The sequence below is a fragment of the Nelumbo nucifera genome, chromosome 1 (genome assembly GCF_055504915.1).
Source record: "Nelumbo nucifera cultivar China Antique chromosome 1, China Antique-T2T, whole genome shotgun sequence".
In the NCBI taxonomy this organism is placed as follows: Eukaryota; Viridiplantae; Streptophyta; class Magnoliopsida; order Proteales; family Nelumbonaceae; genus Nelumbo; species Nelumbo nucifera.
In genome coordinates this window covers 74949376-75008595 of record NC_142649.1, presented here as the reverse complement: position 1 = coordinate 75008595, position 59220 = coordinate 74949376, and the positions used below count along the sequence as shown (strand labels likewise).

General features: G+C 41.1%; 1 pseudogene; it reads right to left on the bottom strand.

The window, feature by feature from the left end:
• Positions 1 to 18279: 18279 nt before the first annotated feature.
• LOC148803444 (protein HEAT-STRESS-ASSOCIATED 32-like) lies at positions 18280 to 42826 on the bottom strand (annotated as a pseudogene).
• Between the last annotated feature and the right edge of the window lie 16394 nt (positions 42827 to 59220).

The following is a 59220-nucleotide window of genomic DNA, read 5'->3' as shown; positions in this document are numbered from 1 at the left end:
TACAACTCTTTCCAGTTTGAAAGCATAGATACTAGTTCAGCCGTGCAGCTTGGCACTGCCAAATTAAGACCTTATTCGAACCCAATCTAAGAATACAAGGGAGCGAGCAAATTACACATCATCAACTTTCATTCATTAGAAAACCAGCTTAGCATTAGACCAATGGTGCAGCAGCCTAGTTGTTCACCATTGGATCTTAGCCTACACCATGCATTGACCTCACAGTGTCCTCAGAACCAACTTAGCATTGTTTCCCAAAATCCAAATGTTATTATTTATTAGTGTTACTAGTACAGCCTTGGCCCTTGGTGAGTTTTGTAAATAAAATCACACGAACAACAACAAAAGCCATGAAAGGAGGGACAGAGACTGACATAGAGATAAAGAAATCTCAATTCTCAAGTGTTCATTTAAAAGAGTGGTGGATATACCACGACCCATTTAATGCAGCACATGAACACTTGTACTAATCACAATCTGCCCTTTGCTTCCGCATTTAAACTGAATTATACTAAAGCTAACTCTCAACGGGTCTTCGACTGATCATCTGATGAAGATTGAATGGAGGCATGAGGAGCAGTTTTGTTGCCTTGTTGGCCTAAATAAACAAACAACAGAAAGAGGAAGTAACCAAAATCCATGGTTATTGTCCTTTTCTTTTGTTTTCTTTTTCATTTTTTGTAGAGAATGTTTATTTTGTGCAAGGTTTGGACAGACATCTCTGTGGAATGAAATGAGCCCAATGGACCTGCAAATAACCGTAGCCAACATTTCTTATCACATATCTATTTCTCCAATGGTGTCTAAATTATTCAGGAAAGTGAAATGAATACTCATAATCCCATGCCCACCTTTTGTTAGGCAGAGGTTTCTAAGTCATTTCTCACTTCCTAAATTTATCATCATTTTGTCCATGTTTTAAATCCTTGTTTTTTTTCACATTGACTAAAAAGTAGGGAGGACTGTCAATGGGTTGGATCTGGGTCCGACCCGACGGATCCAAACCATTTGAGTTGGTTTTGATTCAGGATTCAGGAACCAGAACCGATGGATCGATTCCGGGTCCTGATTATTTTCAGCTCGGAACATGTTCTACCCAATTCCAAACCGATTCAGACCTGACCCGAGTTATATCAGACCTGATTGTCCTAAGAATCAATCGATTCAATTCTAGGTATAAAAAGTATAAACCCTATTATGTCCGATTCTGTTCCGATTTCCAACTGGGACCGACCCAGATCCAACAAAGAACAAACCCATTAAGTAATAAGCTATACCCACGGAAGGATATGTATGGACCGGATCATGAATTAGATCCGGGTCCAACCCAATATGTTAGGCTTTTTTTACTTCTTTTACTAGAGCCTAGAGGGTTTCAGGTTCATGTGTCATGAAAATCATTGTTAATTAGTTGTTTTTATTAAGGTCCTCACGGATATATAGTACTCATATGCTCGACACCCAAACCCGATTGGATTCTGATATATGCCATTCACATAGAACCCATTTATAGAACACCGACAATGGTCAATGGGGCCTCATCATCGATCTCTTACTAAGTCACTCACTGGAGAGGAGAGGTGAGCACTGAGCAGGGAGTTAAAAGTTAAAAACATGGATGTTTGTTTCTCTTCATAAAATGAATTAATATAAATAGAAAATTCTTCAGACTGAATATTTCAGTTATCGTTTTCACTTTTCATCTCTTTACGGTGAAAATTTTGTTTTATGGCCCTACTACTTTAATACTTTTGGTGTAAATAATAAGAAAAATATGGAAGATTATGCCTATATCCGATATCTAAAATCATACTCATTTTTATAAATGTAACGTATCAGCATTTTAATATTTAAAAAATATCCACTTAAAAATTTTACATACATTTTATTTCAAATTGAATGCAATCCAAATAACCTTTGATTTCATAGAGGTGTTGACATCCTCTCATAAGTATGATCATACCAGTATTAATGCACGAAATCACATTGGAAAATCAGAAAAGTGAAACCGATCTTGACCGATGGGATGATGAAGAGAAGGAAACTTGGCCAGCCTCTCTATTATGCAAGATTTTTTTTTCCATTATTTTACAATCTCCTAATGACTCCTATTCAATACAATTTTAAAAATATATCAAGAAGACTTACAAATTAACATTAGTATTAGTATGTCCTATCTGTCCCTAAATAATTTCATACTTGCTGGTTGTGCTTCATTTTTTGAATGTATATAGTTGTTTGGTAGGTATTTTCCTCTCTCTCTCGTTTTTTTATAAGGTTGCATGTGTTGGTTAGTAGTGTTTTTCAAACATGAAGGCAGAAGAAACATTAAAGAGTCTCTCTGTCTCTCTCTCTCTCTGTTTGCGGGGCCTCCCATAGTCCCATGCAAGTCATCCTAGACCAGGTTTTTAGGAAGTCAATCAAGGGGTAGATTGACTGTACAAGATGGGCTTAGAAGAAAAGATCAAAATGATGCTTTTCCTTCAGGCCTGAGGGCCCAGACTGACTATCAATTTGTATTGCTCATGGGCCCCAACGATGTACATGTACTAGGAAGCTGTCTTACAACAGTCAATAAATGGATCTATCTTCTATAATCATTACTAAAGAAGTGTGTAACAATTATACTTATTTAATAGTAAATAATAATAATAATAATCTTATCATGTGGTAACTGTTTTCTTTTTTTTTTTGTTCTTATTTTGTTTAGATTAGATGGAGATCCATGGAGTTCTCACTTGTACATATAAAGGCCAATTGAATTGCTGTTTGTCAATTAAATACGGGGGGATAAGGAAATTGATCCTCCTTAGTCCTTACTTAATGCGCGCAATGTTGTGGCCAACAGTTTTTCTCTAATTAATTAACTATTATGCTACTGGATCTCAAGGTTTCTTACAACCAGTACAGTGATCACGTTGTATTATAGAATAAAGAAGTGGCACATGGTGAGATTCAACGTCTCCTTCGCTACTAGAAAGAGAAACTTAAAGCTGTGTTTGCTTTGAAAGAAAAAGTGGGGAAAGAAAGGGAAAGGTAAGGAACCCTTTACAAATCTTGTATGGGTTTCCATACTTTTTCCCTACTTTTCCTTCATACTAAACATAGCCTTATCGTTGGACCATCGAAGGATACCGAAATGTCTATTTTAAGGTTTTTGAAAATAATGATATTTTTCCCTACTCACGTAAAACACTCAATAGGCATGTTGGTGTGTATCGGCTGTATGGATACTTTGAACCATGGGCCTATGGCCCCTTTCTTCTCATGTCTATTAGTCTAAAGTTTGTAGAGGTCAATTCAACAAACAACTGCACAGCTAGAACAGTTCAAGCCAATAAAAACAGTAAACAAGTTGAACAATAAGAGCTTTTGACTTAGACTTTCCAGGCGGTATATATATATATATATATATATATATATATATATATATATATTAATACGATTGGTGTATTCGTGGCAATTTATATTTTGAGTAAATGGATTCTTGTAGCGCAGGTGAAATGATATTCGCACGTATTGCCTATTTTGATTTCATTTAATTTTTGTTTTATTTCATTTATTATTTGTCTTAATTTTTTTGATAGCAGACAACTGAAAGTCTGAAATGTTGACTTGATGGCTGGTGGGAGCGACTCAGTGATAATTTGTCAGCAACAAATATATTAATACTCTGTTAACTAGAGTTTCTCTTCACATCACAACATCAGAGTAAGTTTGAAACAATCTCTGAACTGGTTTAACCTGTTAGTACCTTTGGGCTTAGGTAGACTTTATAGTATCATTATTTAGATACTATAGGCTATGCTGCAGGATTTTTTCTTTTTTTTTTTAACATTTTCTGCAATCAGAAATAGTATTTGAATTGTAGTGTTGTAGGGAAGGGGGGAGTCTTATTAGGATTGGATCAGAGTAGTGGTGGATGCTAAATTATCACCTGGGCCCAGAACTGGATTGGATCAAATTGGTACTGTAGATGTACTTAAGTATCGATTATGAGTTATTTTTCCTTTTCTTAGCTTTTTGTAACGGGTTATGTTTTCTTTTTTTATTTGCAAAGATTGAGCAAATAGACAGTAGGTTAACTCTAATATGAATTCTTATTCAAGCATTGATCCTATTTTGTTGTTCAAATATAGTGTGGTTTTTACTATTAATTTAATTAGCCATCTGAAGGGATATAAATTCGTAGCATAGAAATTATAGAGTGAAAAGTGAATCAAAAATAAAAAAAAAAATTAAACACATTAAATACTAAGATGAAATGATTAGTATATACGATAGCTAGATTGATAAAAATTAAAGATGTTGCAGATGGATGGTTCATTGAAAAGTTCCAACCATATACCTATGTTTCCCAATTCAAAACTTTTCACAGTTTGGGCAAATCTGCAATTATTGTAGTTAAGCCTCAAAACTTTTCCAAACCTAACAAATATTTACTTTTAGTCTTAAAATAACCCTAGGCCAGTAATAACCGTCCTGTAGTCCACGATTCATTCAAGCTCTATAGTTTGGAGTCAAAGCAAGTAGCCCTACATAATTTGGTGAATTGAGAAAATAAGTGCTTCCTTTTATGATTCAACAAAATTAGTTTCATGCTGGAACAAAACTTCTGAGTGGTACCTAAGGATCAATTTGAAGAACCTTTAACTCTTCAGCCCCACAAATCAACCTAATGACGAAAAAATAAAACAATGTCCATTTTGGGTATTTGATAATTGTACAAATTGGTTTTTGTTTTGCATATATCATGCAGGATGGTTTTGCTGGAGAAATAAACACGCATGGATGGGACAGACTGCTGATCTTCTTCTGCAGCCACTATACTTTTGGTATATCATTACACCTTCAATATTCAATAAAGAATGGTAACACTTCAAAAAAAAGAAAAAAGAAAACAAAAGAAAAGGACTCACCACCATCTAGAAACATTGATATAAAATAGTCAAAAAATTATTTATCTTTCATTGATTTTTACTTTTTTTTGGCACTAACTCGAAGCAACAGACTTATTCTCATTCTCCAAGTGTTAAATAAATAAAGTTGAACAAGAAGACAAAAAATTAAATGCTCAATCAAATCCCAAAAATTAAATACGACTGTCATTAATCCCTGTGATTGCATGAATAGCATAGAAGAATCTAATCCAATTAAAAGAAATAAACTTACCATTTGGGCACATTTCCCCTCTACTAAGGATCGTTATTAAGAAAAACAAAACATGTACAACAAATTCTTACAACTTAAAGCACAAATTCTTGTACAAATCCCATCTTCCTGGATTATACTAAACAGAAGACCTGCAAATGGAAACTTGAATTAGATCATGTTTTTGTATTTCATTTAAGGCTGGTGCTTATTCAAAATGTTTTTGTATTTCAATTCCTAAATTTCCCCAAATTAGGAAACTTGAATTAGATCATGGTAACACCACCCTTGACCCTACAATTACAAGTGCTAACAATAGAAGAACCATTTAATTATTGAAAGTGCCAGGCTGAGTAGATCCTCTATTGATTGATGAATCTTCTTACAAAACAAACAGAAGTAAAAGCTATATCAAACCATGTATGTTAGCGACTGTGAAACCCTCTTGGTGAGCCACTGAGAAAATTGGTGAGCCATTATGAAACCCTCTTAGATGATGATTCATTTAAGGCTGTAGTAGATTTGAAGATAATCAATATAGACAATTAGGTGAAAAGAGAGAGGTTAGACATGGTCCATTGGAAAGTTGAACTATTCTTACAAATTATATTCTAGATCAGTTTTCTTCTTTTGCTCAGGCCTATTCAAAAAGTTGAACTATTCTTACAAATTAGGGTACAAATCCCATCTTCTTGAACTTATTTATACTGAACAGAACTAGAAAGATGTACGACAGAAAGTACTAGCTATTACATATCCAAAGTTGCTGAAATATTTGTCCCCTTAAGGAAAACTTTTGCAAATTTTCCCCCAAGCCATCATGTCTGGTTCAGTAGTCTCCAGTACTGATTTTGTTCAGCAACTTGAGTCCAAAAGCATGCCCTTCCATAGGACCAATACCCCTCTTTTAGATATTAATTTTAGTTAAACACCTGTCCAGAGACAGCCCACACCAGAGGGCAAATGATTTGACTGAAAAAACACTATCAGCATTCTAATTCCAGCTCCAACTGTCATTATTATTTATCTCCACAGATTGGACTGAGACCAGCTCAAGCAACTCAGCAAATTTAACAATTTCCCAGTCCTGAAAGTGTGTTCAAAATGAAGGGCACAAGATTACTGATCTACCATTAAACCCATAACAGTTTGTTGCAGCAGCATCCTGGTTCTTAGAAATCTAAAACAGCTTTGGAAACAACTCTGAGAGAGGGCAGTTGTTGAACCAAGGATCTTTCCAAAAGGCCAGCCTTTCACCATTACCCAAAAAACCCTACAATTTGGAAATTTAAAAAAAAAAAAATTCCAAACCTGCAAATGGTTGCAAATGCCAACAATGACTCAATAATTGATCTTAGCCCTAACATAATAAAATGTATGCGAATGGTAGAACAAATTGGGATAAGAACAAAAGAAAGCACCAAATATCCCATAATGGCAGAACCTTATAAATGGGTTGTGTTGTTCTTGGGTTTCTTTTTGATATTTGATTTGTTGGAAAGGGATGACAAGGATTATTCCTTGTGGAATCCGAGTCAGAATCTTTCCTATTTTTTTAGTTATTTATTTTCTTATTTAGGCTGTGATTATTTTCCTTTTTTAGGTTGTGATTTAGTTTCCTTTTTTTCTTTAGGCTAAATTAGTGGGTTAGTTTCCTAGAATAGCTCCTAGATTGATTCTTAGAAGTTGTATATATTTGTACAGATTTTCTCAATGAAATTAGAACAGAAATCTTCAACCATTTGTTTATGTTTTCATGGTATCAGAGCCTACGACGATGTCTGGAATGAGCCATTCTTCATCAACAGTGGACTCAACAGCAGTAGATTCAACCATGAATGCATCGAGATCCCTTGGGACCTCCTTCACCACCTCTGACATAAGCCATTCTCTGTAGATTACCCAATACAAATTAAATGGGTCCAATTTTCGTGAATGGTTTCAATCCGTTTTGTTAGTGATTCGAGGAAAAGGAAAAGTGGGTTACCTTACTGGTGAAATCCCTCTTCCAACGAGCAATGATGCGAGTTACAAGACATGGGAAGCTGAAAATTCCATTGTCATGGCGTGGTTAATCAATTCCATGGAACCGCAAATATGGAAGGATGTTTAGGAGATGTACTCAAATCTTGGAAACATGTCTCAGTGTTTTGAAATCCGTTCTCTCCTGCAGAACATAAGGCAGGGATCAATATTAGTAACAGAGTACTACAATAGGCTGATTGATCTATGGAAAGAAATGATTTATTTTATACAATTCCATGGAAGTGTACTGATGATGGAGTACTATACAATCAAGTCCTTGAGAAAGATCGAGTATTTGATTTTCTTCAAGGACTCAATAAAGACCTAGATGAACTACAAGGTCGTATTCTTGGAATTAAACCCCTTCCTTCACTTCGTGAGGTGTTCTTTGAGGTTCGATGAGAAGAAAGCAGGAGGAAAGTCATGCTGAACCCATCCTCACACGGAATCCTAGATGAACAATCTCAAGGATCTGCACTTGCATCTACTCAGTCTCAACCTCAGAAGAAAAAAAGAAAACCACCAGTGGTGTGAACACTGCAAAAAGTCATATCACGCAACGGAGACTTGCTGGGACATTCATGGAAAACCTCCATATTGGAAACCACGAAATCAGAGGAAAGGCAATCCTTCAGCTCATGTAGCCGAATCTGCTGAGACAAAGAAGCCTAACACAACAACTTTCACATTGGAACAAATGGAGATTTTAAGGTCTCTTCTTCACCAGCAACAAATTTTTGAGGCATCAGGTTCTACACCTACAGCAGCAATTGCACAACGAGGTAATATCTCATCATCTCTATTATCACAAAAAGATGATCTCAATGACTGGATTGTTGACACCGGTGCATCAGATCATATGACAGGACATCATACAGCTTTTTTGAATTATAAAAAATGTAATGGTGAGATAAAAGTCTCAGTGGCAAATGGGAATACAATAATTGTGGCTGGAGTTGGAGATGTTTTTTACCAAGGATTTATTTGAAATCAGTTCTTCATGTTCTGAGTTTAAGATATAATCTCTTTTCTATTAGTAAGTTAACTAAGGATCAAAATTGTTAAGTAACATTTCTTTGTGATCGTTGTATTTTTCAGGATCCATCTTCGGGGAAGATGATTGGCAATGCTGAAGAACGACATGGTCTCTACTATCTCATTGATTCTTCTCCAAGGCCAAAACCACATCTATCTCTTTCTGCATCTAGTTCGTTGAATTCAAATGTAATTCTATGGCACAAACACTTAGGACATCCTAGTTTTCAATATTTGAAACATTTGTATCCAAACTTATTTCTCAATAAAGATCCTTCTTCTTTCCATTGTGAGTCATGTATTCTTGCGAAACAGTCCAGAAAAAATTATCCTATTCACAATTACAAACCTTCCAAATTGTTCCATCTTGTTCACAGTGATATTGGGGAGCATCACGGGTTGTGGATTTAACAGGCAAGAGACGGTTCATCACCTTCATAGATGACCATACTTGTGCTTGCTGGGTCTATCTCTTGAAGAACAAATCTGATGCCGGGTATGTGTTTCAACAGTTCCATAAAATGATAAAGAATGTGTTTCAATGCAACATTCACATACTCCACACAAATAATGAAGGAGAGTACTTTGCAACAGATTCTTGGAGATTACCTCATTCAGAGTGGCATATTTCATTAAAGCTCGTGTACATCTACCCCACAACAAAATGGGGTTGCAAAACGAAAAAATCGTCATTTGTTGGAGGTAGCTCGATCAATCATGTTTGTTAGTGCTGTTCCACATCATTTTTGGGAGAATTTGTATTAACTATTGCCTATTTAATTAATAGACTTCCATCAAAACCCCTCAAATTTCGTACACCAGTCAGTTGTCTCCAAAAAGAATTCCCTCATATTCGTTTAGTCAACTCTCTCCCACCAAAAATATTTGGGTGTTTTCTGTTTGTTCATAATACCAGTCATACTCGTGGAAAACTTGATCCAAAGGCCATCAAATGTATCTTCATAGGATACTCTCCCACTAAAAAATTATATAAATGTTACAATCCTGTCACAAAAAAATTCTATGTATCCTATGATGTTACAATCCTAGAAGATCAATCCTTCTATTCCCATGATTCTCTTCAGGGGGAGAACTTAATTGAAGATAATCATTATCCTTCGATATCTCTTCCTGTGTCTTTGCCCCAGTCTCCATCAGTGTCCACTTTACCATCCTCTAAGTCTCCACCATTACCCCTACTAGATACAACCACAGGTCTCGGTCAAGGGGGAGAATCAGTCCAACAACAAAGTGAACTAATTGTTTACTCAAGGAGGCCCTGTGTTACTCAGTGAAACCAATCATCGGAACCTATGGTGGATTCACCACAAGATTCACAAAGAGGTGTTGTTACAATTGATGATCTGGATGTTCCCATTGCTATAAGAAAGGGGGTAAGATCTTGTACTCAACATCTGATTTCAAATCATTTGTCATATTGCCGTTTATCTAACACTCACAGGTCATTTGTATCTCAACTTGATAATGTAACTATTCCTACAAATATATATGATGCCTTGAGAGATTCAAAATGGAAGGCTGTTGTTTTGGAAGAGATGAAGACACTAAATGACAATAATACATGGGAAGTTGTAAATATGCCTGAAGGGAAGAAGTTAGTGGGTTGTAAGTGGATTTTTATGGTGAAAGTAGGCTTTGAAGGGAAAATAGAGAGATACAAGGTGTGTTTGGTTGCTCAAGGGTATATGCAAATATACGGGCTTGACTACGAAGAAACTTTTGCACCAGTTGCAAAATTGAACTCTATATGGGTTCTCTTGTCTATGGTAGCCAACTTGGATTGGGAATTGCACCAAATGGATATTTCAAATGCTTTCCTGAACGAAACTCTTGATGAAGAAGTCTACATGAAGCTGCCTCCTGGCTTCAAAGACAGAAAAATCAGGATCAGTGTGTAAATTGAAGAAGTCTCTATATGGGTTAAAACAATCTCCTAGGGCATGGTTCACTTGATTCAGCATAGTTATGAAAATATTTGGATACACACAAGGATAGGCATATCACACCCTATTCATAAAACAGTCAAGGGATGGAAAAAAATCAATCTTGATTGTGTATGTTGATGATATGGTAATCACGTGTGATGACAATGATGAGATTACGAATCTCAAGGGCCTACTACAATCTGAGTTCAAAGTTAAGGATCTTGGAAAACTTTAGTATTTCTTTGGGATGGAAATTGCTAGAAGCAAAACTGGTATTTTCATTTCTCAAAGAAAATACATCATAGATCTATTGAAGGAAACCAAGAAGCTTGGTTGTCATCCATCTAGCACTCCACTGGAGAAGAATTGGAAGCATAATATCTCTAAGAATGATCCTCTAGCTAACAAAGAGAGATATCAACGTCTTGTGAGAAAACTAATCTATCTATCACTTACTAGGCCCGATATTGCCTATAGTGTTAACATAGTTAGTCAGTTTATGCATGCTCCAACCGAGAGACATCAGTGTCCTGTTGATCAGATCCTTAGATAATTGAAAGGAACTCCTGATAAGGGTATATTGTTCAAGAAAAGTGATAACCGATTAGTTGAGGGATTTGCAGAAGCTAATTGGGTTGGTTCAGTTGAGGACAGTAAGTCTACTACAGGATATTGTACAAAGGTTTGGGGGAATGTTGTTACATGGCGAAGTAAGAAGCAAACTGTTGTGTCCAGAAGTAGTGCAGAAGTAGAATACAGGGCAATTGCACAAGGGATTTGTGAGTTAATATGGCTTGAACGACTACTGTCAGACTTAAATATTCCACTTGATAGTCCAATGAAACTGTATAGTGACAGTAAGTCAGCAATAGCAATTGTACACAACCCTATTCAACATGATCAAATGAAGCATTTTCGCATTGACAAAAATGTCATCAAATCAGAGATTGAAAATGGAAAAATTTGTCTATCCTATGTGCCATCTGGATCACAGGAAGCAGACGTCCTCACTAAACCATTACTTAGGGTCGGGTTTGAGACAAATGTATCCAAATTGGGAATGATTGATATACATTCACCAGCTTGAGGGGGAGTGTTGGAAAGGGATGACGAGGATTATTCCTTGTGGAATCCTCGTCAGAATCTTTCCTACTTTTTAGTTATTTATTTTCTTATTTAAATTGTGATTATTTTCCTTTTTTAGGCTGTGATTTAGTTTTCTTTTTTTCTTTAGGCTAAATTAGTGGGTTAGTTTCCTAGAATAGCTCCTAGATTGATTCTTAGAAGTTGTATATATTTGTACATATCTTCTCAATGAAATTAGAACAGAAATCTTCAACCATTTGTTTATGTTTTCATGATCAAGCAGTTTCACCTTTTCTTTATCAAAGTTGTTTTTTGATTTATTTTTTGCTTATGGAACACTCTCTTAGCTTTATAACTTTTGTCCTTCTATTCTCAGGTTCACAAATCAATAGTGTCTAAAGTAGCCAAGTTAAGAGGTGAGTGAGTCATATTCTATTTTAGGCCTCACTTTATTTTTGTTGTTGTTCTGGAAAAGCACATGAACTATTGTAAGAATTCCTGGGTTTTTTGCTTTGATATCTGAAACAACACTTATTAATATATATTTTTCCTTTGTTGAACTTTACTCAAGTAAACATAGAAAAAAATTTCCTAGGTTGTTCTAATACTAATAGGAGGGGATGATAAGAGCAAATTGGGTTAAAAAAAGAAAAACTTAAATATCATAACCATTTGTATGCAACAAGCCCACAAATTATTTTTTCACTTAAAAGTTACAAAATTTCTGATCCAACTAAAAATTGTTCTGAAATTGATATTTTACAAATATTTTCAAAAGAGTTTTCTTTAAGCCTTGGCTATGCAGTGGGATAAGCTGATCCCATCACAGTCCAAACCGAAGATTGCTCATTTTGGCAGGCCTTACTTGGCTGCTACCATGGTTGGACAAAAGCATCCAACTACCTCTTGATTTTCACATCTAAATCTTAAACTCCTAAAATTAATATGAAAATGCATGTGGTTAGTTTACAACTGATTATTTTCAAGCCTATCCCAGCCTGCACATATTACATACATATTATTTATACATTTTTATATATATATTATTTTATTTAATATTTTATATATAAATATTATAATATTACACCTAAAATACATATTATGTAACATATACTATCAAACATAAGATATGTGTAATATTTTGTACATAAAATTTATAGAGGTGACCATGGGTCTAGCCCGGTCCATGATTTCTTCATTGAGTTCCTTCTAGAACTCCATAATTGGCCCCCTTCAGGACTCTTCCCTTGAAGGTTATCTGGAATGTCGATTTCCAATCCAAGGTACCATTCTTCTTGTATACCGCAATTTTGGACAGAATGCTAACAATCAATCACCTGACCTTTTTTTGCTAAGTTCAATCACTTGATCTCTAAAGGCATGACGCTGACCAAGATGTGTTGCCTACATCAGTCAGATAGTGAATAAGTTCCTTAGTTTTTGATTCATTGCAAGGTGACTTATGAGGTTTAGTGTCACTTCAGCTGGCTCTTTAGAAGCCCTTGGCTGATCCCAGGAAATCAAATACTGTAGCTTTCATGGATTTCAAAAGGATATTTTAAAATAAGTACAATCCTTTGGAACCTTCTGCTTTTCACAATATGCTCATGAATCTGGAAGAACAGGAACAATATTATCTTTGATCTTAAAAGCAGCACCATATTTCTCTTCATGGAGACATTAATGGGCATTAACTGTTGTCTCTCTTTGTTACAGTTCTAGCTCAGCATCTATGCCAAGTTGTACTTTGAGGGTTGATCCTCTTGTCTACCTTGTTTATTCTTCTTAATAAATTCTCCATTTAGTAGTACTCTGAAAGAGAAACAACAATTTTTCTACATGTATGGCAATTTCATTACCAGAATCAAAATAATGTGGAAAAAAATTATTTTAGCCTCTAAGAAAATTATTCTAGTTCCCACTAAACTGTGAGTCCCAAGCTCAGATAAGGGAAGGTTGTAGGTTATATAAACTATGGGTCTCAAACAGGATTGTGGGTTATAGTTAAAAAAATACAAACATCTTTCTTACCACTCCCAACGTCTACAACCCACATAACTACTCTTGAAACTCTAACTCAAACAGACCAACCTTTCATCAGAAAACCAGATAATTAATCTCTAACTAGATCTCTTGTCACCCTATAATAGTTCTTATAAAGAGATAACAAAAAGGATATAAAGCATTAACATACAGACAAACTAATAAGCCCTCAAGTTATAAACTATATAATAGAGGACAGCTCACTAGGACTCATCAGAACCTACAATTGCATCTACAAATGTATAACACCAAAACAGCAAAAGAGAGTGGGGGTGCGGGAGAGGATCTACAAATGTAACTATATAATAGAGGACAGCTCACTAGGACTCATCAGAACCTACAATTGCATCTACAAATGTATAACACCAAAACAGCAAAAGAGAAGGGGGGTGCGGGAGAGGAACTACAAATGTAGTTTAAGTGGCATTTATGTACATTAAATGTTTATTTATGTCAAATAAGCAATTGAGAAAGAAAATGTTACATATAAATGTCCCTCAAGAACGCATGCAGTGTCAGATTCTGGCATTTATCAAACACAAACACACCATCCATTTGGGAGATATGGTTGTTCTACTGCTAATGTATCAGTCTGATGGGATATGCGTTTCTCTATTTTCTGGGTCTACCGTGTGGTTATTTTTGGTCTGTTAAGTTGTAGTAGGATTAGTAGAGTGTTATTAGAGTTATTTTAAGCGTCTCTAGTACTGATTTTGTTCACTGACTTGAGTCCAAAAGCATGCCCTTCCATAGGACCTCTACCCCTCTTTTAGACATTAATTTTAGTTAAACACCTGTCCAGAGACACAGCCCACACCAGAGGGCAAATGATTTGATTGAAAAAGACTATCAACATTCTAATTGTAGCTCCAACTGCCATCACTATTTATGTCCACAGACTGGATTGAGACTAGCTCAAGCTACTCACCAAATTTAACAATTTCCCAGTCCTGAAAGTGTGTTCAAAATGAAGGGCACAAGATTACTGGTCTAGCAGTCTGCCACAACAGCATCCTGATTCTTAGAAATCTAAAACAGCTATGGAAACAACTCTGAGAGAGGCCACTTGCTGAACCAACGGTCTTTCCAAAAGGCCAGCCTTTCACCACTACCCAAAAAAGCCTGCATTTTGTACATTTTAAAAAAATTCCAAATCTGAATTGTACATTTTGTAACTATAGTAAAAAGTTTTCTAGGTTCTAATAGTAATAGGAGGGAAAGCTAAGAGGAAAGTTAAGAACTCTAATAAACTACAAAGTACAGACTTGAATTTGGCATTTGTTCTCAAAGCTTATAAAAATCAGCTTGAAACAAAATTTGTATTTTATACATTTAAAAAAACTTGCAATTCTGAATTGTTGCAAGATTTAGCCATTTTTCAGGCAAAATTCCAAGCCCTAAACCTGGGGTATCTCATTTTTATTGAACTATATTTAAATGTATTTCTTTTACATTTTGTAGGGTCTCGCACATCAAATCAAGGAGCAAATGGTTGAATACTTACATGATGTCTATCTCTTTTATGTCAAGTTAACTATGATGTCCAATAATCAAAAGCAGCTCGCTGTCAATAAAGTCGAAGATATTGACAAAAAAATTACAAACTAATGTTTCTAAAAATTCTTTTTTGGATTCGTTTTGTATAATCATGTAAATATGAGGTTTCCAATGCATATACATTATAACTGATTTCTGCAACATTTAAGATTTGGTTTGCTATCAAATCCAGAGAGAATATATTTGCTTCAAAAATGTTTTGAATCACTTCCCAAAAATTAAATATGAAATTTCTTTTCTATTTGCTGAAACAAAAAGACAGAGAAAATTAAATACTGAGTCAATTTCCAAAAATTAAATATGGTTGCCATTAACCCCTGCGAAGCAGGGGCTCCCGCTAGTAATTTATTATTATGGTCAAGAAGAACAGATGGATCTGGGTATGGGCCTGTTTTGATCACTTCAAGCCTGTCCAGAAGCAGAAGTAGACCAGGATGAGGTGTCACCCGTTTTAAGTTAACTTGTCTGACCAATAATTCCCTCAATCCCCTGAAAGATGAACAACAATACCCCTATTAATTTGTTAAGACAATTTAATATTTTATTAGAAAATCCTTCACAACGAAATAATAGTTTTACCTCTTGTGATAATAAAGATTTAAAAATTGTTAAACACAGTCTCATTTATAAACACTAAATGCAGTTATACCATTTCAAACTTTAATTAATTTTTTTCTTGAAGCTGAACACTACAAGGAGAATAAATGAAGGTAATTTTTCCCATATAATGTTTAATATATAATAGGGTAAAAGATTTAGACATATCCTGAGATTTCAAATTTTGACTTAAACATATCCTGGGGTTTTACAATGAACAAAAACATATTTCGTGACTTTTTTTTGCTCTTCATTTTCTTTCAAAAAGAAAAAAAATGAAAATTTTTGAAACCTCAAAGTTATGTTTAAGTCTTCTATCAAGAAAAAAAAGGAGAAAGAAGTACTCAACAGCCATTGTCCCTCCATGAAACTTGTAAAGGTTTCCCTACCTTTCCCTACATATCCTTCAAACCAAACACAGCCTTAAGTAAAGCAGAAACATATATTCAGCATTTAAATTTTCTATGTTTTCCATTTATCATTACATGTTAGTTTTATTAATTCTATTTTCTAATTTATTGGCCATGAAGTTTTGCAGGATCTGTTGAAGGCATTAATCTTCTTGGTTATGCTTGTTTGGCTCTTACCACATATCTAAAGCTTTGTTTAAGATGGATTGCTGATCTCTATGAGAGATTCATGGATGCTATTAACCAACTGGGTGACCACAGATCTCAAGACAATTTTTGAAGCTTCATGAAAGATTCAAAGTATCCAAGGCAATGTAAGCCATAATCCATCCTAACAAAATAAATAAAGCTCTCATCTATCACTGTTAAAGGACATAAAAGGGCAGAATAGTATTTTAAAAAAATTTAAATTAGTTTACAAGATATATTTAAGTCCAGAGAGGTCAGCCCAAAGGTATACTTAAGTCCATGTTAAAAACCTCAAGGTTTAAGTCAATTTTTAAAATCTCAAGGTATCTTTATGTTTAAGTCTTTTACCCTATATAATATTGTATACAAAAAGTGCCAAACATGAATGAACTTTCAAAAGGAAATTAATGGCATGCAAGCAATTTTCACTGCTACTAATGGCATGTTATGAGAGGTCTAAGTAATTTACCCTATTAAAAAGTCGAAAATTGGTTCCCATCTCTTAGCCACATGGCAAGAGCCTCCGTTTCTTCCATAGAAAAACTTCTTTTTAAAGCCTTAAAAGGCAAATTTCATTAGGCGGTGTTTGGCATTGATGCCGCTTTTTGAGAAAATGGCACCACATTGGTACTATGTCAGAAAAAGTTGTGCTTCAGAAAATGGCCTCTTATTTAGCATCATTATTCCAGAAAAAAAAAAAAGTTGCTCCAGACCAAACCTTAGAAATCAGGAAAATGTGGTATGAAGAAATGCCAAATTTAATGTTTTCTCAGAAAAACAACATGTTGTTGACAGCGGTGCAATGATGTGGCATCATCTTGGGCATTGGATAATGTAAACCAATGCTGAATACAGTTATACAGCATCAATACTAAGCGAAACTAGTGTTGCTTTTTCGTAAAACAACCTATATAGCAGCATATCAATGCCAAACAAAAAAAAAGGAGATATTTTCTGAGAAAACCATGCAACAGACCCTCATGTATACAGCACCGTTTTTTCAAAAAAACATCTCTGAAGCAATAGCATCAATGCCAAACACCTACTAATATACAGCACCGAGTTACAGTCAACAAGAAAGTCCAAGAGCAGTGGCAAGGAAAATAGCCCGTGAAGACCGAACTACTGATGATTTAGAGGCACTGGGAGAAAGAAAGTTGGGGTGAAACGTAATCTGATATCCTAATTCAAAGATTGAATTAGACTGTGGACACAAACGTCTACTGAATTATCAAACCTCTTTCCTCGTGCCTCTGGTTTTCTTCCACGTTTTTGTCCGAACCTTTTGATTGTTAGATTGAAGTTACACCGGTCTTTATTTGACACCAAGTTGCTTGATAGATAGTTGTCCTACCCTCTCATGTGCTGATCTAACCGTCTAAGAACATCCTCTGTGAATCAGCGGACTCAAACTGAACCTCTTATGAACCGATAAAGATGTTAAGTTATTAAAATTTAAAATTAATTAGTAATTACAGCCCTCTTATCTGCACTATTTTGAAAGATATCTTGTCGTATTTCAGATCCTATGTTGTTACCCAGAAAGAAAAAAGATCATATACTGCATGTTGTTTTTTGGAGATACCCAAAACTTTATGTAATCAGGAGCAAATCAATTTCCTACTCGAAAGCAAGTTGATCTGTTCATCAAAGGAACTGCCAGGAAAGGGTAGTCTTGTGTTGTTCATGTTGAAAAGGAACAGATTCTGGTTTCGGTCAAGCTGCCTTGGGCAGCTGGAGGTTCCTGTCTTTATCAGTTTTCACAAATTGCGTCCTTTATTACCCAATGGAAAAAAAGGTGGTTTAATAGGCCACATTTGTCCAGTGTCCAGTGATCTTGTGAATTATCTACTATTTTCTTCAGAACTTCAATGGCAGAATGCCGTAAACACTAAACAGAGAGCATACGGAAGTAAAATTCCTTTTCACATAGGGACCAACCTACATGGATGGTGTAACAAATGTCTATCCAGCATGGACCATGTGACATCCCACATGGTCCCATTCTCTGTGAATTCCTACTTCAAACAAGAACTACATATCAAGCTCTCTCAAACATAAACCTACAATCTTTGAATCCCAAAGCTACTGCCACTCTTTTACTTTTTTTTTGTCAAGCCCAAAGGCTAAAATCTTGTCACTCCCAAAGAAGGTTATGTCTACTCAACATGGACAATGAATACTCTCAAGATTCATTTTACAACAGCGGATACATGTGGTTTCTACCCCAAGTCATGGACTCAAATACTCTCAAGATTCATTACCTGAGAGTGATCCACAAAGAGGTTCACCTGAAAATGCAGGCCATGGACAATGAATATTTAGAATAACAATATAAAGGCGCATAGATAACGCTGTTATAGGAAAGAAAATACCAAATAAGAAAGAATAGCACCCTTGGTCCATATTGTTGGATAAACCACTCAGAGGTCTTTGAGTTGCATGCTTCAGTCATGGTCTTCTCAAGTCATTGGCAACCAATGATCTTCACAACAAAGTCTGTAAAGAGCAAATCAGGATATCAGCATCAATCATAAACATGTCTGATCCAGCTTCCAGCATCTTTCAGCCCTTCTGATCAGCAACTCAACATCTTCAACAATTTCTGTTAAAACAAAACAATGGTGACACCAGTAAATTAAGTTATAGCTTTTGGATATCTGAGGCCAACTATATTGTGAAACAAAGAGCACTTTCTTCAATGTGTTTATTGAGGCTGAAGTATCCATTATACAGTTTACTAAAATAGCATACATGCAGAATAAACAAAAAGATAAATATTGCTAAAGAAAGGACTCATAGTAAAAAGTGTTGAGAAAAATTTGAGGAAATAAAAAATGCTAAATTCAGTAACCAGTCCAGTCACTTGTTGCCTTAGCTTTTCTAAATCAAAGCTTTACAAAATGCTTTGATTTTCTACCATCTGACAGCTTAATTTTCCAATTATCTATTCAGTGATCCCTATATCACACATTCGGTTGTGATTTGAGAATGTTGAAGCCAAAATCTAAATAGCATATGGGTTTATGACAGAAATAACTCTTTTCAATTTTACCTATGTCAGTTGTCAATTAATTGTTATTTCTTTTTTCTGTTTTCAACTCAACTCAACAAAGACTTGCCTAACCATTTGGGTTCAGCTACATGAATCCTTTTCCACCATCTTTCCTTTGTCCTTCCCCTTGCTCTTTTAGGACCTTTCTTTTAAAAATCACGTCTTCACGTTGTGCAGTTAGAGGTCTGTAGGCCAAACCATTTTAATCAATTTTTTTTTCATCTTATAACCTGTTGGGCAACTCTTCTTCCTAGATGTGCCTGTTTCTACTTGGTGTTCAGTAGCACTGGACAAACCACCTATCTATGAAAAACTGCTGCTCAAAGATCGGCTATTCATTAGATTGTCTTCTAAAGACCACCTTTTAATGCTGAGAAAACATCTGACTTGTTCAGGGGTGATCTCACCTCTTCATTTGGTTAGAGGTGATTAAATACCCTGCATGAGAATAGGAAATGACTTCAGTTGTCCCATTCAATCAAAACCCCAAATCGATCCCTTCACACTCCTCCATTGGCAAACAGGAACCACTCTCCTCCATGGATGACTAACAATGAACACCAGCTCCAGCTCCCTCCTCCATCTCTGCCTCTGAGCTCTGGCATCATCTGCAAGATGCATCCATCCTATCTATCTCTTCTGTCATCTTCCTTTTTCAGTTCATTCAATGTTACCAATGGATTGACTAGTCATCATAAAAATTGCATCACTAACTAGTTGTAGCGGTGGTTTGGGATCGAATCTCACCTGCACCTGGGTTCGGGATGGTATACCCCCGTTGTGTAGCTCTTCAAACATTAAAAAAATTAAAAAAAAATAAAAAAAAAAACTAATTAATTGGGACTCATGATGCAGTCATCTAGGGCATCCACGCATCAATTAGATCAAGTAGGCAGGCTAAATAATGACTAGTCAGCCTAATTGACCTAGTCAAGCTCATGATTATTGGAAGGTTATATTTTTCTTGTTTCTATCGCTATTATTTAAAATAATATCATATGTGCTTTTTTGCTATATTGTTATATGCACACAGTTACAGTCCTAAACGTTAAAGGGATTGGCTTGATGCATTCCAATAGTCTCAAGACTTTGCTGTATTGGTCAAGCACATAACAAATGTTATCAAAGCCTACCACTACGTCTCGCGTTCGAATCATAGAGAGTGCTACCTTAGAGGACTACCTAGAGTAGAGAGAGTTGTCAAAGAGAGGGCTACCTGGAGCAACAATCTTAAGGCTTCTTGGTACTGGTCAAATACGTAGCACACACTAAGCATTAGTCATGGCATATGGTCGGGTGATGCTAGATAAAAACAATCACAAGTTAAAAGAATAATAATAATAATAATAATAATAATAATAATAATAAAGTTCTAGTTCTTCCAATTTATTGGTATGGAATTTCCATAAACAAGGGGACCACATCAAATAATCAAAGTTGCATTCTTTTTTTTCTTTTTTTTTTTTTGATAGAAACCGAGAGGGGGTTAGGAGGGTATCACGTTCCCACAAATTAGACATACAAATACAAGCTAAATTCCATGGAAGATCATTGAGATTGAGACTTACTATATCTTGTTCGGAAGAAAAGGCTTGATTGGCGAGCCAATCCGCCGCTTGATTAGTTTCTCGATACATGTGATTGTAGACCAAATCTTCATTTGCTTGATTCTTCAAATCCAAACATTCTTCAATGATATTTCGTAGATTCTAGGGGGGTCGATGAGTCGCTTCAAACAAGAAATCATGATCAAAGAGTCGCCTTCAATGATAATGGGATATTTGGGAAATTCACTACCAAGTTGTGGGCCTCCCACACGGCCCAAGCTTCCGCCATGTGTTAGACAGTGTATGCCCTTAGCTCCAATCAGATTGATGTACTTATTCTCATTTATTGTAAAATGAATAATGTGCATAATTGATTCGTGTTATTATGATATGTTTCTATGTAATACCCTTAAAGTAGACACTTATGAGACTCATGTTAGTTTAGAATCTTCATATCCGTTGGATAGATCTAGGGAGATTTATCCTACCAAGGCTGACACTGATGTGCCACCAAGTTGGTTGGGGTGGCTTGTCTCAACTGCCAGGGTGAGACCTGAGGTACATGCAGTGTGGGTTTTCTTGAAACCCTAAACCGGACCAAACTGGAATGTCACACCTGACCCCTAGACTCGATTATGGTATTGCACTAGGTGTCGGATTGGGCTGTCTTTGATATGCCAATCAGTGAGATTCTTTACCGAGTCAAAACCTAGGCATGTTGGGGCAGTCCGAGAATTCTCCTGAGTGGATAATCATAGTGATAGGATCAACCCCTTTGTCAGACAAAGTGAATGATCAGGGAAATGGACTCTCTAATGGAAACCTAAACTGTCGGTAGTGGATTTCAAATGTGTTTGAAATTTGTTTTTGCAAAATATATTTATATAAAGATATACTTATATATTATGGTTTCAAATTGTTTTGCAAAAGGTTTTAATTTCAGCGATCCATGTGAGTAGAGAGTGCAGCACTATACCTTGCAGCCGAGGGAGAGGTCCTCTCTTGTCGGGTAGTGTTTGATCATTATGGGCTGAGAGGTTAAGTGTAAGGCCATTAAAGGTAATACCTAATGGGATAATCTTGCATCTGCCCACAGTCCTTGGGTTTTTACAAAATGGCTCGACCCAATGACCATTTAGTGTAAATTCTAGGCCCATTAAGAGTCCATGTTGACGGACTCAAATGTTCGCTGTGATTTATAGTGAATTCGGCCAGGCCGTGTAACAAAGGATAGGGTGAACCCATGTGGTTGATGTGTAGATCAATTCTAGGGTCCCATGCCATACAAATAGAACCAAACTAGCCAACACTTAATGGGTTAAGTACGGAACATGACTTAATGGGCCTAAAGCCCATTTCGAACTGGGTTTAAATCCTTTAATTAAATTGGGCTAATTTTGGATTTATAATCTGACTGGGATTAGCAGTTGGATAAGATAGGTCTTATCAACTTGAGAGTTCAAATCTAAATACAAGATTTAGATTAGGAAATCTCATTCCTAATCAGATTAGGAAGCTAATCCTAAATGGATTATAAATAGGGGGCAAAATCCACAAAGAGAACACACTCCTCTCTGTAGTCTCTTCTCTCCCTCAGTTCTTGGCGCCATCCCAATTCGATCTCCACTTGCTAGAGCATCAAGAAGTGTTCTTGATATTGTTTTTTGGTGAAGAAACAATTAAAAGTCGTGCTTACATCACCCTATTCGATTCTTGGTGAAGAATCCCGGGTTATTACTGAATAACCATTCCTATAGATCCTGCCTCAACATTCGTTGTGTCATTTTCAGTGGAGAAGGATTTGGTGCCCTCTTTGGGCGTGAACACCTACGTTGGTAATTCCTTTTAATTCCGTATCAGGTATTTCCTTCTCCCTTCCTTTGGTTTCAGATCTGGTCTAGTTTTGCTTCAAGAATGATCATTGAAAATACAACTTTCTAAAATAAGGAATGTGATTCCCAAATGGGAGAGAAAAAATTTTTTGAAATTTCGCCCAACCTTCCTGCAAGGTTCGGCCATCCATATGAGGGATCTCTCATCCCTTCACCATGTTGATTGTCGAAAAACCTAAGTGGTAAGCCTTGTAATCTACCACCTCACCCATGAAATTCCTAGCTATGGCTGCAACTGAGCACATCCCATTGCTTAGCTGGGACACGTCAAAATTTATTTTGATAGTACCAATTTTTGGAGTTTGCCACACAACATATTTACACACCTTATGGGAATCAACACCCTTAGGCTTCATATTGGTTTCATAATATTCCATAAAGGCCAAAAAAGCTCTTTCAATCACCACTTGAATAGGGGTTGACACATTATTAAAAGATTTTTTTCTATTTTTCCAAATATACCATAATAAGAATGCACACTTTTCTCTTTCATTGTTTCCTCCACTTGAATTTTTCTTGCCAATTTTCAGCCACCATTCCTCCAAGGACAAGCTAATGCTTGTAGGACCCTCCAAAATGGGATTCATTGCATCCCAAATTTGATTAACAACTATACAATTCTTAAAAATATGATCCATATCCTCGTTATCTCCACAAAAATTACATTTTCTATCCACACTTAAACCACTATTTTGCATGAGCATTTTTGTTGGGAGTCTTTTATTAAGGAGATAGAGAAAAGTTTTCAATTTTGGGGGACAATTTACCTTTAAAATAATTGAGTTCCACTTTGAGTTCAAATCTTCATGAAGAGACAAGCTACATTTTAATTTATATGTAGACTTAATTGAGAATTTCTCGTTATAGCTAAGTCTCGTTATGGGGATAAAGATTGATTTTATTTTCCCCCAAATATTCACAGGAACCAAACTACAAATTTTATTTTCTATCCACATACCCCTATTCTGATCAATAACCTCACTAAGTAGGAGGTTATCATTTTCAATCCTATCGGGTGGAATAATTTGGTCCAAAGAGGCATCGCCAACCCATATATCTCTCCCCTTAAAGATACTTCTCCAAGCCCATGATATACATTTCCTTTCCTTAACATTCCAAAACTCCTCTTTCTGAAGATACTTTGCTTTAATAATTTTAACCCAAAGGTTATCACTGTTTATTAATATTTCCCAACCCAACTTTTCTAAGTTAGCCTCATTAACCCATTGAAGGTTTTTTAGCCCCAAACCACCCCAACATTTTGGGGTATACACCTTGTTCTAACCAATCAAATGAACTAGTTTTTTTTCACTAGAATTTGTCCATAAGAAGTTCCTTTGGCTTTTATCAAATTCATCTATGATATTTTGGAGAAGCTTGAAATAGCTCATCAGGAATTACAGCATTGTATTCGTTGTAGTATTCAGAAGGGTCATTCTACCTGCCAAGGATAAAGTGTTTTTTTTTTTTCAACTTTCTAGTTTGTTATTTACCCTTTCCTTGAAATTCAAGAATGTGTTCTTCGAAACTCTACTATTTATTATGGGGGCTCCCAAATAAATATCATACTTTGCTTGGATTGGGATTCTCAAAATTTTTGCTAAATTTTTTGGAATCTTATTGGTGTATTTTTCGAAAATGGAGCATAGATTTTGAAATGTTTGGGCACTGGCCAGAAGCCATAGCAAATTTATTGAGAATGTCTTTTATTTCCAAACATCATGTAATTGAGGTCTCAGTGAAAATCAAGCAGTCATCTGCAAACTGTAAAATTGGTATTTTTGGACTTCCTTTGGCAACCTTACAACCAATTGGGTTATTCTTACCTAGAGATTCTTTTTCAAGCTTCTTTGCTAATGCTTCAGCGCAAAGAACAAAAATATAGGGGGATAGAGGATCGCTCTGTCTGATCCCTCTAGAAGGGGTAAATTCCTTAAAGGGGCTTCCATTTATTAAAATTTGATATGATACCTTCTTTATACATTCCATAACCCAGCTAATCCATTTCTCATGAAATCCAAATTTCCTCAAGACTTTCTCAATGAATTCCCATTCTAATCTATCATATGCTTTTTCCATGTCAATTTTGCAGGCAAACATATTAGTTTTTTCTTTCTTCTTTCTCATTGTATGTAACACTTCATGAGCAATAAGAATGTTGTCATTTATCTGCCTGTTTGGCACAAAGGCACTTTGGTAGGGAGATATAATATTATCTAAAAAAGGTTTAATTCTATTAATAAGGATTTTTAAAATAATTTTGTAGATGACATTGCATAAACTTATGGACCAACAATTATTTACATTTTCTGGGTTCCCATTTTTTGGGATGAGGGTTATAAATGTTTTGTTCAATATTCGACACAATTTCCCAAAATGGAAGAAAGACCTTACAGCTTTACAAATGAAATCTTTTGTGATATCCCAAAAGTTTTTGAAAAATAGGGCATTAAGACCATTCAGACCAGGAGCTTTAAGGTCTTTGATTGATTTAAGAGCCTCAACAATTTTTTCATCAGTGACCTCCCTAATAATTGATTTGTTTTGATCCTCAGTTATACATGTATTGATCTCCTTAATAAACTCCTCAATTCCTCTTGTTCCTTCTGTTTGAAATCTCTGCTTAAATTTCTCATAAAAGACACATGATATCCCCTCTTGATCTTCTATTCTTTCCCCCTCATCATTTTTAATAATAGTAATTTTATTTCTAGATTTTGTTATGGTCGCTGAAGTGTGGAAAAATTTAATATTTTTATCCCCAAGCTTAACCCACTCGAAGCATCCAAGATTTGTTTGAAATTAATTCAGTTATGCTAACATGAACAAGTCTGTCATTAGAAAACATTATATAGAGGTTACATAATTTTTTTTCCCATAAGATCCAAAGACCCCCAACAAAACCGACATAATCAACAAGAAAAAAATTCCAAACTTCAAAGATTTCACTATCTTTCTTGCATGAACTAGGTTGACTCTAGTTTCCATCAAAAAAATAACACCAAACTTATGAATGCGTTTCATATCTAAAATTTGTCTTTGGAGCCGCGGTCTGCCTGCACCCCTGATGTTCCAGGTAAGTAGTTTAATTGTTCACCTTGGTACTGTTTGGACCCATATTGTCCCGTCCAAGAAGATCACGAACATTCTCATAATCTTCCCCATGTTGGTTCTTCTTAATCTTCATTTCTTCATTTGGTTCCATAGTCTCATTTTGGAGTGGCTCCATCCAATCTTCCTCCATATCGTCCTCCTCTTCATCATCTCCTTCCCCAATTTCTTCATTCCCTAAGTCTTCCTCCTTGTCATCTAGCCAATTTTTATTCTGGTTACCTTCTTTCATTTCCTAAAAATCAACATCATAAACATTAACATTTTCTTTGTCCTTCATTAAAACTTTCATTTTACAAAGAAAATTATTTGTCTCAATACAATTTGTCCCTTTGATATCTTTTTGTACCTTTTTTTTAACCCATCATTTTTGTTGAATATTTGTGACAGGTTCAATGGTGGCATGCCTAGAATTTATGAATTTGGTCTTAGCAACTCCATTAGTATAGTCCAAACGTAGTTCCGATTGGGGAATTTTCACTTGATTTCGAAAAATTCGCTTATTGATCCAAGACTTTTCCCTGTTGCGTTCTTGGGACACCAGCTCTCATATTACTTGGAACTTTTTTATGGAAGTTAATCTTTTTCCTACGGTTGACAATAACCCACCCATCCTGATTATTGACATTTTGCTTGGCTTTTGGACATTCATAGGCTTTGTGACCTCGCCAACCACAATTGATACAAAGGTCAAAAAAGTTTTCATAGAATACATTGATACTATTCCGTTCTTCCTCTGAAGTGAGGGGGATTTCAAGAATGAAAGGTTTGGTGAGGTTCACTCTCACGCAAATCCTTAGATACAATGTACGTGACATTTCGATGGTATCATCAAGTTTTAACACTTCCCCTACATTCTGAAGAATAACCTCCAAGTCGTCTCTTGACCAACACTCTATAGGTAATCCAGGCAGTCTTACCCAGATATCAACTGACTCAAGTTTAGCTTTCAATGGATTGAAACCAGGTTTCCAAGGAACTAAAACTAAGTACTTACCATTCACCATCCAGGGGCCGTTCTTTAGAACTTTGTCATAGTCACGCTGCGAAGAGAAAATTATGAGAAAAAAGTCATTACCGATCATTTGAATGTCAGTTTTGTTGTCCACTTGCCAGTCTCTTGCTTTGTCAAGGAATGCCTTGAGAGGTTCCAAATCCCCTAGGATCTTTGCATATAGACTTAAAGCCCATCTCTCTTCAAAGATTGTTGCATTCTTTGAAAACAAAGATTGTTGTTCTTCATTTCAACATATTTGGCTTTTCTTGTTCTGTTTACAAAAAACTAAACTAAATACTCTATATCATCTTCTCATATACATCCTCCTTTTTTCTCTCCAAAGTCTGAAATAAAAGTTACCACTTCTCTTAAAAAATTGAAAGAAAAACTCTATATCATCTTTTTATCGCATTATTTGTAGTTTATTTTGATTTATATTGCATCACCATCTAACGGTGCTCATGGTTCGGTTAACCGAACTGTGGGCTTATTTTTGAAACCGAACTGGTACTACCGATTTTTGGAAAATCAATAACCAAAGCCGACCGGTTAACCATTTGACCGGTTCAGTTATAAATAATATAGAATATGTTTATATATTACAAATATATATTTATATATAATGCATATATATTAATTTATAATATATGTGAAAAATATATAATATACATATAATCTATACTACTTTAAAAAGTACGAATAGCCTCAAGAATATTTCCGTAATTTTGTGATGGCAAAATTTAACCCTCTATATTTAAATTTATCGATAAAAAATGAGGGCAAATAGGGTAATTAGTTATTGATATTAAATGAGTTAAAAAGAATTAATTTTAAGATATTCAATGCATTAATTCAATTATTTATCATTAAATCCAACATCTAAGGTATTGATTTGCATTCACCTTCATTGAATCATATATTTAAGGCTTCTTTGTTTCTTCTCTTCATTAAATTCTATAATTAAATACATACATAATAAATTAATAATTTTAATAACATAAAAACTTATACTTTTGAAATCTATGTCAAAAAAATAGTGTTTTCATCTAGGTGGTGGTATGAAATTAAACCATTTGGATCAAATGGGCCAATCCATGTTGTCACAATTAAATAATAAAATTCAAAAATATATAAAATACAAAAAATATATAAATTAATAAAACCGGGAGTGTTTTTAACATCATATATTTGACATATTAAACAATAACAAGTATGATAAACAATGTTTTAAAAACCGACCCAGAGGCCGACCTGCTTTTGCCTTCGGGTCATAGGTTACCATCTCGACTGTCAAGGTCAACGAGTCAAACAGCTCTATGTCAACACTATGTGTGTGTGTGTGTGTGTGTGTGTAAAAATACATATTTTATCAATAAATAGTATAATTATGTTATACATATAACATAGTTTTGTTTTACATATATTACATATAATATATGTATTATGTTGCATTTATTTATGTTTTTAATTCTATTTTAAATTTTTTATTTATAAAAAAATATTAAAAATTACAATTTGGGGCCAAAAGGGGTTTTTTTCGTGAAAATAGCAAGGCAAGGCACATAATGCCCTTGGGACATATAGATCTTAAAAAATTATTTAAAATACAAAAAAAAAGATAACCCCAATCGAACATCGGAGTGCAAAGTTATGACTTCCAAAAGTTTGCACATCATTAAGTGCGCAACCTGCGACTTGATTACTAGGTCAAACGGGTCAATGGTTGAACCACCCAAGTTTGACGATTTCTAACCAAAAGGGGGAGTTTCGACATAACCAAAACTAGAATCAAAGACAAGTAACGATTTCAACGGTTCAATCGGCCAGGTCAACAACAAGTTGAAAACATTGATGATAAATAAGAAATGTTTTTATTAATGATGGAAATGAAATGTAAAATTTAAAACCAATTGGAAGTAAAACTATTTTCCTATTATCTCTCATTAAATCTCATATCTAATGTATATTCTCTTATTAAATCCTATATTTAAGATATATTTTTCTCATCATTAAATTGTACTAATTAAATACACAACATTAATTTTAATAATATAAAAATAAATATTTTGAAAAATAATTTGAAAACAAAACCATTTTCTTCCCTCTCGTTGGTGGGTAAGCAATTCAACCATTTAGGGTCAAATCCGTTAATAAATAATGCCATAATTAAATAATAAAAAATAAAATAAATAATATTGTATATTCATTATACTGAACAAAACTAAGTATGAAATGCAAGAAGTATTTTTGTAAATGTTGAAAATGGAATACCAAAATTAAAATCAACCTAAAAATGAAATGATGTCATAGTCAAATAATAAAATTTTTAAAAATAAAAATACAAAGAATCACAAAAATAAATATTATAGATAAGATATAATGTTATATATTTATAAAAAAATAAAATATTAGATATATATAATATTATACATTCATTATATTGAATAAGAATCAATTTTATACATAAAACATAATTTTATCAATAATGGAAACATAGTACAAAATTTAATATCAACCTAGAAATCAAACTATTTTTCTTTTTGGGTCGTGGGTTAGTGGTTTGGGTCAAATGGATTAATCGATGATATAATAGTTAAATAATAAATATTTAAAAAATAATAAAAAGTACAAGTAATCAAAAGAATATATAAAAATTTAATATTAATTATGTCAAACAAAAATTAAGTGTGATAAGTAAAAATTGTGTATAGAATCTAGATGAAATATATAATTTAAAATTGATCCGAAAGCAAAGCTGATGAAGGGAAATTTGGCCCGACCTCGCAATCGCCCGACACGTGGCGAAGGCAAGCAGCTCGGGACAGTAGAGCGCCCGAAGCGAACATCGGAAGCAAGTCCAAGCTCACTACCGAGCCCGAACTCCAGACCGCTGTACTGAGTCCGAGCTCCCTGTTAAGAGCGAGCTCCCTAAGTAAGAACCCGAGCTCCCTAAGTCCGAGCTCCCTACTAGGAGCCCGAGCTCCCTGTTAAGAGCGAGCTCCCTGTTAAGGGTCCGAGCTCCCTAAGTAAGAACCCGAGCTCCCTAAAGTCCGAGCTCCCTATTAAGAGCAAGCTCCCTACTGGGAGTCCGAGCTCCCTATTAAGAGCAAGCTCCCTACTGAGAACCTGAGCTCCCTGCAAGGAGCACGAACTATATTGGGCCCCAAGCCTCACAAAGCTGACCCGAACTGGCCCATGGCAGCTCGGAACACTCCAAACCGAACTCAAGACACCTCACTCGCCACTCCAACACTTCGCTTCCGAAACACCAGGCTGACCAAACGTACCCGACACCAAGGACGTCCATATCCAAGGGCGACGCACCTGACTGATTTGGGATCTGACGCCTGACAGCCGCATTTCAAACGGCTTCCTGCTACCGCCACCTGCAACCGTCGTCACTAGCCGCAGAGATGGCTCCGACAAAAGGAACAGTGGCGGTTCTGTCCGGCCAGAGGAAATGACATCCGAACTGGCAGGAGTTCAAAAGTAATCATGCCCGATCTGACGGAAGCCTGGAAGCGAGTGCGCGAGGTGGTTATAAAAGGCTCCTACCCCCAGGAATGAGGTATGCTAACTTTTGCGCTCTGGTTTATCTTACCTTTGAAGGATTCTAACTTGAGCTTCGGAGCCCTTACGCCGGGTTCTCCCCGGAGCTTCTCTTCTCCTTCCGTTTCAGCCATGTTACTCAGTTCAGAGGCAAGATCATTGACAGCTAAGACCGGCCAGATTGTGCATCATCAATTGGCGCCGTCTGTGGGAACGCTTCAAAAGGCCTCCCTCCAAAACTTTCATACCCTTTTCTTCTTCTTTGAAAAACTCAATACTCATGGCCTCATCCAGCAACGCCGGACGCGACACAGAGACAAACACCACTGGGGAACAGCCCCAAGTTCCCGTGGTGTGCGTTGGGCAGTTCACCATCCCCCTCTCGGTGGATGGAATCCCCAATCTGACTACGCCACAAGCAGTGGCGCCTGTAAGCCTACCTGCCGCAAACATCCCCTTTCCTCTCCGCATCGAAACTACCCTCACTGAACCAACCGCCGTCCCCCTGGCAGCCAACCAAAATCGGTTGGACGACCTAATGCAATGCATGCGGGCAAGGCAAGCCCAGATGCAACAGTTCCTGCAACACCAGCTTCATCAGCACCAAGTGTTGCACAACCTCGCCCAGTACCACTATCAACAGCAGTTCCCCCAACTGACACCGAACCAACCACTACTTCCACCTCGCCACCCTGCCCCGAAGTCAGTCAAGGCCTCTCCGCAGGATGGGCGCCTCCACCAAGGAAAGGCCTCTAGGCCCCAGAATCCCCCAAACAACCAGGCCTCGTCCCCAGGCTGGAGAGAAAGAAAAGTCATCCCCGCCTCGTGGCTCGCAGGCGTATCGAGAACCTCGCCCGCGAGATCGGCACCTCGGGGCTCCAAACCAGAGTCCCCACTGGTGGAAAACCGATTCGGCGCACTGGCGGCAATAGACTACCAGCACTCCAGGCCCATCGAGCTCGGCAACACGGAGGCCAGCAACGCTAGTACAAGGCTCACTCAGCAGCGAAGGCGTCGTCGAGGTCGACGAACCGCCACCAGCGTCCTTGTCAAAGCTCAGAGGCAAAGGCGAGACGAGCTCGGACGAGGTAGGAGTTGCCCCGATTCTCTCAGTTCCTTCCCCCCTCGCATCAGAACTCCTGGCAGTCCCCTTGCCCAAGGATTTCAAGCTCCCGCCCCTAGACAAGTATGACGGGTCCTTCGACCCCAACGACCACGTGGACGCTTTCCAGTCCCAAATGCACCTCGCCAGAGCCAGCGAATCATGCATGTGCGTGGCTTTCACCACCACCCTCAAGGGGGTAGCTCGCACTTGGTACAGGAACCTGGCCCCCGGATCGATAAAGTGTTGGGCTCAGTTCGTGCAGGTCTTAACTGCACACTTTGTCACCAGCAAACGGTGCCCCAGAGCAGAGGAAAGCATCTTCGGGGTAGTCCAAAGGGAAGGAGAACCCATACGGGGCTACATCAAACGATTCAACGAGGCATGCTTACAGATACCGCGGTTAGACCCCGCGGTGCAGCTCGCCGCAGCAAAAAGAGGGGTGACGCACAAGGAATTCAAGTGGCACATGGTAGCTAACCAGCCCGCGACCGTGGCCGAGTTCCTCAAGCTCGTGGACAAGTTCATGAGGACTGAGGAGGAAATCAACCAAAGAACTGATGATGGAAACAAGAAAAGAAAGAGGGACGGCGAGCCCTCTAGCTCAACCGACCGAAAAAACCCGGCCCGGGACCCGAAACTAAACCAGTCGTTCCGAGCTCCCCTGCCAGTTCGGACGGATTACACGCCACTGAACACGAGGCGGACCGAGATCTTAATGACGATTAAGGATGCCCCGTACGTGAAATGGCCACCTCGCCTAAAGGGAAATCCGAACGAAAGAAACAAGAATCTGTATTGTAGTTTCCATAGGGACCACGGTCACAGTACCAAGCAGTGCAATAACCTCCGAGATGAAATAGAGGGGCTCATCCGTCGCGGATACTTAAGGAACTTTGTACAGCACAACAATAATAGCAATAAAGCAGATCGGCCAAGCGAGCACGAAAAAGACGCCCCCGAGACTAGCAGCAGGCCTGCCGAACCGATGCAGCAACAGCCTCCGGTAGAGAGGCCAATTTGGGGAACCATCCATGTAATTGTGGGAGGTTCGGTAGTAGCGGGGTGCACATCAGCGGTGGCCCGGACTTCAGTTCGTGAAGCAGTCCTCGAGGAGCGGAACACTCTGAAAAGACCAAAGACCGTAGAGCCAATTCTCTTCACAGAAGACGACGCGCGAGGAGTTCGCTACCCTCACGATGACACGCTTGTCATTAAACTAAGGATCAGCGACTTCGAGGTTAGGTGCGTGCTCGTAGATTCAGGCAGCTCGGCGGACATCCTCTTCAAATCGGCGTTTGATCAGCTACAGCTGCCAAGAGCGAACTAAAACCTACAAGCACTCCCCTGGTGGGCTTCAGTGGGGAGGAAGTCAGGCCCCTTGGAAAAATAACGGTGCCCGTGGAAGTCGGCACGTGGCCTTGTGCGGTCAGACTCAACCACGACTTCCTGGTGGTCGCGACCCCCTCCCCATACAATGCCATAATAGGGCGGCCAATCACGCATATCCTACGGGCGGTGGTCTCCACCTACTATTTGGCCATGAAGTTCCCTACGGACTTCGGTGTGGGGGTAGTGCGGGGCGACCAGCTCGAGTCCCGCAAGTGCTACGTTGCCACCCTGAAGGGTAAGTCCAAGCCAGCCAGTGACCTCGATCTGGAGCGGCCCACGGAGCAAGGCGAAGAAGGAGCCTCGCCCATAGAAGAAACAGTCGCGATCCTGACCTCGCCTACGGACCCAGCTCGCGCAGTCCAGATTGGTGCTTCTGTCAAAGAACCCCTACGGGCCGAACTGGTAAGTTTTTTACTCCAAAATTTAGATATTTTTGCATGGTCCGTGGCCGATATGCCCAGTATTGACCCTGGTCTTATAACTCACAAACTTAACACTGACCCTTTAGTCAGACCCGTTAGACAGAAGAAACGGAACTTAGCCCCAGAGCGCTGGAAAGCGGTCGACGAGGAAGTCGAGAAGCTCCTCGCGGCAGACTTCATAAGGAAAGTCCATTACCCGAGCTAGGTGGCCAACCCTGTGCTGGTAAAAAAGGCGAACGGCAAGTGGCACATGTGCGTCGACTACACAGACCTAAACCGAGCTTGCCCGAAAGACTGCTTCCCCCTCCCTAGGATCGACCGCCTAGTGGACGCGACCTCGGGACATGAATTGCTAAGCTTCCTGGATGCCTACTCAGGCTTCAACCAAATCCGGATGGACCAATCCGACGAGGAAAAAACCAGCTTCATAACCGAGTTCGGTCTATATTGTTACACGGTCATGCCCTTCGGGTTAAAAAACGTCGGGGCGACCTTTTAAAGACTTGTAAATAGGCTGTTTCGGCCCCTGATCGGCAAAAAGATAGAGTGCTATGTAGACGACATGGTCGTCAAAACACAGTTTTCACAAGAATTAATATAAGACTTAGATTCTGTCTTCCAAATCCTGCGTCAGTATAACATGAAATTGAACCCCAACAAGTGTGTCTTTGGCGTCACCTCGGGCAAATTCCTGGGCTACATTGTCAATCGACGCGGTATCGAGGCCAACCTGGACAAAATAAAAGTCATCCTAGATATGAGACCACCTCAGAAAATAAAAGAAGTCCAGAGGCTAAACGGCCGCATAGCCGCTCTAAGCCGCTTCATGTCCAAATCGGCAGATCGTTGCCTACCCTTCTTCAAAGCAATCAAAGTTAAAGGGTTCGAATGGACCCAAGACTGTCAGCTCGCATTTGACGAGCTAAAAGGCTACCTCGCTAGTGTGCCAACCTTGGCTAGGCCCGAGGAAGGCGAAGTCTTAGAACTGTACCTCTCGGCTAGCGACGAGGTGGTCAGTTCGGTACTAGTAAAGGAAGCAGACCGGGTCCAACGACCCATATATTATGTTAGTAAAATCTTGCAGGGAGCAGAGACAAGGTACCCGCAGATAGAAAAGCTAGCATATGCACTGGTGGTAGCAGCACAGAAACTCCGCCCGTACTTCCAGGCTCACACCGTCATCGTCCTGACCAACAAACCTCTAAGACAAGTTTTACTCAAACCCGAGGTTTCCGGCCGGCTGACGAAGTGGGCCATCGAACTCAGCGAGTATGATCTCCAGTACAAGCCAAGAACTGCCATAAAGGCCCAAGCCTTGGCAGATTTTATAGCAGAATGCACGTTTAGCCTCGAAGCCCCCGAGTCGGTCGAGCCCGAGATCCCCAGTTCGGGCGAACTCGGAGCTCCCAAGCCAAACGAGTCCGAACCCCGTGAATTAGCAGCCAGTGTGGCATCCCTCCTAGTTAGACCAAGCGCGAACTGGGATGAGGAGCCCTGGATCCTTCACGTAGATGGCTCCTCGAACCAACAAGGCAGCGGGGCTGGAATAGTGCTACGCGGCCCGAGCGGAACAAAATTGGAATACGCACTACGCTTTGAGTTCGCGGCGTCCAACAACGAGGCGGAATATGAGGCACTGATAGCCGGGCTAAACCTAGAGCACAAGGTCGGAGCAAAGCACATGGTTATCTGCAGTGATTCCCAGCTCATGGTCAACCAAGTTACAGGCGAGTACGAAGCACGCGAGCTCACTATGATTGCGTACTTGGCAAAAGTAAAGGAAGCTCTGCTCAACTTCCAGTCACACTTCATCAAGCAAATCCCGAGGTTAGAGAACGCTGAGGCCGACGCCCTGTCCCGACTGGCTAGCACGAGCCACAACGCCAGGAGAACTGTGTACGTAGAGGACTTACCTCGGCCCAGCATTCTCGGTGGGGCAGAAGAGGTCACTCCCGTCACCGAAGCAGAGCCGAGCTGGATTGACCCACTCGCGAGCTTCCTGTTCGACGGAACCCTCCCCGCGGACCGCAACGCAGCCAAGAGGGTTCAGCGCCAGGCAGCCAAATACGTCATGATAGACGAACGGTTGTACCGACGATCCTACACGCTCCCCTATCTGCGATGCTTGCGCCCAGCCGAAGCCGAGCTGGTACTCCGCGACATCCATGAAGGCTTGTGCGGCGGACACCTGGGGGGCAGAGCCCTCGCCCAAAAAGCACTTCGACAACAATACTACTGGCCAACGATGAAGACTGAGGCAATCGAGCTCGTCAGAAAATGCGACAAGTGTCAGAAGCACGCCAGCATCCACCATCAGCCCGCTGCCGACCTCAAATACCTCACCAGCCCATGGTCCTTCGCCCAATGGGGGATCGACCTCCTGGGGCCATTCCCACAAGCGACAGGCGGGAGAAAATTCCTAGTGGTGGTAGTAGATTATTTCACAAAGTGGATAGAAGCCGAACCCCTGGCAATTGTTACAGTCCGAAACATACAAAACTTTTTTTGGAAGAACATTGTATGTCGCTTCGGGCTACCTCGGGTACTGATCTCCGACAACGGCAAACAGTTCGAAGATATCAAGTTCCAAGAATGGTGCCGAAGTATGGGAATTAGTCAGAACTTCACATCGGTCGCACACCCACAGGCAAATGGCCAAACAGAAGTAATGAACAGAGCCATCCTCCACGGACTGAAAGCGCGATTGGACCGAGCCAAAGGTTTGTGGGCAGATGAACTACCAAGTGTTCTATGGGTACACCGAACCACGGAAAAAACCGCCACAGGTGAGACCCCCTTTAACCTCACCTACGGCACCGAAGCAGTGATCCCGGCGGAAATCGAAGTGCCTACGTTGCGACTAGAAGCGTACGACGAACAGACAAATGAGGGCGAGTTACGCACCAACCTCGACCTACTGGACGAAGTGAGAGACCTCGCGCACATCCGAACTACGGCCTACCAACAAAAGGTAGCTCGGTACTACAACATGCGAGTAAAAAAGAGGAACTTCCGTGTCGGTGACCTGGTTCTCCGTAAGGTCATGGTGCCCGAACCCGGCGTAGGGAAACTTGGACCAAATTGGGAAGGACCCTACAGAGTAATGAAAACACTCGGTGGGGGAGCATACGAGCTCGGAACCCTAGAAGGAAAACAAGTACCCCGAGCATGGAACGTTGTCAACTTAAGAAGGTACTACCTATAGACCACCAAGGCCAATACCCCGAAGCCATTTCATGTCAGAAAACAAACTGAAGGATCGAAATGGTCAGTTCGGCAAAAAACATAGCTCGAAGACAGGACAACCAGTACATGAACAAAAAGCCATTTCACTTCAGAATAGATGTGTACATTCAAAAAAAAATGTACATTTTATTTCACAAGCCAGGGGCTACTTCATCGTTATCAGAAGCCACTTCGACAACGCCCGAAGGACCTGCCTCCCCCTCGGAGTCCGGTTCGGCATCCGCAGCATTAGCCATCTCTTGAGTGATGCGCGAAGTGGATATGGCGCTGGTATCGAGGTCGGGATACGTATTCCGGATCATCCACCGGCTTAGCTTGAAACCCCTCCTGTAGGAGTCCACCATCAGATCATCGAAATCCGGCGAAGCAATGTGATCACTGACAGCTTTCTTCTTCGCGTCCTCGATGCCTTAAGAGAAGATCTGAGTCCTCTCCCGGATATCCTCCTGAAGATACTCGACCTGGTGCTCCAGGTCCAGCTTTATTTCCGCCATACGTTTCACCACCACTCCCATGGCCTCGGCATCCCTCTGAGACCTCGCCTGCCTAGACTGCGCGAGGCGAGCAGCAGCCTCAGCAGCACGAGCATTCTCCTCGGTAGTTCGAGCAGCCTCCTCGGCTGCTCGCGCCTGCCTCGAGCATCTCTCCACCTGGTTCGCCAAGGCGTGAATGGAAGAGTTCACCTATCAAAGGAAAACGGGATCAAAGGAACGAATAGAAGAATAAAAGCCAAACTCTAAAGAAGGGAGCACTTACCACCATGGCATGAGTAACAGCACGACAGGCCACTTGGTGCAAAGGGAGCTCGGTCCACGCCGCAACTTCCTTGGGAAACATCGCCTCCTTGCTCCGTTGAAGAGCGTGAACAGGCGACAACACGCTCCTGAAGTCCCCCGGGGCCTCCGAGCCCGACGGCCCAGCTCGCGTATGGGCAGACTCGGAGTAGGCGGGAGCCCCCGTGTGTGTGGTTTCGGCATAAGGAGCCCCCGCCGGCTCCTGCATAAGAGGAACCATCTCGGGCTCCTCTGCCGGATAGTCCGGCACCTCGGGCTCCGCACCTTGGGATGGCTCGGCGCGAGCTCGCTTAGCCACCCATTTTCTCCTCTTCATGCCCTGGAACAAGTGCCCACCTCGGGTCCCTCGGGAGTCCATCGTACCTGCGAAAAGGAGTTCGGCATCAGTAAGACGTAAAAGAAGAGCAAGACAGGATCACTAGGGAAAGAACCTACCCGAACTCAGGCCTGCAGCAATAAGCTTGGCCTCCGTCAGATACCATTGACAATCCAGCCCAAGCCGCACCCATTGCCGAAGGCCCTTTGCCGTCTCCTTATCAAGTGTGATGCCGGAATCGGGAGCGGCCATCCCCCAGCCGGTCTGAAACGGCCACCCCAGTGCACTTCGCACCCCGAAATAGTCCCGCTTCCACGCCGGGACCTTATTGGGGAGTCCGTGTAAGAGCTTGAAGCCCGGGCGAGGAGACAGGTAGTATGCCCGCCTACGCCTAGGAAGGGGACCCGCTTGTTTTTTCAGCATTAAAATAGAGGAGAAAATCTCCAGATCCAAAGGAAAGTTCTCGTCACAAAATAAGGAGATCGTCCCCACTAAATTTCTAATAGAGTTCGGGTGAAGCTGGCCGACCGTCACACCGAAATGGTTTAGAACCTCGATGAGAAGAGGATGAAAGGGCAGTCGCAGCCCCGCAGCAAGCTGTTCCTGGAAAATCACGATCTCATTAAGACCATGTTCCCAAGGGAAGCTGCCCGTAGGGATGAAGTAACCGTGCTCCCCGGGCAAGTCATAGTAGTCTATGAGGGATTGAAGTTCCTCAGGCGTCATAGTCGAAGGGCCGAACTGATCTACAACCCGGCCACGACGGGAGGTGGACGCCGACCTACCCGAAGCACCTCGGGCTGTAGGCCCGACCCCTTCCTCAGGACCTACATCGGGCTCACTCGAACTACCGGGGGACGCATACTGGTTCGTAGAACCTACATCAGACCCGCTTGAACAGTCTGAACCCTCCAAACTAGACATCGGGAAACGGAACGGGATTCCAAAAGCACTCATCCGGGAAGAAGACTGAAGCAGACCACGAAAGCTCGAACAAGCAAGGAACCTGGGACACGAGCTGAAAAGCCTGGACGCGAGCTGAAACTTAGGCGCGAGCTCAAGATGTACAACAGTAGCAAGGACGCCCCCCCCCCCCCGTGCGCTATTTATATCCACAGCGGCCGGAAAGCGACGGCCCAGATCGAAGCCAATCCAACGGCCCACAGCCGTGGTAAACCGCACGTCTTCCAAAACCAATCAACGCACGTCTCTCCGAAACCAACGAGGCGTCGCGCACGTCTTGTCAGAGGACAGGTGTCGGACGCATCTTCCCGAAACTGACGGGGTGTCGGCGCACGTCTCCTCGCAATAAAAGCATCTGCAGCGCAACTCCCGAACAACTGCTGCCACAACTCCCAAACGCGTGCCCTTTTTTGAAAATCAAATTAGATCGAGCGCCCTCAGCACGGACCAAAACCCTCCTGCTACCTTACGAACTCCCCGCGCCAAGACAGGACCGTTGTCGCAGGGAGTGGGGGGCAATTGATGAAGGGAAATTTGGCTCGACCTCACAATCGCCCAACATGTGGCGAAGGCAAGCAGCTCGGGACAGTAGAGCGCCCGAAGCGAACATCGGAAGCAAGTCCAAGCTCACTACTGAGCCCGAACTCCAGACCGCTGTACTGAGTCCGAGCTCCCTGTTAAGGGTCCGAGCTCCCTAAGTAAGAACCCGAGCTCCCTAAGTCCGAGCTCCCTACTAGGATCTCGAGCTCCCTGTTAAGAGCGAGCTCCCTGTTAAGGGTCCGAGCTCCCTAAGTAAGAACCCGAGTTCCCTAAAGTCTGAGCTCCCTATTAAGAGCAATCTCCCTACTGGGAGTCCGAGCTCCCTATTAAGAGCAAGCTCCCTACTGAGAACCTGAGCTCCCTGCAAGGAGCACGAACTATACTGGGCCCCAAGCCTCACAAAGCTGACCCGAGCTGGCCCATGGCAGCTCGGAACACTCCAAACCGAACTCAAGACACCTCGCTCGCCACTCCAACACTTCGCTTCCGAAACACCAGGCTGACCAAACGTACCCGACACCAAGGACGTCCGTATCCAAGGGCGACGCACCTGACTGAATTGGGATCTGACGCCTGACAGTCGCATTTCAAACGGCTTCCTGCTACCGCCACCTGCAGCCGTCGTCACTAGCCGTAGAGACGGCTCCGACGAAAGGAACAGTGGCGGTTCTGTCCGGCCAGAGGAAATGACATCCGAACTGGTAGGAGTTCAGAAGTAATCATGCCCGATCTGACGGAAGCCTGGAAGCGAGTGTGCGAGGTGGTTATAAAAGGCTCCTACCCCCCAGGAACGAGGTATGCTAACTTTTGCGCTCTGGTTTATCTTGCCTTTGAAGGATTCTAACTTGAGCTTCGGAGCCCTTACGCCGGGTTCTCCCCGGAGCTTCTCTTCTCCTTCCGTTTCAGGTCCCTGTTACTTAGTTCAGAGGCAAGATCATTGACAGCTAAGACCGGCCAGATTGTGCATCATCAAAAGCTATTTTCTTATTTAAATGGTGGGTCAATGATCTAACTTTTCAAAGAATTCATGATGTCATAATTGAATAATAAATATTTAAAAAATATAGAACACAAAAGATAAAAAAGTATAGAGTTTTGTCAAAGACAATTTGAAACATTTCTAATGTTATATAATCATCATATTAAATAAAAATAATTATTAAAAAATAATTTATTTTTGTTTAAGACAGAAATGGAATACAAAATTTAGTAGTAGTAGTAGTAGTAGTAGTAGTCTACTACTATGATATATCCTAACTATGATATATCTAAAATTTAAGTAATTAATATGAAAAAATTTATATGTGCAACACACGTGCTTAATTACTAGTATATAGAAATATATGTATACCGGTTGGTTCGGTTAACCACCAATTTTTTATATTGGTTAACCAAAACCAAACTCGTACCTTCAGTTTTTTAAAAATATCAAACCGATTGGTTCAATTAACCAAATTTTTCAGTTCAGTCTCATCGGTTTGTTTTTTTTTTCCTTTTTCTTCCTTACCCCTATCAGTATCATAAATTTAGAACATATACATTTTGTGGTTGAGTGGTCAACACCTACGCACTGACTAGTCATTGCATCACCTTGGGAGGCCAAAACAATTGATCATCACCCCCTACTAGACCTGTTCATGGGCTGGGTCGGGCCGGGCTTTTACTCTCCATTAACAGAAATATGTTAGGCCCGAGCCCGAGCCCGGCCCGACCAACGGGCCTACAACTTGGGCCCGAGCCCAGTCCTAATAAAAAGCCCGAAACCCGACCTAATAAAAAAAATTAGAAATTTTCCCTATTCAATAATCAATATAAATCAGAATTTATTTATATTAAAAAATATATAAATTCAAAATTTATTTATATTAAAAAAAGAATATAAAGAAGGGAAAGAGGATGTGGAGAAGAAGAATTCGATTGGAAAAAGAATGAAAGGAGGTGAAAAAAAGAGGGGTATTCAACTAGGGTTTTTAGGTTTACTTATAGGTCGGGCCGGGCCGAGCTCGGGCCGGGCTATTTTGGCAAATCCCGAGCCCAGCTCGAATTTATTGCGGACCGGGCTTTTTGGCCCGAGATTAAGCCCACGGGCCTATATACCTGTTCAAACCCATCCGGGGGTCGGGCCGGGCCGGGCTGGCCCGTCGGGCCACCCGGCCCATGAACAAGTCTACCCCCTACATTGACAACACTAAATTAATTAATATGAGGTGTGTTTCAAGTTATGCTTGAATGAGAGTTTGTGCCTGTATTCTAATACTACATGTGAATCCATTCTGGATATGTTTATGGTTGTTGAATGAGATATTTTTCTATTAATATTCTGATTTTGGGGTTTTTTGCTCTATTCATTTCAAAGATCCGCATTGCTTGTTCTTTTTTGTGATATCTGCTTGTGAATCTCAACTAAGAATACCTTCTGCTAGGGTTTTTTGTCTTTATATTATTTATTGTAGTTATCTTCCCATGGTATTTTGATGCATTTTATGTGATGATAGGGTTGTTTCTTTTTGTTGTTTTTGCCCTATCCTCTTGTACATCCCTCCTTTCTTTTTGAATGAAACTACCTTTAAAAAAAATTGCGTATGAAGAATACAGTGCTTATTCGTCCTTATTTAAGGAGGGTGTGCCCCTATTAGTTTTTTTTTTTTTTTTTTTTAATTTCCTTACACCTTTACATTATTTTTTCTATCAATAAAACATTTTCAGTTACTAATCAAAATAAAAGATAAGTGGCAACTTTAATTAAAATTGATTTCATAAGTTACCACGTAGAAACTTAAGCCCCGTAGGCTCTATCTCTACAACCAGAAACTGGGATGTTAGAATCGTTGAATTCCACTGCAAATTGAGGTTTGGCTTTCAGGTCACCACTTTTTATCAAATGTATAAATCTTAAAAGAGCTTCTTTAGGAAGTGCAAGTGAGCCCACAAAGCTCAATAAAGTCAAACCCCAAATCCTTGCATTCCTGTGAATACGTTTCGGCTGTATTTGGTTTGAAGGGAAAAGTAGGGAAAGGAAGGGAAATGTAAGGAAACCTTTACAAATCTCGCATAGGTTTTCTTATATTTCCCTTCCTTTCCCTACCTTTTCCTTTAAACCAATCATAGCCTTAAGGAAAAGTAGACTTCCTTCTGTATTATTAGGAAGTAGAGGGACACAAGTTCCATTCTTTACATACCTGTACATATTGTTTGAAAGCAGACAGTCATCTGTGAAAAAAATGTTCAACAATCTCCAGTACTCGTGTATACATTGTGTTTGTGAACCATGTTAGCTACTTTGATTAATTTTTTTGGCATCAAACTTTGTGAGCCTCCATAAAACTTCAAGCAACCAATAATAAACTCTACCATAGATTCAAAAATATCCTCCTGCACTAAACATAAAATGAGTTCATGCTACCAGGATCATCAAACAACCGAACAAAAAAAACAAGAAAGGAAAGATAGTTGAGCAATATGTAGTGGGTGTCTAGGAGAGCTCAAATAACCAATTTAAGAGATTAAATAACATATGCAAAGAGGAGAAATAAAATTCTCGGACGAAAAGAGACAAGAGTTGAACGACCACTGGAGAAAGGAAGAGACTTGAAGAACAATTTTGCTCATAAGAGTATAAAATTTCTCCGTGATTTCGTACCTCCGAAGCTTCTCGATCTGTCGATCTTCGGCCTCGTAGAAACTCTTCCATAGATACGCAGACATTTTCCACGAAGGAGATGAAATTCGAGCCAGAGGTCGATAGAGATGGCCTTTGCTTCTCCTTCTTACAAAAGATCTAAACTTTCTGCCATGATTTTCTTTCGATTGTTTTCATCGAACAACAAACCTTTCGAATCGAAGCTTTGGGCTAGTTTTCGAAGGGCATGTGTCCCAGAGATACGAGTTTAGATATGGGAAATTTCACTTTTAATACCTGAAATTTGGGGTAGTGTCATGTTAATACCCAAACTTTCAAACGTGTCAATGTAATATTCAAACTTTCAAAGACTGTCAAGTTTGTCCAAAACTGTTAAAAAATATTCTTTCATCTATCATCTAATTTTCTTTTGATTTATTTCAGTGACTTTGCAGTTGCAATTATTGGATCCCATATCGTCATCAATTATTGGATCTCATATCGTCATCGCCAGTGGCACCTCCAAATTTGATGACGAGAGAGAGCATTTTTATTTTTTAAAAAATAAAAGGAACTTGATTCTCTTGTTTACAAAAGAAGAAGATAATAAAAAAAAGAAGCCATCAAATTATAGATCATTTCTGATTGTGCATGATCTAGAAGCTCCTAACTGGAAGATGACTTGGACCTTAGTTGCATGAAGAGCTGGACCATGCTGCAAGATAGAGGATCAGAGACCCGAGGTGCCTAACCCGGCGAGGTCACTCTGATGCTCAAGTCAATATCGTATTATGGTTGCGAGCTGAAAACTTGAATGCTAGAATGCTAATAAGCAAGTAATTGCGCGTACCTAAGTATTGGGGATTGATGCCCTTATATAGCTGGGATACTGTAGGTCTCTCGAAACATTCCCGGAATCTTTGGCCCATGACGTTGGGATCCATTCTGCTTTGGTAGGAGAGTAACGCATCAATAAATGAGGTTTATCGTTTCCCTCCGATTCGGATGGGGAGAAGATAAGGCCTATGGTTACGCAACGTGATCCTAGGAAGTTCGGAGATAACTGGCAACCTTGTAGGTTCGGCTATGTGACACCTTGGCGTGTGTGGGTACTGAGGTGCTCTGGTTCCGAAGTGACCAAGCTCTCGAGTTCTTGCAATCTGCTATCGTGGCACAACACATTGATCTGTCGTCTGGCTGGTAGGCCGCATCCACGTGTCCCTTACTCATTAGGGCGGGCCATATCACCCCTTATCAATCGTCCCCCACTCCTTGTGCCAGGGATCCCAACCCAGTATGGGGAGTTCATGGTGAGCCTAGGTGGATTTGGCATGACTTTCAGGTGGTTTGGAAGGGGACTCTTTGATCGGACCTATCTGACCCATTTGGCTCGACTAGGGAATACCCAAATCACGTACCGGGTACGCGCGGACGTCACACCATTTATAAACTTCTCGGACGTCAAAACATGCGCTTAACCGATTTCGATCTCGGGTGGTGTGCAGTCAGTTTTCATGGGAGCCATCGGATCATGTAGATCTCGATCATTGAGCTCCGGTCATGGTGACTATAAATAAGGCCCAGAGGGACCCATTTTTCTCGCCACATATTTCGTGCTCGAGTTTGTTAAGGCCATGCTTCAGTTATTCCAATTCGGTATCAGTTGCCTTTGTACCCGAGGTCTTTTTGCTTCCTTCGGTCTTCTTGGTGAGTTCGTCTCTCCTCGTTTCCATTTCCTATTGTATTCTTCCTCTTAGTTTAATATGTCTAGTATTAGTTTGGGTAGCCTTTTTGATGAGAGCGGAGAGTTCGTCGAGGCCAAGGTGGCCACCTCGGCGTAAGCCACAGAGTCTCACCCTACCGAGGTGGATACCTCAGTACGGGGTACGAACTCCAACCCGTCTGAGGCAGACTCACATCGGCAAGAGCACAAGGTCTCCGGCAAGGGGACCTCTACTTCGCATCGGGCTTAGGGATCAAACAGATTTGGCCCTTCTACGATGACAGTTGATAGGCTTTTGTCCCTAATAGCTCGGCACAGGCTACCTGATAGTCTTGTATACAGTATTCCCTTAGGTAGTTTTTCTTGGGATCACAATCATGACGAGATAGTGGTGTTCGAGGAGCAGCTCGTAGCTGGTCTACGATTCCCACTTCACCCTTTCATCATTGAGGTCGTCAAGTTTTTTGACATTGCCATAGATCAGCTCCATCCCAACTCAATTCATAACATTGTAGGTACCATCTCCCTTTTCCACGACTATAACCGACCTTTGAACCTCGACATCTTTTCTTTGATCTGCTCCATTAAAAAGAATTCCGCCAGTGTTCTCCCCAAGCACAGGCGAAGTTATTACATGTCTCCCCGTCCTGGCTACAAAATCTTGCACGACCTCTCAAACAAAGTCTCGGCCTGGAAGAGGAGCTACTTCATAGTTCGTAACACTGCGAGTGGCCGTTTCCAACTCACTGGAGGCCTGCTATTCAGGACCCCGACATCAGGTTGGACAAATAGACATAGGAGGAGGTCCGATCTTGGGCAAAGCTCGGGTTGAAGTTCGAGAACTTCATTACCGAAGAGAAGCTCATACAAGCCGGGCTGAGTCCTGGTAGGTTGCTATCATGATTGCCGTACTTGCTTTCTTCTTAATCGCTTATCTTGATGTTGTGATTTAACCTGTTTGTTACTTTTTGCAGGAGCCATGGCTAATATCCCCATTGTCGAGCTCTTCAGAAATATGAAGAAGGGGAATAAGAGGAGGACCTCCAAGAAGGCCCGTCTCCATGAGGCCGACACCACTCGAGTGCCGATACTATCAATCCATATCTCCCTCTGATTGCCGAGCACCCTCTGGTTATTGACTTGGTTGAGGAAGACCAAGGTAGGGGTTCTCCATCTCACCTACCCGAGGAGGCCCCGATGTCCGAGCCCCAACCCAAACAGGCGGCAACTCCTTTGAAAGATGACACATCCCAGGAAGCTCGGAGCATTTTGACTCCGAAGTTCGATCTCCTCAAGAGTAAGGATGCGGTTTTCACCAAGGAGGTCACGCATTGGGCTGATCTACCGATGGCTCAACTCGGGGCCAGAGCGGTGACTCACTGCATGGTGGTACATACCTGATCTTTGGACTATATTCTCTATTGCTTTTTCTTGGTACTTACATTTTGTTTCTTCCTTGGTAGGTGAACTCTGTGATCCATGCTCTTGACTATCAATTTGAGGTGCAGCTGAAGTGAGCCTTCCAGACTGAAGAGACCTCGAAGTGTTCAGTGCGAATTGGATTTAGCTCGCAGAAAGATTCATAAGTTGGAGAAGGATGCACAAGCCCAAAAGAAGTTGATCGTGCTGTTGAGGGAGGAGAAGAAAAGGCTCAAGGAGGAAAGGGAGGCCCTCCAGAGGGAAAAAGAGAACCTTGAGGAGCTGGTGAAAGAGTGCATGCAAATCTTCGAAGACGCGATCAAGGATGCTAGGGTTCTGGCCGTCGAGGAGTACAAGTCTTCAATGGAGCAGCACGATCTATTGATGGAGACCAGCACAACTGCCTATCGCAAGGGCTTCAAGCTTAGCAAGTGGCTGACGCGGCGCGAATTCCCCCGGCTCAACCTCAATGCTATCACCACATCCCAAGTCATCGAGGAGATGACCGACGAGGCTGCTAATGACCCAGACTTTGAGGAGGAGAGTGGTGACGACCTCCTCGACGAAGAGACAATAGAGAAGGGAGAGGGAGATGGAGATGTTGCCGCCAAGGACCACATGGATACCGACCAACCTGTTGAAGCTATTGTTGGGGACGAGGAGCCCCATGTCGACTAATGTCTATCTGCAACTTTTCTTGGACCCCCGTACATACATGATGTCCCGAGCCTCCGAGCTCAGTTGAGTACTTGTAGTTTTTTTTTCATGTACTTCGAACTTCACTTTATTAATGCAATGGAATAGTTTCAAAACTCCTTATTGTGCAAAATTTTCTAAGTAGAGATTACTCCTGAAGTGCCATTCTAACAAGCTAGGCCCGAGTAGGAATAACCTGATTTTGTTGTACGTCGAAGTGAATAGACATTGTAGGGTATATGCCCGACCTGTCTGTGCACGAGCTACTTTATTTACCCATGCCGAAGCGACTAGGTTTTTGGTTGCCCATGCCGAGGAGGCGACTGGGTCTTAGTATGCCTATGCCGAAGAGGCGACTAGGATTTATTTGCCCATGCTGAAGAGGCGACTAGGTCTTATATTGTGCCGAGGTCTTTTGTTAGCTCAACACCATAGCCCTTAGGCTCTGAGAGTGACTACGGTCCTCTCTCAAGTTCGACGTCCTTTTGACCAGCTCAGTGGTCTTATGGACTTAGTAAAATTTTTTATTGCGTTGGAATTGGAGACATGAGCTCATAGGTAATATCTCCTCAGGTTGTCAACCTTCCAAGCTTGAGGTACATGTTTTCCTTCCATAGTCTCGAGCTCATATATGCCTTCGTCGAACACTCGTCCCACTCGGTATGGACCCTCCTAGTTTGGTCCGAGCTTACCCACGCCGGGCTCAAGTACCATTACCTTGTGGAGTACCAGGTTACTAACTCGAAGTTGTCGCTTCCTGACCCAAGAATTATGGTACCGAGCTACTCGTTGCTGGTAAGTTGAGGTCCAAATATAGTCCAGGTCGCATACTTCTTCGATTAGATCCAAGTTAGTCCGGAGCTCGTCATCGTTCTACCCTTCGTTGTGTGCTTCAAGTCGCAATGTTGGCACTTTGATCTCTATCAGAATCATGGCCTTCATTCCATATGTCAGGTTGAAGGGTGTTTCACTAGTCACAGTCTTGATGGTTGTCCTATAGGCCCAAAGGACACTGGGTAGCTCGTCCACCCACAACTCTTTAGCTCGCGCTAGGCGAGCTTTCAGTCCGCGGAGGATAGCCCTGTTTGTCACTTCGGCCTATCCATCCGCTTGTGGGTGTGCCACCGAAGTGAAGTTTTGCTGAATCCCCATCTCGGCACACCAATTCTAGAATTTGATGTCTTCGAACTGCTTTCCGTTGTTCAAGATCAGCACCTTGGGTATTCCGAAATGGCACACAATGTTCTTCCAGAAGAAGTTCTACACATTTTGAGTTGTAATGCTTGCCAACAATTTAGCCTCCACCCACAATGTGAAATAGTCCACTGCTACGACCAAGAAATTCCTCTGCCCGATTGCCAGCGGAAATGGACCAAGGATGTCGATCCCCCATTGCGCAAAGGGCCATAAGCTGGTTAAGTACTTCAGACTAGCAACAGGTTGATGAAGGATGTTGGCATGCCTTTGACATTTGTTGCATTTCTTGACGAGCTCGAGTGCGTCTATCTTCATGGTAGACCAGTAGTAGCCCTGCCTTAGTGCTTTTTGGGCGAGCACTCTGCCCCCCAAGTGTCCTCCGCATAGTCCTTCATGGATGTCACAAAGTAGTAGTTCGACTACTGAAGGTCGTAAGCAAACATAGGTAGGGGAGCGTGAAGGACCTCCAGTACAGATGTCCGTCAATGAGGACGTACCAAGCTGATTGATGCTCTACCCTCCAAGCTGCATTGCATTCTGCTGGTAGGGTCCCGTGGAGCAATTAATCAACAAGCGGGTCAATCCAACTCGGTTCCGCTTGCAACACGGGAGTGACCTCTTCTACCCCCCCCCCCCCGAGAATGTTGGGCCGAAGTAGGTCTTCTATATATAAAGTTCGCATTGTGTTGTTGTTGGTACTTGCCAATCGTGACAGTGCATCAGCCTTAGTGTTCGCGAGGTTCGTAGTCGCCGTTGACTTGGTTTACTACCAGTTGAGAGTCACTGCACACAACGAGGTGTTTGATACACATTTCTTTCGCTAAGTTTAGCCTGGAAATTAGTGCCTCATACTCTGCCTCATTGTTCAACGCCTCAAATCTGAACCGAAAAGTATACTCCAACTTCACCTCATTCGAGCCATACAGTATCAGTCCAACACCACTTCCTCACTGGTTAAACGAGCCATCTACGTGGAGGATCCAGGGCTTCTTGTCCCAGTCGGTTCTACCCTGACTGGGACCGGTGCCACACTGGTTGACACCTCTAACGTGTTAGCGGGCTCAATTAGTTAAAGGGTCAGCATGCTGATCATACACTCTGCTACGAAGTCTGCCAAGACTTGGGCTTTGATCGTTAGACGTGGCTCGAACTGGATGTCGTATTCGCTCAACTCGATGAACCACTTTGTCAGCCTCCCTGACACCTCGGGCTTAAGAAAAATGTGCCTCAGAGGTCTATTGGTGAGGACGATAATGGTGTAGGCTTGGAAGTATGGGCGTAGTTTCTAGGCTGCTACTACTAGCGCGTACGCTAGTTTCTCAATGTCAGGATATCTAGTTTCCCCGTCCTGCAAAACTTTACTTACGTAATAGACTGGTTGTTGGACCCGGTCTATTTCTTTGATTAGTACCGAGCTGACCACCTTAGGTCGGGTCAAAACCGGGGTGGTACTTAGGTACCTTTTCAGCTCATCAAACCCGAGATTACACTCTTTGGTCCATGCAATGCCTTCGTTCTTTTTTATCGCCTTAAAGAAAGGTAGGCACTGACCCGCCGATTTAGACATGAACCGACTAAGAGAGGCTACCTGGCCAGTGAGTCTTTGAACCTCCTTTATAACAATATAACCCTAGCTCAGTTACAAAGGCAGTCTTGTCCTAATCGGCTAAGTCCATCCTAATCTGGTTGTAGCCAGAGTAGGCATCCATGAAGCTTAGCAACTCGTGCCCCGAGGTCGCATCTACTAGGTGGTCTATTCTAGGAAGGGGAAGCAGTCCTTTGGGCAGGGTCTGTTCAGGTTGGCGTAGTCGACGCACATGTGCCACTTGCCATTGGCCTTCTTCACTAGCACGGGGTTGGTGACCCAATTCAGGTAATAGACCTCCTTGACGAAGTCTACGGCGAGGAGCTTCCTGACCTCCTCATCGACTACCCTCCACCGCTCTGGGGCGAGGTTGCGCTTTCTTTGTCTAACTAGCCTGACTAAAGGGTTCACATTTAACTTGTCACACTAGGGCCGATGCTAGGCATTTCTACCGCGGACCAAGAAAAAGCATCTAAATTATTGGTCGACACACACGTGCCACTTGTCGTTGGCCTTCTTCACCAGCACAGGGTTGGTGACCCAGCTCGGGTAATGGACCTCCTTGACGAATTCTGTGACGAGGAGCTTCCCGACCTCCTCATCGACTACCCTCCACCGCTCTAGGGCGAGGTTGCGTTTTCTTTGTCTAATTGGCCTGGCTAAAGGATTCACGTTTAACTTGTGAGCAATCACACTAGGGTCGATGTCGGGCATTTCTGCCACAGATAACTTGTGAGTAATCTCCTCACCCCGATGGGTAGATCGGCGGACATTCTTATGGGCCTTGTGCTGGTTATGGTTCTGGTTCTAGTTCTGGTTCTGCCCTTTGTACTGACCTGTGTGCTGGGGTGGAATCTGTTGTTGGCTTGGCTGCAATGGTGGAATTGGTTGCTGGTATTGTTGGTAGAAATAATATTGTTGAAACTGCTAGAATTGGTGGATCTGCTACATCTGGATCTGCATCGTCCTGACACTCTAAATGAGGTCATCGAACTAAGAATGCCCGACCCCAGGAGGGATCATAGAGGGCTTTGAAAAGGTGGTGTTCACTTGGGGCAACGGGACATTTATCTGTTGGGTTGTCTGAGGCACTGACAGAAAGGGGATCCCTGAAGCAATCAGGGGAATGGTAAACTGCCCAATTGTTACTGAGGGGCCTTGAGGGAGTGACGTTTAATGACCTTGCCCCCCAGTGACGTTCATGTCAATGCCCTTACCGGTGTTGCTGGAAGGATCAAAGGATCATTTTTTATTATGTGCGATCTAGAAGCTCCTAGCTAGAAGATGACCTGTACCTTAGTTGCTTGGCGAGCTGGATCAAGCTGCAAGATAGAGGATCAGAGACCCGGGGTGGCTAACCCAATGAGGTCACTCCGATGCTTAAGTCAATACTATATTATGGTTGCAATCTGAAAACTTGAGTGTTAAAATGCTAGTGAGCAAGTAATAGCGCGTACCTAAGTCTTGGGGGTTGATGCCCTTATATAGCTGGGATACTGTAGGTCTCTCAAAACGTTCTCGGAATCTTTGGCCCGTGACGTTGGGATCCATTTCATTTTAGTAGGAGAGTAACACATTAATAAATGAGGTTTATCGTTTCCCTCCGATTCGGACGGAGAGAAGATAAGGTCTAGGTTACGCGATGTGATCCCGGGAGGTTCGAAGATAACTGGCGACCTTCTAGGTTCGGTTACGTGACACCTTGGCATGTGTGGGTACCAAGGTGCTCTGGTACCGTGGTGCTTTGGTTCCGAAGTGACCACTTTCCTGAGGTCCTGCGATCTGCTATCGTGGCATCACACACTGATCTGTCGTCTAGCAGGCAGGCCACATCCACGTGTCCCTTACTTATTAGGTCGGGCCAAATCACCCCTTATCAATTTCGATCAGAATCAGAAGAGAATTGTAACACCATATCCTTGATAACCTGAATCCTTTCAAATCATGGCCCCCAGTTCAAGTCAGTCCCTCAGCAATCCCCCTTCATCTCCCTATGTACCATCAACACCATCTCCCTCAATGGACCCGATTGACTGACGGAGTACCTGGATGTGCCTATGAGATAGGGATTTGGAAACCCTAAACAAACTCTAATAGTTGGTTGCAATCTAGGCCACCCTGTACTTGTCCGATCCCATTCGAGTCAACTCATTTAGATCCCTCAGCAGCTCATACATGTCCGAAACCACACCTCCCATCTCCAACCATGCCACCTCTCTCCAAGCATAGTTCTTCGGAGTTGGATACAGAGATGGTGATTGGACTAGGTAAAGAACGGGGTGGATTATATTACTTCATGTCAGAACCAAAACCCCCAAATATATCTTTATTATCCTCCTCTAGTAATGTTGATGTATGTCATTGACTTTAAGGCCATCCGTCTGATGAACGATTAAATAAAATTAAAATTAATTTTTTACAATTACCTTTCACTTCCAATGTTTCACACCATTGTGACATTTTCCCCTTAGACAAGCAAACACGCTCCCCTTTCACCTGTTATTTCCTCTCTCTCATTGATGACTTTACGAGATGCACTTGGGTCTTTCTCATGCGACTAAAATCTGATGTGCATGATTTATTATGTTATTTTCATGCTTATGTACAAACCGAATTTCATGCATCCATTCAAGTAATTCTTCTGACCTTCAGTCCCACACCATTTTTACCAGCAGAGACGTCATCTTCCATGAAGACATCTTTCCATTCTCTTCTTGCACACCCACCTCCTCAATTCCACTTCCGTCTCCCTTCCTCGATGTTACCACATCTCTAATGGTGCCCTTTAAACCACCTGAACCCTCTCCCTCAACCGAACCTGCACATGGTGTTACCCAAATGTGAACCTCCAGCCCGCCAGCACTTTCAGAGGCAATGCTCTACACCTTCCTATTTGAAGGATTACTGTTGCTCTACTCATTGTCCCCTGGCGCTCTCACCTCTCTCTTTCACCACATTGAACCCACATCCTATTTCCAAGCTATTAATGAACCCAAATGGTGTGATGCCATGGATGTTGAAATCTGAGCTTTACATGACAATGGTACACGGACTGTACTGATTTATTGCCTGGCAAGTGGACAATTAGTTGTAAGTGGGTCTATAGAATCAAATACAAGCCTGATGGCATCATAGAACATTACAAAGCTTGTCTGGTTGCCAAAGGCTTCCCCCAAGTTGAAGGCTTAGATTTCACTAATACATTTGCACCTGTTGCTAAAATGGGCACCATGCATTGTTTACTTGCTATTGCAATCATTAAGAATTGGTTTTTATTTCAAGTTGATGTAAACAATGAATTTCTTCACGGTGATCTTGATGAAAAAGTTTATATGCAGCTCCCTCCCGGCTTCACTAGAGAAGGGGAGCACACAATCCACAAACTTCATATGTCCATCTATGGCTTAAAACAAGCATCTCGAAACTGGTTTCAAAGTTCTCTAATGCACTCCTTGTAGCTGGTTTCTCTCAATCCAAGGTCGATTACGCACTCTTCACAAAGAGTTCCGCTTCTTCCTTCACGGTTGTCCTAATTTATGTCGATGACATCATTGTGACTGACAATTATTCGACCGCCATAGATTCTCTAAAAGAATTCTTGCACTTCCAATTTCACATTGTTAGCACCAATTTTTGCTCGGTCCCTTCTTTAACCCATCTCCTACATTCCGGATGCCCGATTGGACCACACCAATTGATGGAGGACAATTTGACCCAACCTATGAAACGGTGACACATGGACACTGACTCAGCACGAGCGACAGCTTAGCGTTGTAGCCTGGTACGACCGAGTGACGGACCTACAAAGCAACTCACTATGTTGTAGCTCGCGAAAGGGGTTCGTCGCAAGGCGAACCCCGAGCTCCCCGAGCTACCTTTGAAGAGATACTCCGAGGCAATTTTAGCTCACGAGCTAAAGTCGTTACCTCGTCCGAGCTCCCAAGCAGACAAACCACCCCCAGGGCCAATTCTACTAAGGGTAACCCTGGAGTGTTCCAAGTTTGCTACAGAATAACTCGCGAATGAACCGCACGAGCACTCCCCAGGAAGCTTCTGACTGACAGACCGTATCGGTCAGACTGCGCCATATCCCTTACTGATGGCGCAGTACCAGTCCTTTCGGCAGTCTACATCCACGTCTCACAGCAGGCAAGGGCGTGCCTGTCACTTCGGAGACGTGTCATTCACCCGGGCGAGACGTACACCACGACGGCCACCTGCGCAGCCCTGGCAGGTAACGGATGTGGCAGGAGCCCAGTGGCGGTTATGCCCGACCTGACATAAATGTCCCTATAAAAGCCCTCAGGGCAGAGGAGAAACGACTTCTTCTTGAAACCTCTAACTTTTGGAGTATAGTGAGAACGCGCTATCTGCACTCTTAGCCTTCGTCTCCTTCTTGTTTCTCCTACATAATACTAACTTAAGCATCGGAGTATCCCCACCGGGTAAACTCCCCGGGGATTCTTCTTCTTCCTCACCTCAGGTACCTTCCAGGAGCCACGTGAGTACCAGCTAGGAGTGATCGAATCGCGCTACATCACCAATCACCTTAAAACATGCCTAAACCTTAAGAAACCAAATTTTAGCCCAAATGCCCATAAATCTATCGCTAAATCTACTTGATTCCCTTTTGATGGTCTTGATTATGCCACATCACCATACTTGATCCCCCGGTCAAAATCCATCATGTGAAACAAAATCCTCAAACAACCAATCATGCAAAAATTCCAACCCCAAATTCTTGGATTTAGCTAATCATCCATCAGAGATCCCATTTTGATGCACATAACACTACGACGCTCCTCGAATCTAAAACTCATGATTTGTACACACCTAATACGATCAAACCCTTCCAACAGCCTCATAATCTCAATCCATACCTACCCACCAAATTTTATCCCAAAATTCCCTCGTTTGATATTCCATCAAGCATTTCTATTTTGACGAATCTTATTGATCAAAAGCTCACCTGTCACAAACCTCCATCACCCAAGCCCTATCTGACCAATCAGACTCCACCACCATGTTCAGTGACCCAAAATATCCTAGCATGTCAGATTTCACGACTAAACACCTCCATTTGACCGTTAAAAAAGCAAGATTCCATTCCAGACCCTCTCGCTAATTAAAAAACCATAAGCTAAGACCATGATCTAAACTAAATCAGTCAATCCACACCTCTGATCAAAGATTTGTCACTTCCATAAGATTTGGGATGTTTGAAAATTCCTACCCACCAAATTTCATTCCAAAATTCCTTCATTTAACCCTTCATCAAATAAAGATTTTATTTCAACAAATCTTATTGATCCAAAATTGTCAACCACAAATCTCAATCTTCCCAACTCCGTTTGTCCAATCAGACCTCACCACTGTGTTCAGAGACCCAAAAAACCCCAACACACCAAATTTCATTACCAGATTCATCCGTTTGACCTTTAAACTAGAGAGATACCTTTTTGACGCACCTGATTGAACCACCACATCAACTGTCCAACTTAGGATCTTAAGTGGGTGGAGACTAACGTCAGATTCTTACTTAACCCCTTACCAATGATTTTGAGTCTAATAGGCTTAGAAAACCCAAAATGCCAAACAAGCCCCTACTTAACATCAAGAAAAGACAAAATAGCATTTAAAAGTTCTTCAAATTTATGTTTTTTGCCACTGTCAGCCCCAAATACGGGGCTGCAACGTCTGGCATGCACCTATCCCTCATTGGATGCATGAAATCCCTGAGAAGCCACCCAAAATCGAGAAGATTTATTGCACAAAGAATGAAGGGTCAATTACAAGCCCCTTTTTCTCAAAATCCTTACCCATTTCTGTGAAAAAACTCTACTAAGCTACAGACACTGTAGTTGGACGAGTTTCAGACCCATCTCCCTCCATTTTCTTTATAAATAAAGGCCCAACTCGAGCTTGAAGAGGGGGAGGAGAGCTTTCCCAACTCCTATAGCACACCCAGCTTGCTTGAAATCGCAGTATCCTTGTAGCCAAACTCAAGCCTCATCATCTGTTTTTCAGTCTCAACACGAGAAATGCCTAGCCTAGCTCCTGCCTTGTTCAAGTTTCATTTGAAGTCTTTTTGGCTGCTGGAAAGCTTGTTTCAAGGTCGTACATGAGAGGTAAGCCTCTCATTCCATCATCTCTTTGATTTTAGTTTAGTTTCAGGTTGCTTAAAGATCTGAAATCTTGGGAAATTTGTATTCTCATTTTCCTCTGGATTGAGAAAAAGAGGTAGAAATGCAAGGGTCTTAGGGAAACTAGTACCTAAGACCCGATAACATCACTTCAAATCAATTCTGGGTGAAGTTGGGAACATTTTCACCAGATTTCAAGAGTTTTGGACAATCTTGTTAGTGCAAGTTTCTACCAGAATTTGAGCTAAAATTACTCCCGTAGTGGACTGTTATAGCAGCTTGGAGAGAGGGGTGCCTAACACATTTCCTCTCCCAATCCTTTGAACCCAAAGCCTTTCAGTTTAGTGTCTTTCCTTGGTGGAGAACGGAGTCACTATCAAGGCCAATAAACCATTTTTCAAAATCAAAAGTGAGGGCTCACTTCCTCTAAAAAATGGGTGGCAACTCCAACTCTTTTAAACCGGCCATAAAATTCTCGGAATTCACACACATCAAAGACCTTAGACCTCTAAAATATTTTTGGGGTCTTGAAGTTGCTTGAAATTCCTCAAACATTTTTATATCTTAGCACAAGTATGCAATTGGCATATTATTTGACATTGAATACTTAGATTGTCGCCCTTCTGAATTTTCCATGGGCATCTCCCGTGCTAATCCCTTTGTTTATCGCCGCCTAATTGGTCGATTGCAATATCTCACCATCACTCAACCAGATTTGGTTGACTCTGTTAATTCATTCAGTCAATTCATGAATCACCCCCACTAACTCCATTGGAATGTTGCATTACGAATTTTATGTTACATGTTCATTGTTGGTCATGGTATTTTTGTCAACTCTGGTGGCCCTCTCACACTTATTACATGTTGTGATTCAGACTGGGGCGATTGTCCATCTTCCATGCGCTTTGTTACTGGTTACTGCATCTTTCTTGGTCACAATCCTCTCTCTTAGAAATCCAAGAAACAACCTAGTGTGGCTCGCTCTTCTGCTGAACCTGAATGTTGTGCCATGGCCACTACATCATGTGAAATACAATGGCTCTTATTTCTCCTTCGTGACCTCGGCATTCCCCTACAGCCAGTGGTTCTTCATTGTGATAGTCAGACTGTTTTACATATTGTCAACAATCCCGTATTCTGTGATCACTCCAAGCATATTGAAATGGACTACCATTTCATATGGGAACGGATACAATGTGGCATATTTCGTCCTTAGCACATTCCTTCCTCCCAACAAATTGCATCATTTTCAAAGTCTGCCAAAATCTCAGTCTATAAAGAATACAAATACAAATATGTACATTTCCAATACTTATAAAATAATACAAAATGAAAGGTTTTACACTGCGTATTTGTATTTGTTTACAGGGACTTGTCGCAAATGAAAATTGAGATTGGTATTTGTCACTGACCCCCATGGTACATTGGGGCCTTTGTAATTTACTCTTCTTTTGCATTTTCCGAAAACCCATTGTGATTAAGATTAAGAACATGTATAATATGTTTTTGTTTTAAATTTTTTATTTTTATGTGATAATTTTAAAAACAAATAAAAACAAAAAATGTTCATGTTATAAGAGCATCCCCTATAAGTAACAAATTAGAAGCAAAGATGAAAAGATAGTGGTTTTTAATGATTATATGACTTGGACAAACCGACATTTGACATGGTTAAAGAAAAAAAAAAAAAAAACTTTGTTTAAAGATAAAGGTACCTCTATGCATCATGCATGTGGTCAATAAAACCGCGTTTGGGTTTCCTACTTTTTTCGCAAAAGTACACTTTCATTTAATAGATTAAATGTGTTCCCTTACACGTGTATAAATATTGATACATATGACATGGGACACTTGTCACAAACTGGATGAACGTGTATAACATATCGGAACCCCTGTAAAACCAAATTTGATTATTTTAAGGAGGCCTATCTTTTTCTGCTCCAACCCAACTGAGTTTAGATTCTATGACCAGCTGACCACAAGTCCACAACAATGGTTTTACGTCTAACGATGATTTCAGCCATTAAGTCATTATCCACTACACCATGTTCTCCACTTATTCATTTACATCTTTTTCAGATTTTTTATTTTTTAATTCCTTTTTGCTTTATTTTAATCGCCACCAACCGTTATCACTCATCATTGCTGTTGCTAATGCTAACAGCATTGTTGCTTTGGAGTGTAATATTTATTATTCGGCCCTGTTCTTTTATTGGAAACATATTTATCCCCATTCTTATGTCAAAAAAATACTAGGGAAACATATTCGGCCCAGGTTCGAATCTGACCCCCACCGATTTGCCCCCCAAAATCGTCCCACACTACCAGAAGAGGCCGCGTGTCCTTTCACACGCATGCATCTCAGTCTCGTGCAGAGTTAAATGAGACGACCGTTATTTGGCCCAAAAAAGTGAGTTTTTCTAAATTTCAAGTTCCAATCTCAGTCTCTCACTCCCATTGACCTGTCCTCTGAAACCTAGACCACCCTATCTCCTCCCTCGTCGGATTCTGCCGAGAAATCCAACACTGATGATCGTTTTGGTAGATACATCGGAGGTACGTACTCCCCATCCCTCTCATCTCAGATATTCTCAAATATATTTTTCTCATTTTTTTTTTAATTTCTTCTTTTTTGCAATTGAAAAAACGCAGAAGGAAAGAATCGCGACAGACACAGGTGCCGGCTCTGGTTAAGATAAAGGCTTGAAACAATGGCAATAATGTATTTTCATCTTATCCCCAGAAAGCTCTTTGTCTTGATTATGCCACTTTTAAGTTCCACAAACCGACTGCTTTCTATCTTTAAATTATCAGCAACAAAGACGACTATAGGAAAAGGATTCATCATTTTCCTCGATGGAAGCCAAACTGAATTAATTTACGCAACTCAACCTCCAACTACTCTTGATTTCCCTTTAAAGTACAGAAACACGCTCAAAGTCAAGTTCTGAACTTGTTTATGATGAGGTCTTCAGCTTCAACCCTGAAATTTGCTCTTATCTTTGCACTGCGTATCAGCCCAGCCGGAGGCATTCTATGGTTAAACTCAAATCAGTGAATTTAGAGTGGAGTATTGCAGGTGGAAGAGAAAACATATTAGAGAATATCTTCCGGCGGTTCTTCCTTTCTGCATTTTTCTATTGTATAAAAAAGTTAAATAACTGAAAAAAAATATTTGAGAATATCTGAAATGAGAGGGATGGAGAGTTCTGGTGTATCTGCCGGAATGATCATAGGCGTCGGATTTTTCGGTAAGATCCGGTGGGGGAGGAGATGGGACAATCTGAGTTTCAGAGGGAAACTTACTTTTTTGGGTGAATTGGGAGCCAACGGGATGAGATAACGGCCGTTCCATTAGCTCCGCACGAGGTTGAAGCGCATGCGTGTTGGAGGACCCGCCGCGTCTTCATGCCTCATGAAAAGTTCAAACTCAAATTCGCTATATAATCTTATTTGTTAATCGAATTGAACTCGAGTCCAATGAATAATATAACCAAGCTCATATAACCAAAAATTTGGTTCAACTCGGCTTGAGTCCATCCCCAAGTGAGACTTCGGAGACACTTATCCGGAAAAAAATGGCCCAACAAGCTTAGTAGAGGCAACTTTTCATGGGTCTTATAGTTCCCTCCAAAAGAATGCCCCTTATACCAAAGAAAGAATCCTATATTAGAGAATTCGTTTCTTGTTGTAAGTTGTAAAACTATATATTTGTAACTTTTTTTCGTTTTAGTGTATTCTATCTTTAGTTGGACTCTTTGACCCTATTTAGTGTGTCTTTTCATACGGTCTATTGGTTATTTACAAGTCCAGCAGACTGTGATTCAGTCTTTTCCTGTTTAGTTTGTAGTAGATCTAACCGCTAAAAGCTGA